General features: G+C 47.1%; 5 protein-coding genes across 5 annotated transcripts; 2 read left to right on the forward strand and 3 right to left on the reverse strand.

Annotated features, from left to right (window-relative positions):
• Positions 1 to 2,510: 2,510 nt before the first annotated feature.
• LOC144146546 (uncharacterized) lies at positions 2,511 to 5,077 on the reverse strand. Its single transcript, XM_077678489.1, has 3 exons — positions 5,045 to 5,077; positions 3,143 to 3,704; positions 2,511 to 2,642 (listed from the first exon to the last, which is right to left on the reverse strand). Coding segments are annotated over exons 1-3 (597 nt in total). The 3' UTR covers positions 2,511 to 2,640.
• Positions 5,078 to 13,574: 8,497 nt separating this feature from the next.
• On the reverse strand, positions 13,575 to 44,541 carry LOC144146547 (uncharacterized). The gene is made up of 7 exons (XM_077678490.1): positions 44,467 to 44,541; positions 43,082 to 43,688; positions 37,445 to 37,476; positions 25,844 to 26,507; positions 15,573 to 15,628; positions 14,178 to 14,793; positions 13,575 to 13,663 (listed from the first exon to the last, which is right to left on the reverse strand). Coding segments are annotated over exons 1-7 (2,022 nt in total). The 5' UTR covers positions 44,512 to 44,541; the 3' UTR covers positions 13,575 to 13,661.
• LOC144147038 (uncharacterized) lies at positions 23,450 to 27,102 on the forward strand. The gene is made up of 3 exons (XM_077679065.1): positions 23,450 to 23,552; positions 25,836 to 26,526; positions 26,967 to 27,102. Coding segments are annotated over exons 1-3 (696 nt in total). The 5' UTR covers positions 23,450 to 23,549; the 3' UTR covers positions 26,969 to 27,102.
• Positions 44,542 to 53,852: 9,311 nt separating the features above from the next.
• Positions 53,853 to 57,443, forward strand: LOC144147040 (uncharacterized). The gene is made up of 3 exons (XM_077679067.1): positions 53,853 to 53,899; positions 56,200 to 56,875; positions 57,312 to 57,443. Coding segments are annotated over exons 1-3 (681 nt in total). The 5' UTR covers positions 53,853 to 53,896; the 3' UTR covers positions 57,314 to 57,443.
• A 3,502-nt stretch (positions 57,444 to 60,945) lies between these two features.
• LOC144147026 (uncharacterized) lies at positions 60,946 to 63,513 on the reverse strand. Its single transcript, XM_077679050.1, has one exon. It carries the CDS (start codon positions 62,993 to 62,995, stop codon positions 60,968 to 60,970), a length of 2,028 nt encoding a protein of 675 aa, XP_077535176.1. The 5' UTR covers positions 62,996 to 63,513; the 3' UTR covers positions 60,946 to 60,967.
• Between the last annotated feature and the right edge of the window lie 7,615 nt (positions 63,514 to 71,128).

Consider the following 71,128-nt stretch of genomic DNA (forward strand, 5'->3'; position numbering starts at 1 on the left):
GGTAAATTTTATTTCACTTGAGCAAAATTCTAACGTCCTATCTTGAAAGGAACGAGACTGGAGAAGAACCTCAAGAGATGAGCGGGAAAGAGAAGGGATGCATTTACTTATCAGAGGCACCAGTCAACTATCGTCTTGCGTCGACATTTGCAACGAAAGGAGCAGATACGCGGCCAATTTTTTCTTGGTATATTTTCCGGTTACGCTATACGGCGGAACTAAAAGCTTGAAGAGCTCGATAGTTAATAATGTCCAGAAGCGGCTTTGCACAGTCTTCACTACGTTCTGAAACTAGTATGGTCTGCTATTCTTTCATTCAAGGAGTGTTCTGTTGTATTCGTACACGAGGAAGAGTACGGGACCGCAAATGCCAAATAAATAGCTCAATGAGCCAAATAAATAACACAAGTTTCTCAAAAAAATGCGGTAGACTTTCCCGTCTATTCAACAATGTAGTCAATCTGTGGCATCTAGAATAATAAAATTGTCAGTTTGTCGTTCTTTTTTTACTGTACTACCTGTGCACAAAAGCGTATTGCGCTCTCTTTTTTCATCCCCAATATGGACGCGATATTTGAAACAATTGACACGTAAGGTACCAATATCAGTGTTTTTATATTAGTATGCCACTTTTGTTGTCACCCCCTCATCAAAAAGCTGTATGTTTCTATCGAAGTCCTGAAAGCGCAAAAGCCTTCGTTTTTGAACGTCTTTTTTGAACTCCAGTAGCTTGTTAGTGACGGACACGGCGACACCATTATCGGCTTCTTGTCATACATCATTGCTATTCAATGTTACCGCTTTCAAAATGATATCTACTTTGTTGCTATAACCAGCTTTAGTTTCAGTGGTCGGGTGGGATGTCTGGTTCCTTATGTGCTTCGGCACTGCAGTGTATTTATTTATTTATTAGAATACTCTCAGGGCATCGATGGCGTTGCAGAGAGGACTGGGTCATACAGGTTTTTAAAAAAAGTTTAATGGCCGTCTTGAATAATGAAGGTTGAGTGATGCTGGCGATCGAAGCGGGGAGGTGGTTTTTAAGGTCTTCAGGTGCTTCACCGGTGATTAGGTTGTAACTGTGGGGGGCGCTGGGTTGAGGACTCCACCACATTAGTGCTAATATCCTTGTCTACCGAAGGTCAGCTGAGCGGTTTCCGACCTTTCCGTCTCTTGCCATGTTTGGGAATCAAATGTTGCTGAAATTAGACTCCTAAATATGGTTCCATAGAAAGTACACGAAAACATCTCTCACGCTCTTCGACTGTCTTTTAGAACGCGTATCTTCGTGTCGTCTCTCTGTCTTCTCAGTGCATGTGTTAATCTCATGCAATCAGACGCAGCAAGCCCACCCGTGTGGAGGCATTGAGCCCAGAAATATTAAAGGAACGACAGAAATGGTTGCGTACGGCATGCTTATCGTCAGTCGTGAAAAACCATGACGTCACTTACAGAACAAAAATAGGTGTGATTTTGTCGGCCCCGTTCACTCTCATCGCACGCCTCTTTTGCATGTCTCTGACGTTCGGGGGCGGCGCGACGCCGTTTCTTCGCGAAGAGCTGCTCTTGTAAGATTGCTAGTCACTTGCGGGCCTCCATCTCATCTTACATTGCGAGTAGCTAGAGATGTCGTTTTAATACGTTTGCGTCGAAATAACTGAGTGCAGCGAAACTAGGTTTTTAATGATTGCTTGCGGACCTGTGTGTGCGATGGTTCACCATGCATGCACAGAGTGGCCTGGGTTCCTTGCGGCCCAAGCTGTCGGGTGCAAGAATAGTCTACTCTCAATGGGGCGACGGCAAAGTCAGCATGCGTTCCCTGCCTCAACGAAGAAGGGTGCATTTATAAAGAAGTAGGTACGCCTGCTGCAGTGTGCACCCGTAGCACGGGTTTATTTCTTCGAATGCATCGAAGGTCAGATATGCCAGAACGCGAAGATATGACGGAGATGGGTAAAGATCGCCCCAGTTACAATATTTCACTCGTTTTCTCTCGCAAGCACTGTTATAATGACAGCTACCCGGGAGGCGCTGCATGCCGCTAGAAACAACTGAGGTTACCATCGCTTACAAGGAGTATCTACACTGACCCCCATCTACAAGAAACTTCTACAGTTGCCCTTTCTTGTGTACCATTGAGCTTCTTGTGTCGCCAGTGAGCGCTTGGATAAACTGAGAAAGAGGTTGCTCTCCTGGCTATTTACCTAATGGCCATGTACGTAATTTACTTAAAAGAGGTGTATGAACGGGGTGGTAACTGCTGAACGTGTTGTTTTTCGAATACATTTGAACATTTCCTAAGCCCAGTGTTTATTGATGAGGAAATAGCCCGTACACTCATAATAAAACCGTGATGCGCAATGATATACTGAGGTATGCAACTCTACTGCGGGTTTTATATACGGCTAAAACGACAATAGAGAGCAGCATGCATGCTGCAACGTTATCTTCGTAAGTAGTGATGCGTAGCTGTATCGAATGTATCGGAAAAAATGACAAGGACGCTGAAATGAGAAATTTTGTGTTTTATTTTCGCATCAGCCCTGCGTTCCGGTGACGAAACAGCGAAGAATGAGCAATTAAAATTTGGTCGATGTCCTAGATGATGGAAGTGATTGTAGTCACTCGGCGCAGAAAAAATTCTGAAAAGGCAATAAGTGGTTGAGTAATATTGAGCCATTTGATGCACCATGGGAAACACGTACTCCCCATTTAATATTCAGACGGATGCATGATTTCCTTGAGTTCGTGAGTTTGAACTGGTGGCACACAGTACACCGCATGATACACCTCGACTGCGAGCTTTCCTCACATATAACGAGCCTTTGCGGAACTGATTGATATACGGACCACGACACAGCTCTCGCTGAAAAATGGTGATCGGGAATACGAAACGGCCTTGCTCCTTCGATTCCGTAATCGTGGTGACAGAGAGGACCACTTGCTGTTAAAAAATGCTTTTTATTTTCAGCGCGATAAGCGTAAAAGAAATGCCAACCGAGAGAATTAAGTCTATTATTATCATTAAAATTTAAACATACACAGCAATTGCCTACGTCGAACTCCGTAGCCAGCATCTTACAAGTTATTCACTTATGCAGTTTTATGATACCAGATTTCGCTACATATACGGTGTACTTACACTTCTTCTTGCGGAGGAGGGTGGTATAGTCGAAGGGAGATCCAAGACCGTAGCCATAGTTCAGGCCGTAGGAGCCGAGGCCATAGCCGAAACCGTAGTGGCCAGCACCATAGCCGTAGTGGCCAATGCCGTAGCCGTAGACAGGAGCAGCGTGAGCGACGCTGTAGGAAGCGACAACTGGGGCAGCGTGAGCAACGGTGGCCACAGCTGGGGCGTGGTGGACGGCAGCGTAGCTGGCGACTGGGGCAGCAGCGTAGGTGGCGACGGGGGCGGCGTGGTAGGCGGCGACTGGAGCAGCGTGAGCGACGGTGGTCACGGCTGGAGCAGCGTGGTAGGTGGACACAGTCCTAGCGACAGCTGGGGCGTAGCTGTAGCCGAGACCGAGACCGGAGTAGCCGACACCGTGAGCCAGGCCGTAGTGAGAAAGACCGTAACCAGCATAGCCTAGGCCGGAGTAGCCAAGGCCACCATAGCCAAGGCCGTAGCCGAGGCCATAACCACTGAAGCCAGTGTAGCCAGCGAGAGCGCTGGTAGCCAGAGCCAGGACAATGCAGGCGCGGATCTGGGAAAGACGCCAATGAAGGGTGTGTAAAAAGATGTGATTGGTATAAAGGGAACTCTCGCGTTGGAAACGTGGTTGGCAGACCGGGATCTGGAATGCACGTTTTAGTGCTTTGCCATTTGGGGTTGACTGTTCTTACAGTTGTTTGAAGGTTGAGGCTTGGTTGGTAGAATGAGGACGCGTAAGACCTGTTTTGCAGTAAAACGCAAACTTCTGTGCACCATTCTGTGGGGCCATCTGATTAAAGTTGACGTGGCTTTCTCCTCAAGGGGATTTTTTTCTTGCATATTGTCCGTCTGTAAAAAAAATGTTTTATTGCTGGGCGTTTTATTTATTTGTAAATTTATATCCGAAATAATGCGTAAATACCTGCTGTCGTTGATTCTCCCAGTAAACGAATAAATGTAGATTGCGGTACTGTACCGAAGACTGAAATATCATTTTTTCTTCTTAGTAACGCGCACAGTCAAGTTCAAATTGCAGACTCTCTTTGCTAAACTGGTAAAAAACACGGTAGTATTACGAAATATGTGGCGCTACACTTTTTAGAGAAATTATTTTTGACATATGTGTTTTAGACCTGTGTGTAAAACACTCCGACATATATCTGGAGAATACATGTTATTCTTCCACATGGCCACTTCAAGCATGGTACCCTCACGTTGCAGTATAATGCTGCAGTCATTTGCACGAATCTCAATACTCACCATGGTGTCTTGTGGTGCTTACGGTCGAACTGCTGAATCGGCAGCAGTTCTGTCTCCTTTTATACAGGGTGCAAAGTGGACGATATTAGAGTGAGGTTCGTATGGTTCGAGGGCGAGCAAGAAGAAGAGAAGAAAGAAATGGGCGTGTACTGCTGTGCGGAAGCATCACTAGAGATTTTATGATCGCTGGCGCTGACGGTTGTGCAGTGCGTGAATGATAAGCAGTATAAAACAACGGAAAAAGCACTGCTTGCGGTGGCACATCACGAAACGGTGGTCAAAACTGACCTTGACGCTTTAAAATGTACTCGTGAAGGCCATGATCCGCGCGGCCGGACGATCCTGACGAGAATTGAGTGTTTAATTCAGCAACTTAACCAGAGATGAAAGCTGAAAACGGGGTGTCGTTACTGCTTATACGAAAAGGGAAAAAGTTTATTTGTCTAACTGCATTAAAGTCCCTTATTCAAGAAAACTGCGGTACTTCTTTGAAGCAACATAGGCTTGCTGTGTTGGAGAGTCTCGCTCCGTCCGCAGCTCAGACGTTGCACCACTAATGTACTTATTAGTTATTGAAGTTCTGCTGCCTGCAAGTGAAGCGTGCGGAGCTTCTTCCCTGTTCATTTGTCTTACCTTTTCATGCTTGTTCAGGTGTATCACAATCATCAACGCAGGACAACGACCCTTTGCGAAAAAAACGCTTTCAACATTTCGATGAGCCGGTTAAGCGCTGCCGAGAGTTGAAGTTCAAACTTAACCATACACGCAAGGTATTTATTGTTACAAATACGATACAATAGCATACTCAAGAAGCGGTAATGGCATGAATCCCGGACGAAGGTCGGAACTGCCTGTGCATTTATCTTGCTTCCGGCTCATTCTTGCTTTTTGAAACCTTTCAACAGGGACGACGGAAAATTAGGTCCTTTTCCGCCACCAATCGTCCAAGTGTTTGGAAACTCAATATATAGCCTTGTCTTTCGACATCCAGAAGCCTGCTATCTTTTATTTCTCTCTCCTCTCCATCAATCTGTATTTCGTTTTAACGACACCTCTCAGAGTTAAATACTTGGTAAATAAAGTTTATTTCCTTGCTTCACGAAAGTGAGGCTTAAGCCTGAATTCAGTGTGTTTTGTTAGAAGTAAAGCTATTGAATAAAGTTATTACAACCAACTAGGACAAAAATGTACCCGATATTTTGAATATTTTCCACATAGATACGCACCTAGGCAACTAAGCCTGCCATAAGTTATGGCAGCAGGTTTGTTTCACAAGAAATGTTCGTTTTTTTTCATAGATATTTGTATCCACACACCTTCTTGCACACATTCTCCCCATAAAAAGAGAGCTCCCCGTGTGGGTGATTGAGGCTCTTTGTATCTAATTGACGTGCGCTTTTGAAGCACCCGCCGCTACGAGTACAACCAACAGTTGCACAAGGTGTTCGATTGAATGACAGAATGAAAGAAATTTCTTCAATGGGTTTTCGAATGTGCTATGACGCCTCAGTGATGGCGCTGGGAGCGTGCTCCCCTTGAGTTCCCCGATGTGCTCCGTAATGCTTGAGGAAAGGTGGGATAGCAATAAAAAAGAAAGGTTCATTAGAAAAACCACGAAGATATCAAGGCAGATGCTTATTCTGAAGCCATGCGTTCATCACCTATGGCGTGGTCCTCACAATTTTAGGGCTATTTTCAGTGTCACACCGTATTCGGAGCACCCTGACAAAATGGTGGTACAAGCTTTGTTTGATTTCATAACATGAAATCGGGCACACCAACGAAGACCGGAGGAGGGAATATGTCACACAAGCTTCAGGTGAATTTCTGCCGTGGCTTGGACGTCAGCCATTTGTGGCCCCGATTGTAAAGGACAATCCGGGTGGTGTTGGAACATACGATTAAAGAAACCTAAGGGGTCGCGGAGAAAGAAAAGTTGTCGTACTTGGCAAAGCAGTCTGGCGCATCTGGTTTCTCCCCATTATTCCATAGCATCGTGGTCTACTCAACATACAGGTAGACAACGATGAACATCATCGAGGCATCCTTCACTGAACAGCGCACAGGTGTGTAAGCCCGGTGGCATCACGGGACCTATTTCGGCAGGCCGACACTGCTGTTTTTACCCCAGTTTTGGGGCTGCTATCCGAGCCGCGATCCGGAATCTGTACAAGCCACCGACACTCCCCCGAATACTTCGAAATAACAACGCATGCTTGGCATGCACAAGCTGCAGCCACTGCAACTAGCATAATCTCCTTTCCTCTCATACTCCCTTGCAAGGACTTGTAGGTTTATGCTGTAGATCCCCTCCTCGAGGACCACCTCCTGTTGTTCGGCAGAAACGAGGCCACGTCCACGGTATTCGGATTTTCCAGAGCCGGACTACAGGTCTCCTCGGCCCTATCGAACCTCCGTCGTTTTAAAGGCCAATAAATTGAGTTCAACCTCCTTTCCTATTTTACCGCCGCACACGTTAAAAAGCTATGGGCGTTGACATTGGAAAAAATATATCTGGCAATTTTGATAAGGTTTCTGTTCGTTTAAGAGGTCTATGACATACTTGTAAACGATCTTGGTATGTCTTTCTTATATTTATACTTTTGCGCTGTTCATCAATGATTGAAGCCAGATTGCAAGCTATCCGCCGTCATATAAGCCCCGAAATGTGACGTCGAATCTGTGCCAATCTCTGAATGCCAATCCGCCATGTTCGGCTACGTAAGTGCGGTACTGGGGTTGCCGCTCAAGTCGTATGACTGTGCAGTTATATATAGGTCAGCGGAAGCTCCGTAGATGGCATCAAATATTGCGACGACGATGATGATGATAATCATCACGATCTAAGGCCTTTTCATGGTATCGAATGGTGCTGAGCTGCTTTTTGTTGCTCTTAAAGCGACATCAATATTTTTACCAAAGTTACAACGAATTCGTCTGCAATTTTGTGCCTTGAATGAGATGTAATCTCTTTCTTGCTTGTCCTTTACCGGCCTTCCAATCTCCGCTTAGTCACTTCAGTCACTTGAGAGCAGTAAATCCATTCATAGTCATAGTTACACCATAGCGGTCCCACTTAGCAGAACCTGTATCTTTTCTGAAAGGTAATATTAGTCCTCTGATCATCGAAGCACGTTTTGAGATAGCTTTCGATTATGAAAAAATGCATGCGATTACCGGCTGACACTTCCTATTCTGTCTTTCGCTATATCCCAAATGTAAATGTATTGTGCTGTAAAAAACACAATTTGCCGTAGACGCCAGGAAAAGAGGAATTTTCCGAAGGAATTCTAGCAGTTTGCAGGCAAAATGCTGACTACGCCGTAAAGCAGGATAATTACGATGTAGCTTTGTTTTGTGTAGTTTAAGGCTACCTTCACTGAAAAGAAGAAAAAATTAGAGCGTGCCTAAAAATAATAATAAAGCGTTATTCAATGTTTCTGTACATGATATATTTACTGCCACACCTAAGCACGCAGTGCTTGTGAGTAGCCAGGTAGATCAGAGGCCATCGACCGTGTAATAACGCAAAAAATTGAAATAAACAAAAACAACAAGAGAACTAAGGAAATACGCATGATTCGGTAATTTTCGTTGTGTAGGGGTCATAGTCATGATTGGAACTTGTTGATATCGGAAACATTCCCGTTAATTGCACCAGGAAAACGGGATTATTATTGCAGTTACCATGATAAATGCAAGACTTCGATTTGTAGACGTGGGAAAGGAAAGCATGTCGAGGCGGAAATATTTTTTTTATTTTGTGCTCATTCAACAGTTAAAAGCAGCAAAAGGTCGGAATATTTATTCATGCTCCTTCACCGCGCCTATTATACAGACTGATACGGCAATAGATGAGCGTCTCTATGATATTCTCATGAGCTAACCGCTTCTCTGTTCGCGCCGAAACTCATAACGGAGGTTGCATTTTGCGGTTTATTGTTTGAATACCAAGAACGGCGAAAACGCTTGCCTTGTTATTTATAAAATCGATGAAAATAAGTTTTGTCCATGGGGGAGTGGCAGCAACGTTTTCGTTTCCGACCAAGTTGGAACGTGAGCGCCACCTAGGGCATGCAGAACAAAATGCGCCATGCCAGTTGGCGAGGGGAGGAAGACAAACGCGGTATCACAGCAGAAACCTCCTTTTGTGGCTACTTAAGATGATCACGAATAGCTGCGTAAGAATTTATAAAAATCACAATACAGCATTTTCACAGTTCATCGCTAACAATATTTAATTGCAATTAACGCTTGGGTTGTTTTTTTTATCATATTCGTTTGGAGCGTCAGTCGTCTGCTCGCGATCAGACTGGGGAATCTTTCTTCATGTTTCTGGTTTACCACGGTTCTATTTTTATTCTGTAGATTCGTGCGTGCGCTTGTGATGTGCCATCGCAAAATTTTTCGCTACAGACGAATTTTTTTTTTTTCGCTACAGAGAACTTCTTCGTTTTCTTTGTTTTTTTTATAAAGTTAAAATACTTTATATTGATCCATTATTCTGTGACATCGATACCATTGAACTCCCTAAGGCTCATCAAGAAGGTAATCAAGCATACGTTAATTCCTTGCCCCCCTCACCCCACCCAAACTTTTACTCTCATTTTAGACCCACATAAACAAGGCATAGCGCCAAGATAACATAAAAAATACATCATTTCGAGGTCAGATAAACCGGCTTCTGCTGAATAAGCAAAACCCTTCCTTGGGCGAGTTATAAAAATAAAAATAATATCCAGAAGCTGTTTTAGCACGCTCATTAGGGCCTTCAGGAACTAGTATGCTGGGCTCTTATTTCAACCAAGAAGCGTTCTGTTGTATACGCACGTGGCCAAAGGTGCAGGAACAACCCTGTACTTTCGGACTTGTCTACAGAATCTGACAATGCATTGACCCACTTATAAAAAAAAAAAAAAACGTTACAGCCTCCCGCCTGTTAAAGGTGTCGTCAATTTCGGGCATCGAGAATAACAAAAATATGCGTTTGTCTTTTCTTTTTTTCATTTTCTTTTCTTTTTTTCAGTAGCTACTTTTATAGGTATTATAAAACTGACATTGGAAAAAATAAACACATAAGCTGCTAACACCAGGGATTTGATATCAGTATTCCACTTTGGACTATAACCCCTAATCAAAAAAGTGTATGTTTCTCTCAAAGACCAGAAAGTGCACAGACCTTCGCCTAGGGATCGCGTTTTTGGACTCTAGTCTCTTGTTTCTGATGGACACGGATGCACCACTATCGCGAAGTAGACTCGCGACATTTCCTCTAAATGTTGCGGCTTTGAAAATGATATTTACTTGTTGATATAAACAGCGCGATTTTCTGCTGTGGGCTGAGCTTTTTGTCCCGGTAGGATTGGGCACAACAATCCGTGAGGTTGTCAGTTTAGGCGCCGCTGGGTTGAGGACTTTACCTCCTGAGTACTAATATCTGTGTGTACAAAGGTAACTTGAAGAGTTCCAGATGTCGTTGACGCTCGCCAAGTTTTATGCTAATATGTCGCGGACTTGAACATTTTGGAGATCGGGTTTTTGGGAAAAACTTAAAAATACCTTGTACACGGTTCGATTGTCTCTCCTTCATCCGTATCTTCCCGTCTTCTCTCTTTCTTTTCAGTGGGCATGTTAATATTATCTAATCACAAGCAGCAAGCCAACCATTGTAGATGACTCAGCTATTGAACCAAAAGATCTGCCAGAAACAACTGCAATGGTTGCGCACGATATGCTTATCGGTGGTTGTGAAAAATCATGACGTCACTTACAGAACACGAATATGCTCAATTTTGTCGGCCCTGTCACTTCTGACCGCGCGCCTCCCTTGCGCATCTCCGACTTTCGGTGGCTGCGGACGCCGTTTCTTCGCGAGGTGCCTCTCTTGTCGGATTGCTGGTCACTTTCGGTGTTTCACCTCATCTTATATGGCCGCGACGGCTGCTTTTCCGATGGAGGCGAAAAGCATAAACGCCCATGTGTACGAGATTTCGGCGCACGGTAAAGATTCCAAAGAGGCAAAATTAATCTGGAGCCTTCCACTACGGCACGCCCCATTGCCTTCGTTGCGTTGGCGCGTCAAAATTCTGCAATCAAATCAGAATCATCTTACATTGCAAGTGGCTCAGATAGGGTGTTTTATACCGTTTGCGTCGAATTAATAACTACAGCGCAGCAATTGCTTGCGGGCCTTTGTGTGATTGTGAGGAAGTGCATACGGATGGTTCACCATGCATGTGCAGAGCGGCCTTGGTTCCTTGCGACCCAACAAGTCGGGTGCAAGCATAGTCTACTCTTAATGGTAGGATGGCACAGGCAGCATGCGTTGTCTGTCTTTTTGAGAAGGGTGCGTTCGTGAGGGAGTGGATACTGCTGCTCCATTAGGCACGCGTAGCGCGGGTTTATTTCTTCACGTTGTGGGAAATCCAGATGACCCAGGACGCAGAGATATAACGGAGGTGGCTATAGAAGGCCCCATTACGACCTTTCACTCGTTCTCTCATGATGATGATGATGGTTGAGGATGACGCTTAGCGGCTTCCCCTTATTATAAAAATATTCCCATATATTATAAAAATAAAAAGAAAATACTTTACGAAATTTTTGTGCTAGTCTGACTTATTAGTCCGGAGGTCTTCCCAGATTGTTCTCTGCTCTTTTCTCACCAGCATTCTAACCTTCTTTTACTAACCTCTACTGCTGTCCAATTCACTTTTCCGCTAACCTTAACCAAAAGCCTCCGGAAGCTGGCTGGCTCCCTCACTGAGGACTGGAAGGATACTTTTGCACTCCGTTACAATATGTCGCACGGTATCTTGCTCCTTTCCGCAGCCTCCGCATAATTTTTCCTGTACCGGCCTGCGAATAAGCGTTTTTGTCCGCAAGCAACCCGCACGGGCTTCAAAAAGCAATGCACTCCCTTTGTTATTATCGAATAATATTTCCCTTGTGATCTCCTGCTTCCCGATTCTGTAGATATCTAAGGAATTCTTCGCATCCATCCTCTTTTTCCAGGTCGTTGTCTCTGTTTCTTTCACTCCATTTTTTATTGCCTGGGTCGTTTCTCCTGCACTTCCAGGTTTCATATACTTTGTCCTGAGCCTTCTGGTTCTTTTTCTTCACTGTGTGTCCACGCTTTTCATGTAAAGATACCGTAACACTTTGGCCGCCCATCTCTGGTAATCAATATTTCTAAGTCGTTCTCCAAAACATATTTTGCTCTGTGCTTCTATCGCTTCGAAGGATGCCCATCCCATGTCTTTCTGCATTGCCTCATTTGTAGTTTTACTGTGTGCTCATACCTACGGCCGTCTGATTTACTTGTAGCCCTGATTGAATCTCTGATTTGACACACACTATTGCATCATAAAAGGTGAGTGCTGGTAACATTACTCCCTTAGAGATTACTATCACTAATTCATATCTTTTATATCCCCGATGTGCTCTGTGCTTCATGATAGAGGCGCTTCTTTTGCCTTTCATTCTTAAATGCTCCTCACGAGTTTTTAGATACGCCTGACCTTCGTTTATCCATATGCCCAGATATTTGTATTCCGCCACCCACGGTATTGCTGCTTGTTGAACGAATACCGATTCGTTACGGGCATCGTCATTAACCAGAACTTCCGACTTCGCTGTTCTAAAAACTCTAACACCAATTCAGTGGCTTCTTCCGCGCAGATATCTGTGAGCTGTTGCAGACACTGTTTGCTATTTGCTAGTAGTACTATGTCATCTGCATATAACAGTCCCAGAATATGTTGTTCCTCTTCCTGTCCTTTGCGGCTATAACACAGTTTGAAACCTATTTTACTGCCTTCAAGCTTTCTTTGTAGTCTAGCCATGTACAAAATGAACAGCAATGACGAGAGATGAGAACTCCGCTTTAAATCTCTATTTGTGACTGCCGGTTCCATGCACATTTGGTCCTCCCAGGTAATTTGCACCTCGCTCTCATTGTAAATTCCCTGCAACAGCTGTATAAAGTCCTGGCCTAATCCCTACAGCTGAAGTGTGCTCCATTGAAGTTCTCTATCTGCGTTGTCGTAGGCTCCCTTTATATCGAGAAATGATATCCATAGTGGTCGCTCCTGAGCCATTGACACCTCTATGCATTGGGTTAGGAGAAATAAATTGTCCTCTAAGTGTCTGCCTCTTCTGAAATTATTTTGTAGTTCTCCCAGTATGTCGTTCCCCTCTATCCACACTTGTAGTTGCGCTTTTATGGCTTGCATCGCGAGCTTGTATGCCACTGAGGTAACTGTAATAGACCTGTACGAATCGGCATCAGCCCTGTCTCTTTTAGCTTTATATATCATCTTCATCCGGCTCTTACGGAAATTGTCCAGTACTTGCTTAGTTTTTATTACTTTTTCGATTGCTCGAAGGAGTTGTGCCTTGCCTTTTGGACACAGTAGGTTGACCAGCAGTATAGGAATTCCATCAGTCCCTGTTGCCGTATTAGCTGGAACATTTTCTTCGGCTTTTTTCCAGTTTAGATTCTCCAACTTTATCTCTCTATCTGTACGCACCTCAGTTGCCCCACTCTCTAAATGCTGTAGCCCTCTCTCCGTTCTTCTGAACAAGAACTATAAAAACGAAACGTACCTGGGAGGAGCTCCATGCCGCTAGACGACAACTAAGGTTACTCTCGCTTACAACGAAGATCTACGCTGACCCTCTCCACAAAAAAATTCTACACTTGCCCATGAGGCGTCCATTTTTGGGCGTTTTGTGTACCATTGAGCTTCTTGTGTCACCAACGAGAGCTTGGATTCGCCGAGAAAAAGGCTGCTGTCCTGGCTATTTACTTAATGGTTGTTTATCTAATTTACTCAAGATAGGTGTATTACCATGGGCGTAAGCGAAGAACGTGTGGTTTGTTTCGAATACATTCGAACGTTTACTAAGCCCAAGGTTAACTGGTGTGGGTATGGCCCATACACTCTCTTGTGGACACTGTGATGCAGAATGATGTAGTGAAGTGCGCGACTTCACTGCAGTAGTAATGTACCACAAAAATGCACACGGAGAGTAGCATCCAGGCGTCAACGTTATTTTCTTAACTACTGAAGCGTAACTCTATTGAATGTATCGGAAATAATAACGAGGATGCAGAACTGAGAAATTTCTTGTTTTATTTTGTCATCGGGTTTGCGTTCCGAAGACGAAACCGTCAACACTGACGGCATAAAATTTGTTCGATGTTCTAGATGTTGGAAGTGATTGTAGTCACTCAGGGTAGAAAAATTTCTGAAAAGAGCAAAGAGTGGTCGAGAATTATAATGCACCATTTGAAGCACATTAGGAAACATGATCTTGCCCTCTATTATAGTGTAGGGTGTGGGAATTGCTTGGGTGCCTATGTCCGTGACTGGTAGCCAACATTACGGCACGCCAAATATCGACTGCAACGTTTACTCGCACCCAAGAAGGCTTCAAGAAATGAATATTTATAGGACGCAGGACATGACTCAAGGTCAAAAAAGCTCGACAGAAATACAAAACGGCCTTGATCCTTCAACCACATAATCGTGGTTACAAGAGAGGACCGGCTGCGTTAACAAAAAGCGCTTTTCATTCTCGGCGCGGTAAGCTCAAAAGAATTCGCAAGCAAGAGAGTTAAGTGCATTATTTTTAACAAAAACTTTAAATACGGAGAGCGATTGGCTAACTATAAGTACCTTGAAGCCATCATTATTTACAAATTATTTCCTTTTGCACTTGTATGATACCACATCTCGCAATATATGTATGGTGTACTTACACTTCTTCTTGCGGAGGAGGGTGGTGTAGTCGAAGGGAGAGCCAAGACCATAGCCATAGTTCAGGCCGTAGGAGCCCAGGCCGTAGCCGAAACCATAGTGGCCAGCACCATAGCCGTAGTGGCCAACACCGTAGCCGTAGACTGGGGCGGCGTGGCCGAAACCGTAGGAACCGACGACTGGGGTAGCGTGGGCGACGGTGGCCACAGCTGGGGCGTGGTGGATGGCAGCGTAGCTGGCGACTGGGGCAGCAGCGTAGGTGGCGACGGGGGCGGCGTGGTAGGCGGCGACTGGAGCAGCGTGAGCGACGGTGGTCACGGCTGGAGCAGCGTGGTAGGTGGACACAGTCCTAGCAACAGCTGGGGCGTAGCTGTAGCCGAGTCCGAGACCGGAGTAGCCGACACCATGTCCCAGGCCGTAGCGAGAAAGACCGTAGCCAGCATATCCAAGGCCGGAGTAGCCAAGGCCACCGTAGCCAGCATAGCCGAGGCCGGAGTAGCCAAGGCCACCATAGCCAAAGCCACCATAGCCAAGGCCGTAGCCGAGGCCGTAACCACCGAAGCCGGTGTAGCCAGCGAAGGCGCTGGTGGCCAGAGCCAAGACAATGCAGGCGCGGATCTGTACAGGAAGATGGGGAAGGGTGATCTAGAATGTTTCGTATAGGACACGAAAATCACTGTGGGAGATCATCGTCTTAGATGCGGTTTTTCATGATTGAATGTTTTTACACTGTTCCAGGGTTGGGGAGACCCGGATGGGAAATCATCCGGAGAAAAATATCTGCTTTCTACTGAAGTGAATTAATGAGCGTTATGTAGCCTTTCTCGGCGTTCTGTTTGCTACATCATGGCAGTATTTGCGATTTTACTATATTTACCTTTCTATAGGCTTTCCATTGCTGCTATATGTCAAGTTTTCTTGAAAGAACCATCTGCCATGTGAAGGGTGTATCGTTTGAAAACATTCTATATTAAATGCATAAGAAACTCTGCTTTCATAGATTACCCTTCAGAGTATTAATTTATTGTAGAAGGCAAACCTGATATAGGAACGCAATGTTTTGGTTCTGTTATAATATTGCGTACTATAAATACCCTAATTACGTGAGCATCTTGTGTATCCAAAAAGCAAGCCTTGCTGAACTTCCAAAAATTACTGGTGCCAAAATGTTAACTAACCTGCTAATGACAACTGGGTATTCATAGAAAGAATAACCGAGACATTGTTTAGGATTATATAGCCATATTTAAAAACAGTGTTGTCCATCCGGGAAATTAGCCGCTCGTGTTCTTCCGAGACTAAGTACAATACACCGATACTACCACTTCAATCATGGTATCTCCCCGTTGCGCCTTAGTGGCCCAGTCGTTTCTGACTATTTGACGAATTCTACTTACCATGGTGCCGGTGTGCTGCTGATGGTCCAACTGCTGGTTCGGCTTTTCTTTGGCCCCTTTTTATACAGGTTTGAGCTAGGCTTGTATTCTATGAGAGTGACAAATAAGAGGCGAAAAATGGGCGTGCACTACCTACGTGCGGGAACACCGCTAGGAATTTTACGAGCGCTAGTGGTAGCGCTTTGTCCACAGCTTGAATATTAAGCAGCTGAAAATCCGCTGAAAGCAGTGCTAGTCGCGACACATCACGGAGCAGAGTTCTCACCCGACCTTGACGCCATATTGTGCCGACTGGAAGGCCGTGATTTGTGTTGGTGTTGCTCTATCCTGACGAGAATAGAATTTGTTATACGGCAGCTTTAGAAAGGGGTGAAAGCTGAAAACAAATATGCCTCAGCACTTAGAAAAATAGTCAGAAGGTTGAATAAACAATAATTGAGCAGTTAATGTTGCTGGGTTGACCGCTACGTGGTGGACCTCCGTAGTCTAGGAGCTTGAAACGCCTGATTTTATTGAAGTGTTGTTGTCTTTGTATAATGCGAGGTTCGGCCAGTGCTTTATTCATCCGAAGCTAAGATATTTTACTGGTAACATAAATTCTCTCCTCGGCACGTTGTTTTCGACAGGTGAAACAGGAGTTCTTCCATTTTACCTTTCTCTTTGTTTTTCCAAATAATAAGGTTTATTTTAACACTAGGAAGACAATATGATCGTTTTAAATGTAAACGTTTACAGCATTTTGGTGAGGCAGTTAGGAGAAGAATGTGGTTGAAAGTGAATGCTTGACTCGTTCGATAACCACCTGGTCACTGCAAATATACATTATCAGCACACTCAAGAGCCGGTCAATGTATGAAGTCCGGAAGAAGGTAGCCACTGGATGTGCACTGACCTTGCTTTCGGACGCTGCCTAATTTCTGCAAATCTCAGCGCTGCCGATGAACAGATGCGTTCCATATCACGACAATTAGTCCAATACTCTGAAACTTCATAAATTTTTAATAAGCGTCATATAGCTTTTTTTTATTTTACAGAAGACCGGCGTTTCGTTTTCTCGGCTCCAGATTCTCGACGCCAGATCCTATACAAGTAATTCTTAGTCTTATCATTATGACCCGATATTATCCTTGGTAGTTGTTATTTCTAGTGACTTTCCTCTCGGCAATGTTTTGGCTCAAATCAAGAATTTTCAAAATAACACTTGACTTATTTTAACAAACGAATATGAATACCAAATCTTACATAACATTTCAAGATTTTGTTTCTGCACCTAAAATAACAGCTTTACAGCTTTAGAGCGGTGTGCCCGGTGCAGAAAACATGCAATACAGTGTTTGTTCGACACCATTCCTAGCTCAGATGCTTGTTTCTGCATCGACAAATCTTATAGGCACCCGAGCCCTTGTACTCACCTTCCCCTGAAATTGTAACTGCCTACGAATACCAAAATTTGCTCTGACCGCAAGCACTCGAGCTAGATTGAGACCGGTTCTCTGCCCTCCAGACAAGGCTGCGGACGTTGCAGATCAAGATGAAATAAAATAGATAACGTGGAGCATTATTATAATGGGTTTTCAAGCGTTTTACCATGTCCGTAGTAATGGCAGTATGAGAGTAACCCACTTGACTAAACGAACGCTTGTGGCGTACCGCCTGGGATAGTTCCGGCCATCTGTTGCAGAAAATGCTCACCAAATGAAGCTTTGGTCTAAAAGTTGACATTAGGAATAAATAAAGCTGGCCTTTACGACAGCCGCTGTTTTTTTGCCGTACGTTCTGTTCAATGTTATGCCATATACATCGCCAACAACCTGCCGTATATGGCATCAGCACCTACTTTCCTGCAATTTTTAGTAAAGTAGAAAAAGGTGCGCACATTAGTGCAGATCCTTGCGCCATTAATCTTTCGCTTAGTCAGGGTCCAAGGCCACTGCTTTTCGTGGTACAACCACTTCTGAAATGTGGCTCGTGATTTACAGAGCAAACGTGGTACTGGCGATTGTTAGGTTATAAAAGTTTTGGGCTGTTGGACTTGGTAACGAGCACTTGGAGAAGTGGTACCGCCCCACTTTTTCGAATTATCATGGCGTACCGAAACCCAGATACAAAAACGAAGGTAATTACCGCGTGCAATGCCTCTTCGCAGCACCAAAGCTGACTAGATAACCAATTACCGTCACCGCGCTACGCGCTAATGACTCAATGGTTCTTGTTGTGGTTTGAGCGAAATAAAAAGTAATGAAAATGACTTGGGGATATTATTGAGCTAGGCAGGCCGCACACCTTTACACAACCCAGTACGAGGAAATAGAAGTAGAGGGAAGTGAAAGAATGGAGCAGATTGTTAAAGAGAAAAAGAAAACATAAAAGGTGGGTCTCACTCGGTCCGGGAACGTCAGTCAGAGATAGCGGACCTTTCGTATATATGTATGTCATTTTTCGGAATGTGTTTTAATATTTAGATATTGATTATTCAGCCGCTCGTATTTTTAATTTTTTTGTCAACCAGCTGGCAACTCTGTTCCTAGCGGCTAGCTAATACGCCTACGGTGGCAACCCAATGCGTATGGGAGCGTAGCCTTCAAAAGAGTAGCAAAGATCACTCACTCATGCCTGCGTAACTGTGAATTCGCTTATCTGCTCTATTCTAACACCTGCGTGTGTCTTGCTCTACGGTGTCAGTACGGACCTAGTGTGACGGTACAGAGTTGATGACCCGCCAAATGTACCTACAGCACTGAAGTGTTCGTTAGAGGGTAAAGGGAGTGACAGTGAGTGAGTGAGAGTGCGTGACTGAGTGAGTGAGTGAGTGAGTGAGTGAGTGAGTGAGTGAGTGAGTGAGTGAGTGAGTGAGTGAGGGATTGAGTGAGTGAGTGAGTGAGTGAGTGAGTGAGTGAGTGAGTGAGTGAGAGGGAGAGAGAGAGAATGCATTGGCGGTCCGACTAAGGCCTATTGGTATTCTTCTGTATATGAAGCACGGAGGAAAGGAAATCGTGAAAGAAGCTATCATCATTTGCTCCGTGGGTCTGTAAATGCCACCCTAAAAGTCATGTTTTTTTCTGTATTTTGCGCACTCAACACGACTTTCCCGCCTCAGGAAGATTCTGCTGTTGTCAACTATGTGTGCGGCAGTCAAACGTCGGAGTTCGGCCTGGCCTCTCTGTGAAGTGAGGCCTCACTGGGTCGCCTTTGCTGCCGTTACTACACGACGCTATTGCGGTGGCCTCCGATGACCGTCAAAAATGTCCTGCTCCCATCAAAGTCCTCGCAAAAAATGGAAGGAGTAAGAGGCATTCCTAAGCTTTTATCTACACCGGGATAAGGAGGTTATACGTATCCTGAGTATGAGGGGCTTCTTCGTACGATTGTGGCGTTTGCAGACTACTTTACCGTAACAAAGGCATTGCCGTAAACCTTCATGTTGGTGGGGCCAATTTCCGCGAATTTCGTGATTCGGAAAACAACAATTTCTTTAGCGCCATCAATAATTCAAATTTTTTGTGTAAACATTACGCTGCTATCGGTTATTATGTTTTAGTTAGTTGTTGCAGAGGACGCAACTGATAACCGCACATAGCAAAATGGTTTTTCAAAAAACCCGGTCTATAGTTCATATTTATGCTGTATACACATAATTGATCTTATAACTACGCAAATTCTCAGTGGCTCTGCGCAGAGAAAAGCATACCCACTTTCCGTTTTAAACAATTTAAAGTAGGCCTACTAGGAGAGTAAGTTCTGCGGCAGCTTTATTTATTTATCCGCAGCACTTTACAGAACGAGGGGCTTTGAAATCTCGTTACCTGGAAGAAAATTACCCATACATTTACAGCCGAAACGAAAGTATCAGTGTTGTAGCTAAGAGGTGCTTGGAGTGTTAAGTATAGTATATGGATAAAGAATCATCTAAAACTGGCCAAGAAAGCACGCAGCCCTCTCTAGGGTCTGGGAAGGTACTTTTCCCAGGGAGTCATGCTTGGTTTAAATCAAGCACATAGATGCATTCGCATTCTTTTGCTTTTGCTCATGTAGACAGTTCACTCAAGGGCAAAAAAAAAAAAAGCCTTGAACAAAACATCCCGGGCCATCTACCCTAAAGTGAAACCTGGAGAGGGGCGAAGCATGCAGTGCATAAGTCTATTCAAAGATAGTAGCAGGCACTGGCGCCCAAAAGTCTGGAGCCCAGGACTAGGGGCACCCACTACGTCTCAATACCCATGAACATAATTAAGGTTTTTCTCTCTCCCTCTCTCAAAGATTGTAAGTCTCACTCTTGCCGCAAGGGGGCGCGATGATTGGGCGCCGGAGAAGCGCTGGTGGGAGGAGGAATCACGTGCTTGCTGATGCGGGGGCGCCCCTTCTTGCGTTGAACCGGGTTTAATCAATTAAATGAGAGACAGAGTGACCGCAAGTTTCCCCGGCCTTATGGCACAAGAAGTTCGAATAAAAGGCAAGCATAATAGATTCATCACACTATCACCATGAGAAAGATGGTACCATTTATTGCCTATTAAAACCTTGACCTATGACTGGTATTTCACTTGACTTCAACCCTCAACGACCGCAATCTTGTTTAGACTCCTAAGATGGAGTGCTTATGAAACATGAGTTGTTGCGATACAGAGATTGTTGCGATTCCTACGTAGTTGGCGATTCACGGGAAGGTAAAGTACAAGAAAGTGCCTGCGTGCGAGATTTTAAGGTATACGAGGAAACACCTGTTGTAGACGGAACCTTGAACACCGTACCGTACGGTGGACATTCTAAACCGGATATATAATGTCCGAGGAAAAATTGGCAGTTACGAATCCTTGCATGCGGACGCCGGAAGAGGAAGCACGTTGTAAAAAAATTTCCCCGCATTTCCCCGAGGGGAAGAATGTGAAAGTGCGAATGCACCAGTTGAATTTGCGCGGTTCGGTAGTGTTCGCGAAAGAGAGATCACACACACACACACACAACTACAAAGAAAGAAAGATGCATTTATTCACAGACACCTATTTGTGTTGTCGTTGTACTTGATTGCTAGAGCGGATCTCAGCTTTGAAATTTCGTGTCAGTACTCCTTTAAGCGGGTGCATTAGCCCTTCTCACGCCCGATTCCTGGCCAATCCCCCACGTGGGTATGTGCCATGCACAGACACCTATTTGGGTTGTCGTTGTACTTGATTGCTAGAGCGGATCTCAGCTTTGAAATTTCGTGTCAGTACTCCTTTAAGCGGGTGCATTAGCCCTTCTCACGCCCGATTCCTAACCAATCCCCCACGTGGGTATGTGCCATGTCAGCGGCCAGGCAGCGCGCGCCCATCTCCCCCCGTTGCCAAGGAAGACGAGGAGATTCCTGGCCAATCCCCCACGTGGGTATGTGCCATCTCCCCCCGTTGCCAAGGAAGACGAGGAGCGCGCGCACCCGCAGCTGTTGCTATGTGGACGGACGGCGGTCAACGGAATTCAGGGTCGCTTATAAAGTGCATTCGCACTTAAAACGGCGCGGCTGACAGAAGGCCGATAAGGAAGAGGACGACGATCCTCGCTCCATCCTGCGAAGAAGCTACTTGGCCTTTCTCTCTTCCTCTCTGCAATGCGTGTCACTACCCCTGTGTAAATGCAATGTAAACATGCTGTACATTTAGTACTGAACGCCATTATCAACCGTGAAAATAGCTTTCCTGATGCATACGCAAAATTTGTAACGTAGAGGCAAGAGTTTTAGAGAGAGAGAATGCGCATCTTTATATTGGGATCAATTGGGCAGGATGGTGAGCCCACCGGCCTTGGGGGGGGGGGGGGGGGGGGTGTCCGATAGTCCGGGATGCCGTGATCCTTGTTGGCTGCTCGGGCTCTATCTATCAGCATGCGCTGGGTCGAGAGGCCCGAGCCGGACAGCCAGTCCATCCCGTGTTCGTACGTGGTATTGAGATTGAGTGTCAGGGATGGGGATTAACTGTTTTAACAATTGCTCAATAAGGCAAACGCAAAGCTTTTAACGTTATTCTGAAGCGGGGCAATGCCAAGAAGAAAGGAAAGACAAATAATGACTAGTAAGTCAAAAATCAGCCAGGAATATTGAGAAACCGAAACACGTATAGAGGGAGGTGAACGGAGAAAAGCAGATTGCAGGCTTGTATGATACGAAGAAATAAGGTTGCGCTGATGATAAGGGAAGCGCAGGAAGTTTCAGGGAATTGAAGGGTTCTTCTTGTTTCGGAACTCATTTGTCCTTTGTCCGCGTCACAACCTGACACAAAGCAGGACCGCACAATCGTGCAAGGTGAGTGAATCCTCTTGCGGCGAGCCTCTTGCGTACGTTGTTCTACGAGTGGTTTCTGAATTTGCTAGAATATTTGCAGTTAATAGGCCGCTGCCAGGCGGTTCCAGGTTTAATTTTCATCGCTTGGCTTCTCTCGAATACATCGCGGCAGGTGGGCTTCGCAAAAACGCCCCATAGAAATTTTCGATCCCTTCCTAAAGAAAGTTCGGAGAAGCGCGACCGCTTTCTAGCATCACAAATGCGACAAAAGTGCGCCAAAACCGTCGCTAAAAGCGCGCCGAACCTTCAATGAAAGTGTGTCCAATTGGTCGTCAAACGTACAAAGACCCAAATCGCAAACGAAGAACGCATCCATGGGACGATGTTTCGCTAAGAACACGCATCTAAAAACGATGGAAATGTATACCGGTACGGGGTTTATGAGAACAACGTATGTTATTTTACTTCTTCTTTATGCTCGATGTGTGTATTGTGATATCTAGAACCACTAATTTTTCGCAATTTTCAAGTAACCGTTTTGACACTATGGGAGACGGGTTTCACGAACACCCCGTGTGTTCCGATATCTTATCAGAGCTTTTCGCTCGACCAACCGGTCAATACGGCAATGCCTCAGCTTGGTTACAAGGTTCCATTGGTCCCACTACGGAAGCGTTAGTTTAAAAATCAATTATTATGATCAAATGTGCAAATTTGGTGAATGACAAGCCTGTGCAGCATCAGAAAAAAGCAAAAAAGATTATTCGCTTGAGGCAACAGCGCAAGGCATGCATGTGCTCTGTCGTCCCAACACAAATTCTATTTTTTTTTACTGTAGCCAGATGCTGGGATTTCTCATTTGCCCAATTTGAAAAATTGGTTAAGCTGGGTGGTCGTCACGGGGCGTTGTGGTGGAGATCACCCGTGATGATTTTTTAGAGGGTGTCCTTAACTAATTCAGCAAAAAGTTTAAACATTCACATTTATTATACTGCTATCACCACCCTATATCAATGTATATTAAATGTGATAGGTAGGAAAAGGCAAACAAAGCAACAAAGAAGTGGCTACACTCGCTTAACGTCCCACTAGCGAATTCGCATGTTTTATGCATGTTCGCCATGGAACTTGGACAAGCGGTATCTGTCGGCCTCTTTAGAGCAGCAGACTCTGGCTGATTTCATTATTAGAGCGCTTTTACCTCAAGTGAACCAACAAAATTATTTTGCGTCTTTTTGCCTTTTTTTCTCTGTGTACTCTTTCCAATCGTTAAAATTATCAACTTGTTGCTTGTTTGTGTCAGCAGCTAGAGCAATGCACACAATTTTCACATTTCAACATTTCATCGCTGTCTAAATTTGTCGAATTGTACACTCAATTCTCGTCGGCATTGTCAAGACTCAATGCAGATAACGACCTTCAGGTGCACACGTAAGGGTTTCATGGTCATATTGCATCGCCTTTCCGTGATGCGCCGCGACTAGCACTGCTTTCTCCAGCGTTTTGCTCCTGTTTATCATTCAAGCAGTGCACACACCACCAGTCGCACCGATCGTAAAACTCCTACTCATGCTCCCGCACGTACGTACACGCCCATTCCTTCTTCTGCGATCGCTCCCTCGCATACCGTGCGAACGTAGATCTGGCATGATAAATTTTTGACACTATATAAAAAGGGGCCAGAACTGCAGCGGAATCATCAGTTGTACATCAGCAACACTGAGAGAATGGTGAGTTCAGCTTGTCAGATTCTCCGAAATTAAGGCTGCAATGTGCCGTAGCGCGAAGACACCGTGTTTAAAGCGCCGATATCGACATTTAATACAGAGATTCCCAAAATGATTGTAACGGTATGAGCGGTATCAGCTATATATAGCTAAAAAATCTTTTTCTGCAATGATCTTTGCCAAAGTTGGTCGGAATTTTTGTAGGCATTTGTTTACGTAAAAAGCTCACGCGATCATACATGACGGCAGTGTAGTGAGTGTCCGCAGAGATTTAGTTGCAATTGCTTCCACTGGGACGTTTCAGACCTTAGCTTTAAGTTTAACTGCATGATCCACCGACGTAACTCTGGTACACAGCTTGACATACGATTAATTATACATCGCTCAAACTTGGTTATTTGCAAGGTTACGAGCAAGTAGATAACAATGCTGACAAGGCTATTAAGCCTAATATATCCAAAGGCGCGTGTACCCCAACGCTTCAACCCAGGCATTCACGGATGCTAGGCGTAGCGTTAGCTATTCAGTTGGAAGGACGTTAACGGTATCCACTGGTTATCGTACAGTTAGGTTGGCCTTGCTCAATACGTCGTTACTCTCAACGTTAGGACTATAGCGGTAGTCATAGCAAAGTCCTTATAAAACATACCCAAAGATCTGCATTGGCAAACGCTTCCTCCCGGATTATTAAGTGCAGAGCACTTTAGGCGCTCGCCTTGTCGTCGTAGCTCGCTCGCTCGAACAATGTATATAGAGAACCAAGGCGGCGCCCCGGGGTAACGCTGTTCATGGCGTACCCCAGAGGATTCGAAAGCCAAGCGGTTTATATAGTCATGAGCGTTCGAAACTCGTGAAACGCTGGCGCTTGTTATACATCTTCCAGTTGTTTAGCGCAAAGAAAACTATAGCTATATTTGAGGAAAACTATACGTAACTAACCGGCAGCGTCCATGTTCTGTTAGTTAAGGACGCCGGTGGAATGGTTTTTAGGATGGTAAACGCAAAATGTGGCAGTGCAACGTCGGCGCGTGCAGGGAGAAAAGCACAAAGAGAACAGAACTCCCCTGGCGCAGTTTCAGGCAGGGGGCGCGGGAGCTCTGGGAAGGCGGGAAATTAGAATGGCATTTGGTGGTAACAGTGAGCGGAAAACGCCCCTAAAGCCCATTATGGGGAATCACTTCTCTGCACTTCCGACAGCATTCACATTGAGTGGAACGGCTTTAATTTTTCATTTCGGCCCGTCCCAACATTCACGCAGCGGCAAATGTCCGCTCAGTACCACACAACGCTTTGCCGCATAGCCTAACGGTTACGCGGATTTTTTCATTCCACGATTAATTTATAATAATCACATACCAATAATAATGTTACACAAAGCATCAATACTTCTGTTCTCTTCGTGAACAATTCGCGTTCTAAGTTCAGATGCTCCGGCGCGAAATAACTTCGTTTAGTACTCCGATGCTTTCCAGCGTCTGGAGTTTTGCCCATAGCCGAAGAGAAGCCTACTGAGCACGAGGTGGGGCGTTCGATTCCCGGCCACGGCGGCCACTTTTCTTATGGAGGCGAAAAGCAAAAACGCCCGTGTGTACGAGATTTAGGCGCACGTTAAAGATCCCCAGGTGGTCAAAATTAATCCGGAACCCTCCCCTACGGCGCGCCTCATCGCCTGCGGTGCGTCGGCGTTTTAAAGCCTACAATCACACAATCACAAGAGAAGCATACTCGTCTGCACCCTCTATTGTAGGCGTTAATGCAAAGGGAAGCCTGATGTTCTATCGTCGTATCTTGCACCGCACTCCCCAACAAATATATGTCACGGCACAGTATAAGCGATATAAATTATACCACATGTTCTGTAATTTCTTTTCAATAAATGATAAAGATTCTTGAGCAGAAACGGTTCTGTTTACAAAGAGGTGCAATTTGGAATACGAATGTTATGTAAAGAGAAAATTCAGTCGCATAGAAGATGCCAACAAGTGCGTTTGTGAAGTGTACCACAAAATTTACCCTAACATTGCTTTGTTTCCTCTGTCACAAAACAGAGTTGCAGTAGTTGACGTATTTCATAAGCAAGGCACGTTGACCTTAAAAGCATTGCAAGGAACCTAAGCAGTAATGCATACGAAGCACCCACAAAACGCCTGCTATTTAAGGTTCTCTTGAATGTGGAAAACTCGCAATTTTTTCCCATCTATCAAATATAAGAAACTCAGTGTTTCGCAATAACTCCATGCAACTCAAGAATCTAAGCAACTCACTCTTCCCCATTTATTTCCCCAGATCCGCGCCTGCATTGTCCTGGCTCTGGCCACCAGCGCCTTCGCTGGCTACACCGGCTTCGGTGGTTACGGCCTCGGCTACGGCCTTGGCTATGGTGGCCTTGGCTATGGTGGCTTTGGCTATGGTGGCCTTGGCTACTCCGGCCTCGGCTATGCTGGCTACGGTCTTTCTCGCTACGGCCTGGGCCACGGTGTCGGATACTCCGGTCTCGGTCTCGGCTACAGCTACGCCCCAGCTGTCGCTAGGACTGTGTCCACCTACCACGCTGCTCCAGCCGTGACCACCGTCGCTCACGCTGCTCCAGTCGCCGCCTACCACGCCGCCCCCGTCGCCACCTACGCTGCTGCCCCAGTCGCCAGGTACGCTGCCGTCCACCACGCCCCAGCTGTGGCCACCGTCGCCCATGCTACCCCAGTCGTCGGTTCCTACGGTTTCGCCCACGCCGCCCCAGTCGCCAGCTACGCTGCCGTACACCACGCCCCAGCTGTGGCCACCGTCGCCCACGCTACCCCAGTCGTCGGTTCCTACGGTTTCGCCCACGCCGCCCCAGTCTACGGCTACGGCGTTGGCAACTACGGCTATGGTGCTGGCCACTACGGCTTCGGCTATGGCCTCGGCTCCTACGGCCTGAACTATGGCTACGGTCTTGGCTCCCCCTTCGACTACACCACCCTCCTCCGCAAGAAGAAGTGTAAGTACATCACCGATGTTGCATAATCTGGTATCTGCTAATGATGGAAGAACAAATTGGCTGTCTTATGTAAGGAAGTGAATACTGTGCACTACTAGAATGAACTACAGGGACTATTGAGTCACGACTGGGGTTAAAGCATTATGTTTAAAATACTTACTTTTTTGCGGTAATTTTTAGAAGAGAATTAGACATTATAACATGTTTGTTCTCAAACCATGAGCCTTCTTGTTCATCAGGATGCTCTATTATAAAGAGGAATGGCGCCCGGTATTTCAAATTATTTTTTGGAATTATTCGTTGTGAACTTATCGGTCGCACTCCCTTTGATGTCGGGTTTCGTTTTGACCGTACACTTTATTTTGAGAGGTTCAGCTCTAAGAAGCCCGGATTATCTTTGGCGTAACATAACTGCTAATCTTCTTTTTTTTTCTTTCCAGAAATTTCTCACCGGAACGTGAATACAGCCGCTTACACAACCTAGGACATGAAACAAATTTTAGACCCAAGTTGTCTCTACTTTGGTCCCTCAAGCCGAATGTGGAGGCAAAAATAAAATCTGAGGCTTCAAACGTGTCTTCGTTTGTCGGTTGGTTGAATGCCATGAATTTTCCCTACCATTGGAAACAGTGTCGCGGGCATTTATGCTGAGATGCCTGTGCTTCTGGAACCGTGTCTCGAGCCCTGCGCTCCGAACAACGATGCACGAAGGCGGTGCTATCAAAAGTGTACAAAAAGGCCTCACATACCGTGGTGATAGGAACAGCAAGAAGGCGCACGAGATTGCCCTTGTTGATTTGGTTTTGTCGTTCGTACGCACGTTTACACAATCCCCATAAAATTAAGGATTGTTGGCGACATGCTTTGTTTGCTATCGACTTTGGTCCTCAGCTGCACTTTTTTTCTTGACCATCCAAAGTCGGGGCATGACTCACGACAAGCAGTGTTGTACAAGTTTGTTTATCCTTATCGCACGGAGACATCCTAGTGTACAGATACCACAGTGGGCCTCCTACTTGCGCAAACGTGTTTTCAGCTCAGTGAAATGACTACGCTTCGTGGCTCTAATGTCCCGTACTTATTTGCAAGAGCAGCGCATCAGGTTATTTTCGGGTTGTCCGGCCATCATCGGAAAAGCTGAAAAATGGTGTTCTGCTTTTCAGCCAGACATATAATTCTAACCTAGGCGTGCTTGCTTGGTATTAGCTGAAAATGCTTGTACTCTGGCTGCAGGCATATAGAATGTGACAAGGTCGGGTGAATTGTTAGCAGCAGAAATAGGCTGCTGCTCACCTATACGAAGGAAAATGGTGCCTTAGTCCTTAGTGAGACCACTGAATGCTTTCATCTGAAGATCCATTTCTGCCAGTTCTTGCGTTTTGAATCCTTAAAGATAATAAAAGCAGCACGACGTGGCCACTACAAGACCGCATCTCCTCAAATGCGAATCGAAGCCCTCTGGTTGCAGTAACGGTCAATAAGAACGGGAACACCGTCTTCGCCATGGGGATCCAGTCACAGGTGTACGTTTGAGAAGCCGAAAAAGTGGCTGTCGCCTCCGCCATAGACCAGGCGCCAGCAATATCCCAAGTCATCTGCGTTCTCTAACTTTCCGGTAGTGTGCAGAAACTTTTTTTCCGGGATCATCTCCAAGAAAGCCGAGGAGATTTTTCTCGTGTGCCATCCAGGTAGTCCCTCTCAAGTACCTAGTCCCACCTGATTTCGAACGTGGCCCACTCTGGCAATAGAAAAATGAGCGAGCTCACCCGTTTTTTTGCTAACCAGAATCAGTTTAAGATAGCTGATACGATATCAGACTGGCGAGGTAAGTCGCGAGGTAAGTAGAGCACGAGGGCGTGAAAAATACGGCAGTAGCAAAGTTGTATTGTCACATGTGTAACAGGACGCAACACCCTGCACGGTCTGCAGTAGGGTGCACGTTTTAAGGACTAGCACCCTTTGCAGATTACACCCACAGCGAGGACCATGTAACGCTCTGAAGTTCCACAAAAATGCACGTTTTGCGGAAGTAACAACGTTCATAGTTATAATAGCGAAAATGGAGATAATTCGTCAGATTGACTTCTGAAAACCAGGAAATAAAAAATAATAAGAGTAAAAATTTCATGAAATTGATGTGCCCAATAATAAGTATGCACCTTATACATATCCCCGAAAACCCGAAAAGTAAACAAAAAAGTCAGCTGGCGAACGTTGAAAAAATGTATACAAAATAGCGTAAACGGACCAACTAGCGAAATAAAGACCCTTTACTTCGCTAATTTATATCATTTGCGAAAAGAAACAGAAATAACTTAAGAGAGTAAGGAATGCAGGGAAGGCTCACAAAAAGGCGTAAGATTTGAAGGTAGCGAAGCTAACGACCATCACGACGGTTTAAATCCAAGATTGCAGCCAATTTGCTTCTTCTTCGCTTCCGCAACGACCTTTACTCCCCCATTGTTGCCATAAGTGTGAGCTTCCTTCAGTTTTTGTGAAGTGGTGAACATTGTACATTACCTTGGAAGGGCGTACGATATGACGCGCCTTTCTCTTTCCGAGCAAGTGTTGCAACGATCACGGCGAACGCTAGAGTTATTATTTTTGGGTAATCTTGGCCAACCTCCCAAAGTGGGTGTGTTTGGCTCAACAAACATGCGCCGGGGATGCTGGGCTGTCGCGCGATGCAGGCACGCACGAGTTCTCGGCATTTCCTTGGTTTTTCAACTGCCGGGCGGTCGCCGCGAGGCAGGCGCTCACGTGCGCGCGCTCGGCATTTCCTTGGTACTTTTACCAGCGAAAAGAAAAAAAATGAAGATGTGCTAAACAGCTTCGCTGTTAAAATATTTCCCACCTCTCGCCTTACTCATAGCCATATTTACCAGCAAGCAATAAACACTCTGGCCAAGAAAAATAAAAATGCTGCGCATTAGCGACAATTCTCTGAATTTCCGGAGATTTTCCCGAGGAGGAATAACTATTTATTGTCGCGGGTTCGATTCCCGGCCGCGGCTGCCGCTTTTATGGTGGAGGCGAAAAGCAAAAACACCCGTGTGTACGAGATTTCGGCGCACGTTAAAGATCCCCAGGTGGTCAAAATTAATCCGGAGCCCTCCACTGCGTCGCGCTTCATCGCCTGCGTTCCGTCGGTGCGTTAAACCCTTCAATCAGAATAACTATTTATTGTGCGAGCGCTGGTGCTGTTGTTAGGGCACAAGCACGGCCTTGGCTGGCAATCTGTGCCCTCTTCACCAGCATGCACTGGGTCCCACGGTCCGGGCTATTCAGGCAGGCCACCCACTGCTCGAAAGAGGGGGAAAGGTTGGGGCCCGGCCGCTCGATGAAAAGGAGGTCCAGCCTGCCGAATGGAGCGCGCGCAACGGGCGGGAACGTGGCAGCGGACTGGTCAGTTGCCGCAGCAACTTTCGGCGGGGGCGCCACACGTCGGTGACGGCTGCCCCGGCTCCTGCTTCGTAGCGCCTTCGGAGTAGCGGCGATCATCGCCCACGAAAGCGGCTTTAGCTAGCGTCCTATCTCACGTATATGGAAAATAATACTGTTAATCCTGGATGGAGCAATGTTGATAAAAATATCGCAATTTTTCGTTAAATTTAGGTTTTCGTTACAAGCAGGTTTCGAGTTAAGGCTCCCGTAAATTAAGCAGAAATTCAATCAAAATGCCAGACATCACGTATTGGACTCTCCCTTTAAGAATTTATTTCACAGTGAAAAACGCGTACTTCGCGACTTGGGCTTAGCCATGAAGTTATTCAGTACGCGGCACACCAAAGAATCAAGGTCGCTTACACCTGTATTTAAAAACGCAACTGAAGTATTCATTTTGCCTTTAGAAATTCTTCAGTGCCTTAACCAGTTTTAAGGAACAAACTTAAGCTGAAAGGGAACCTTTTCGCGAAATTGATTCTCTTTGCAGCCCTCAAAATTGTTGAGAAAGTACTGTCTCGGACACTGCACCCGACGACATCGTTGATCTTTGTCGCCTGCGGAGAGGGCACGGGATACAGCGAGCTTGTCTTGAAAAGGCGCAATGTTTTGCCTTCTGATAGCAGAACTCATCACCGACGAACCTGTACCCCAGAAAGCAGCGGAGACACGTGACTACACACCGACAGGCGGGCATAGCACCCAATCGACACCGCACTCCCACTGGAAACGAACGGTAGTTTTCGTTACGGGCGATGTTCGCTAAAATAGTGCACTTCTTCAGCCGATTTTTGAGAAAAAGGGACAAAAAACAATGGCTTATCAGCGTTGCGAATTCGTTACATCGAGGTTATCCGTAGCCATGCCTTCGTTCGCAAACACATCGGAGACACAGGTCGCAAACACATCGGTTTCAGTGCGGCTGGCAATGGGGAACAGAAAAAACTTCGTTAAATGCAAGAATTCGTTAAAAAGAGGTTCGTTACATCCAGGTTTAACTGTACTGCTACAAGTGACCTGAAAGATGTCTCTGTAATCTCTAAAATTTTATCTCATGGAATACAGTCAGGAATTAGTAATCGTGGTTTAAGACGGTTGGGATGACGCCGCCGCTTCAGCAGTCATTCAGCTGCCACACGGCGATTGGGAAAATGGCAATACGGCCTGTTGCAATGCGAATATGGTTTAAAAATTCTATTGGGTTTATGCTATAACATGAAAAATTATGACTACTGGCATTTATTACTCTAACCTATTCGAAGCTATCTTCCAGCGAAGTTGAAAAGTAGGCGTATTTTAAACGTACCAACGTCGATTCAGTTGCCTACGAGCTCAAGCTTTCACGCTGAGCGGCTATCGGTCAGACATTCAAACTTATGTGTGAACGATTACATATAAAAAAAGCGTTACCAGATGGTACGGGATTTATGACATAGCTGTGGGAAAAACAAGGAACTGTGTTTTGCTTCAAGTGACGACGGGACGCTTGCGTGGTTTCAGGTTGACTTCTTCATGTAAACTGAAGACATAAAACACAAACACCGGGGCTCCGACTGAGTCCCCCACCGAGAAAACCCCCGAAACAAGACGGCCGCTGGCGTACACGTGGTTTCTCCTTAAAGTCGGGCAACTAGAAAATTTCCAGAAAGTTTATTTGCTCACATACACAGTTACCAAGTTCACAAACAGACTTGACAAATCCGCAAAAAACACAAACATCATTTCCTGCTTTGTATGGACATTGATTTGCAATTTCGAGATTAAGGTGCCTTTTAAGGAGACTTTCAACCACAATCCGTTGGAGTTGGCCTTCAGCTGCTTCCGGTATTTAATTGCGGAAACTTGCGTATTAACCCCAAAGCAGCAGTCGTTCAAGGTGCGAGGTCCATAAAAATATTGAATTTAAGATAGGCGTGCAGTTCTTTCGGCAAACCTTGTTCTCCGGTTCACCATGTGTTCGGCATAGGTATTGATGCGTCGCTAAACGTTAAAAAATACGTCTCTTATTTGTCGAAGCACTCGCTAGTGCTTCGCTTTTCGTCGGCTCCCATGTAAGCTAGTGATCTGCAGTTTCATATTTGAGCAAAGTACTGTGATCGATGATGCCGACGAGGAACACATTTATTTATTTATGTGTTTATTTTTTTTCTTTCCTTGTTGACTGATCGATTGATTGATTGATTGATTGATTGATTGATTGATTGATTGATTGATTGATTGATTGATTGATTGATTGATTGATTGATTGATTGATTGATTGTGAGGTTTAACGCACTGACGCTACACAGACGATGAGGCGCGCCGTAGTTGCGGGGGCCGGATTAATATTGACCACGTGGGGATTTTTAACGTGAGCCGAAATCTCAAACACACAGGGGCGTTTTCGCTTTTCGCCTCCATCAACCCTCGTCCTTGGGCTCAGCTTCACAACGCCATAGAAACTCAGCCACCGCTGCTGGTTAGGAACACAATTTGAGAAACATGGTTGAGAAACACACTTTTCTTTCAAAGTTTCTTAATTACGTGAAATAAATGCACGTTGAGGTTGGAAGCAAACATCCACTGGCGAAGTGTGTCAGTTCATGTGCCCTACGCGAAGTCGGATTTAGCTAGCCGCATTCGATAGCTGTCCGGCTGTGCAAGTAGTACGCATATTTGTGTACAAATTTTTAGGATCCCCGCATATCCAGTTCCCAGGGAAAAGTCGCGGGCTTTTTGATGATGCAGTTTTTGCCCGCCTCGCAGTGTTCCGACAGCAGGAACCCACACCCCAGCCAGAAAATAAGTGAGGTATGCATAACAAAGCTACGAAGCTGCTTGCAAACTGGACTTGTGATGTCAACAGCTCTCTGGTGAACATACTAAAAATGTCGCAAAAGCCTCCTTACGACCACGCCACTAATCGGAACCGTCTTGGGAAAAGATTTATACACGTTTATTAGGACATCAGAATAATTATAGCAGTATCATTCATTGGCTTGGAATGTATGCAGGAAACTATGTGTGTGCGCCGCCATATCCGTGGCCAAGGGTCTGTTCCGCAGGGGACGTTGTGCGCACGGCCCGCACGGCCCCCAGATCAGGCACCCCTCTTCTCCTCCATGGGTTCTTGGCGGCCAGAAAGGCCGTGGGCCACGATGTGACCTTGTGTTTTCGTGCAAGGCGTGTGGAAGCGATTCGATAGTCAATTGTGCCGCGATAGCGCTGGTTACAGGGAAAGTCGTGGTTCCGCTCATGAGTGTGACTACCTTATCTGCAATTCAACCCCTGAGCACACCTACGAGCGAGTGGGAGTCGGTCGTGGTATAAAGGTCGCAACGTGAGCGCAGTGGTGCGTTTGACAGCAGGAACTGCATCATTTCCAAACTGTTGTCCACTGAACGCAAAGCAATACCTCGACGCCGAGTACTGTTGAGTGCAGCAAAGTACGATCTACCTATATATCGCCAGGCGCGTATGAAGTCGCCGCAGCAGATCAGCTTATTGCCAGCCGCTGCGCTCTAATGTCGGAGAGGTAAGTTGTCTCGCTGAGTGTGAAACATTTAGCGCTCGGGAAAGCCAGTGCTAAATCAGCGTACGCGTGAACCATTTCTCCAAAGAAATAATTCGGTTTTTGTACTCAGCCACGTATTAGAGGGTACTTACCAGACATAAAGTCGTGGATGCGGTGCGCGTGCACTTGCGTCAACATCCGCGGCGGGAGCCAACTGAAGAGTCGGACTGTGCTGCTTATACTCTCCGTTCGCAGCCGCGGTTTCATCCTCCGGTGATGCGAAGTGCTCGAGGGCAGATAGAGGGCCACCGCATAATGTGAGTGTGGTTAATAATATCTCTATTGACGCCACTACCGATAATCGGGTTGAAACGCAGCAGACGATGAACGCTGGTGTGTTTTTTTCTTCTGCAAGATGCGGGCGCTCAGCCCACACGCTGTCACGGTGGCCACTGACATGGCCGTTTTCAGTGTTGCCAAGCGAAGAAATCGCCCGCTAAACTTTTCAATGAATACCACCTATACCTGTGCTGCACCGAAGCCTTCATTTCACATTTGTCTACGTAATCACAAGTGCGCCCGGTGTAAATAGAACGCACCATGCGATAAACAATCCGTTCGAAACCCTCCAGAAAGCATTTGAAGAGGCAATACTCTAGCTAATTTTTTACCAACCACGGGGTTGCTAAATTGGGTTGTTGGCTAATTTTCACCCGGTAATGTTTTGCAGTAATTTCACTCTAGTAAATTCCTAGTGTAATAATTTAGGGTAGTGAACCAGAGATATTACAAAAAATTCCAGGGGTCGTTAGGGGAATTTGAAAAACAACGCGAATAAATCAAGAAGGGGAATTATGGAGTCACAGTTGTAAAACGCACAGCAAGAAGGGGCCGATACGTCGCAGCAGCTAACATTTTTTTAGTTTTGCATCCCACAAAAAATGCAGAGGCCGTGGTCCTCCCTTTTCATTTTCTGGTAACCGCGCTGTTTGGGAAATATTATCAAATAACGGTTCGTGAAGGACCTCGTAAACAACAATATTACGGGCCTAAAATCATACGCATAGTCTTTGGAAAAATGTTAAAGATAAAAACCGCCAAGTTCGGGACGTTTTCTTTGTCGCTGTAAGGGGATAACAAATTCAGCGCTGTGTCTACTTTGAAAATGCCGATTATTCTGCGACGCCCAGGAACCACCGCATCATTTAAAATATTACGATGTTACCAACTACTGCCGTTCCTCTACGCGGGTACCTCAGAGGCATCGAAGCAGCTTCCGCAGCCGGCAGGCGCCGCGGTACTTTCACCGATGATCAGCGACAGAGCTCACGCTATGGAGGAACGAGACAGTTACGCTGTCACCAGCGCAGAGGCGCATTCGGCCGGCCGGACCTGCTTTCTATCGAGCGGCCGTGGTTGGGTGCTTGGCCTGGGGTTTGCGCACACTCCCATACTTGGTAGTATAAGCTGCCGGTTAAGGGGCAGACATTATGGGTGGCCGGGTACAGGGTGGGGTTAATGGCATGAGGAAGGGTGCGATGAGGATAGGAGTATGTATTCTTTGGAGGCTGCTGGCTTCTTGTCTGGATAGCTCGCGATGGGGAGCCGGGAATATTCTTCTGCTTTGCCTATAGTAGGCCAGAATATCTCCATAGTTTCCGAGACAGGCCCACGTGGCTAGCAAAAGACAAGAGCAGGAGTAGTAATCCCTGAGGGATATGGACCCTTCTGTGATAGCTGCGATGCAACAAGGCGGTCGCGACGAAGTTGACTATCTCCATCAGGCCGAGCAACAGCATCGCGATCGTAATTGTACGAGGAGGGAAAAGTAGTGCGTCCAAAGGCAAAGCCTGGTCACGGCCAATTAGCAGTTAAAATTGAAAATATATTTGTCATTTCGGAATGTGTTTTATACGATAAAGTGACGAATGGTACCGCCAGGTTCGAGTAATGGTGGTCAGATAAATAAAAATGAAAAAATGAAATGAAAAAAATGAGCTAAGGTATCTACACAGCATGTGTGCCCACGTCAGTTCAGACATTCTTTGAGCCAGCTCATTAGTCTGTGGATGATAGGCTGAGGCAAGCTATGATTCACTGAGCAGACAGGTAAAAGTTTTTTTTTTAGGTCTCCCCAACAACTGGGGGTCGTTTAAGCTCCGCTTTCGGGCGGGCAACGCAACCGCATTATCATACTCAGTGATGAGCGAGACTGTAGTTCGTGGGAATCACGTAGAACTCGTCCCGACCGTCATAACATATCATCCTTCCCTGAGTTGGAGGCTGCGATCTCTAGCCTAGTTCCCCTCGTGCAACAAGCCCTCGCCCAGTTGGCGGTAGACACCGAGCTCCTAAAACATCGGGAGCCCCGCTGTGTAGATGACTTAAAGAACATCTGACAACGTCTTCATAACGGGAGCCTCACCTCACACGGTGCAATCAACACAACTTTTGGGCAAAATAAAGCTAGAACTACTACTTCTACTACTACTACTACTACTATGTACTACTCTGTAGTTCGTCATGAACAGACTAACTGCCGCGGATCCATGGCACGTGTATCAAGATCGCCTGCAAGCTACGGTGCAGTACTCCCTTGCCGCGAAATTCATGTCTGCGCTTAGCTTTTTTCTCGCCGCTCGCTATTTTGGGGCGAGAAAAGGCGTACAGCGTTGGAAAAGTGTGTTTTAGCATTCATTGCTGCTCCCTGGTCGGCGGGCCATGGGTTTTGGGGAGAGAAGTAGGCGAGAGTGCAGCAGCCGATGGAAGCCTACACCCGGCGGACTGTCGGGAGACGCGCGGCCCGAAAGACAGTGCGTGGTGCAGCGCGGGGTTTGCGGGGAGAGTGGAGTGAGCCCTGGCGCTGGCCGCATGAGCGGCCGGGACGCGGCGTCGGCCCTTGAGGGCTGTGCTGGGGCGGCCGAGCGACGACGGCGGGGAACTCCGCGCCTCCGAAGATCGCTTCAAGGAGGTGAAAGTGCGCGGCCGAAGTTCGCCCTGATTGCGTCGCTAATGGGCGGCGCCACAGCCCAGAAGGCCAGCAGCCCCCCGGCGAGATTATCAGCCGGACCGCAGCTAAGCTGTTCTCCCCTTCACCACTCTTCTTCGGATTCTTCCTAATCGTCTTCTTCATCGTACTATAGAGGGTTGCCAGGTTGGGCTGTGAATAGCCAAATTGGGCTACATAAATTTATGGCGGACGAGGAAAATCGTTGGTTGGCTATTTGGCTATTTTTGACCGGTTGGGTGAGCCAATTGCGAAAGCCATTTAATGCATGTCAGCTGAGCAGTGTTTTCCGTGGCGCCTTGGATAAGTATTCCCCTGCCAGGACAAGACCATTATTTGAGCAGTGCCGTTCATTTATGATCGCATCTGTTGAAAGCACCTTGAAAAGCCTTCCATCCGATATGAAATTGTTAGGCGACCTCCACCTGTTGCATTGCAATAACATAAATAAATTAACTTTCCATGCGCTCTTCAAGGCTTTCAGGAAGTTCTTTCCAGCGTCCAATATTTATGCAATGGAGTCAGATTGTTGCTTTCTGCATGTAGGCTTGGTGACCTCTGACAACCCCAACGCCATTTTCTGGAAGTATGCCCCGGTACCAAATGCGGTTGAACGAGTTTTTAGTCAAGTAACTCCAAGGAAAACAGACTTGCGGAAGAGGATGCCGCTAGATACGTTTGAAAACATCTTGAATGTAATGTTTGGAGTAACGCCAAACGGCAGGTGTTGTAAGGACTTCACAGCACCCAAAATAATTTTGGAACGGTACAACCTGTCCGCATAGGGTTGCCACCTGCCACGTTTTTTGACAAGCCTGACCGGTTTTTTAGACAGTGGTCAGTCACTGGTCCGAACTAAATACTGGCACTAATTGGCTGTTTTTTCTTAGCCGCTTTTTTCTTTCGCGTTTCATAAGCGTCAATTCAGCAACTACGAGGGTAAATAAGTGTCGACAAGCTCAGAAACCACCCACGAGCATAGCAAATACGCGGGCGAACGCGCTCCCTGAAATGGAGGGAGACCAAGGGGAGGAACAACACAAAGAAAAGCCGCCGGCGCTGTCTTTGTATGTTGTTGTGTTGCGTAGTATTACGCGTGTATGTATATGTGTAGTCTATATGTATGCATACTGCTACATAAATATGTATATATGTATGTAGTATATATGAATATCATATATACTACATAGATATATAACCCTATATACATATATACATATTACATAAATATAGACGTAGACAGTATAACTATGCATATACATATTATATGTATGTATATATACATACATATAAACCCCCACGATCAACTACCGTCGTGACTGCTCTTCCCCTTTACAACATATATATATATACATATATATGTATGTATACTACATGTGTATATATGTATGTAGTATATATGAGTATCACATCCATTATGTCACATGCAGTGCGTATTTTTTAACCTTCGTTTCGTGGATTTAGATGCAAAGAAGAGCTTTTAATAGAGGAAGAGTATGTGCGGTTATTTTTCAGTGTAGCACGTTCACAGCAATAATCAAAATTTCATTCAATTTCAGAAAAACGTTATGTTGACCTCTCTAGCAAAACGCTACAACAAAAGTGATTGCATGCCAGAGAAACACGTCGTCTTTGGTCAGCACAAGTTCAATCTTCTAACTCCCCCCCCTTACCCCCCTAACCCCCCCCCCCAAACCCCCCCCCCCCTCTTTTCCCGAAGGGCCGTTTTTTGGGGGGGTAGAAAGTGACAACTCCACCATTTCAATGCACTCAAGTGCAGCTGTTTGTGCTCCAAACTTGTGACAACCCTAGCACTGACGTCATCGTACCATGAAGCGGCTCAGGCGGCCGGTGTGAGCTTTGTGTTTCTTCTGGCACACTGGCTTTTGCACAACCCGGAGCCCTCTAAGTTACGTGTCAGAATTTCCCGTTGAACGTGCAGTACGGGTCTAGGCCAACTCGTCACAAGTCCCCTCGTCGTAGGCCAACTCGTCGCAGGTAAACTGGTCAGGAATGCCAACTCGTCTCAGGGCATTTTGTACGACGAATTCTCGTGTCGCCGCAATATTCGTCACACGGGAAACTCGCATTAGAAGCTTGTTTTTGAACGTTAAAGCGGTGTTACCGCCTGCTATACATCGCCCATTTAAAAAATTACTCCCGCCTCCCCTCGCGGGAACCCCTGTGTAGATGCGACGCATAGGGGGTTCCGTTGTTGTTTCCGTTAGGTTGATTATCCCATCGCGTGAAACGTGCCGTGAACCCCCCGCCGCGGCTATGACGCAACACAATCCAACACAATCCACTTTAATCCAATCCAATCGAAATCCAATCCAATCCAAATCCAATCCAAGCCAAGCCAAGCCAAGCCAAGCCAATCCAATCGAATCCAATCCAATGACCCTTGAGAGAGAGTGTTCGCTATCGGAGAGGAGAGGGGGTGAGCGGCGGAGAGCGCAGCTCGCGCGGCGAGGAGAATGGGGGAGGGGTGTGGACGGAAAACAACAACGCCGTATGGAGGGACAAGGTGAGTGAATGAGATGCAGTCGCATCTAAAAGATGGCGCCCAGCCTGGCTGACCTCACTTGCCCATTAAAGATGTTTCTCTCTCTCTCTCTCAAGAATCACAATAAAGTATTTTCCCAGTCCATCGCTAACGATATCAATTAACGTTTGGGTTGTTTCTTTTATTATATTCTTTTGGAATGTCAGTCGTCTGCTCGCAATCAGACTGGGGATTCTTTCTTACTTCTGGTTTACCCCGGTTCTATTTTTATTCTGTAGAATTGTGCTTACGCTTGTGATGTGACATTGTAAAATTTCTCGCTACAGGCGAATAGGCACTCTCTTCGTTTTCTGTGTTTTTTAAACTTATATTACTTTTTTATCCATATTTCTGTAAAATCGATACCATTATAGTCGCTAAGGCTCAAGTCAAGGCAATCAAGCATACATTCATTCCTTGCCCCCTTTCCCTCCCCTCCAAAAAAGGCATTTTACTCTCACTTTAGACACCCACAAACAAGGCATAGTGCCAAGATAACATAAATAAAATGGCAGCATCTCCACTCCGTAGATTATGGCGTGGGTATGGAGTACGGGGATTCAAAATGACATCCAGGTTTCGCCCCGAAGGACATCCGATTTGTGCCCCGACCGTCATTCGATTTGAGCCGTAAGTTGCACCTTGGTTATTCCCTAAATGAAACTGCAACTCCCGGCTCAAATCGAATTTCGCTGGATTTTCGCTTGATCATTGTGTGCGCACGGATGGACGCGGACGGACATTGGGAGGTCCTAAGGTACTCCGCACCATTACAGGCGAGGGAGTAAGCCGTTTGACTCTCGGGTACTAACTCACGGTCGTGGCCCAGTGGGCAAGACGGTTGACGCTAACTCTGTCTGGTCTAGCGGACACAGGCTCAAACCCAGCCGGTGCCTCTGTTATTTTTTGCAATTGTAAATGCTATGAGCACGGATGCGGACGGACATTGTGCGGTCCTCAGGTAGTCCGTACCTAAAAAATACATCATTTCTAGGTCAGATAAACCAGCCCCTGCTCATTCAGTAAAACCCTTCATTGGTCGACTTATAAAAATTAGATACAGAAGCTGTTTTGGCACGTTAAGGGCCTTCTGGAACTAGTAGGCTGGGCTCTTCTTTCAACCAAGAAGAGTGTTGTTTCCATACCCGTCGACAGGTGCAGGAAAAGCCGTGTACTTTCGGACTTGTGTACAGAATCTGGCAATGCGTTGCACGCGCTTATAAAAAAAAAAAAAACGTTACAACCTCCCGCCTACTCGATGGTGTCATCAATTTGGGGCATCGAGAATAATAAAAATATGAATTTGTCGTTCCTTTTTTTCATACTGTGTGGGAAAACAGAAGTAGCTATTTTTTCATAGCTATTATAAAACTGACATTGGAAACAATAAACACATAAGCTGCTAACACCTGGGCTTTGATATCAGTATTCCACTCTGGACTTTAACCTCCCATCGGAGAACTGTATGTTTGTATCAATGTCCAGAAAGGGCACAGGCCTTCGCCTAGTGATCGCGTTTTTGGACTCTAGCCTCTTTTTTTCTGACGGGCACGGATGCACCACTATCTCCAAGTGGTCTCACACCATTGCCTCTAAATGTTCGGCTTTGAAAGTAAAATTTACTTACTGATGTAAACAGCGCGAGTTTCTGCTGTGGGCTGAGCTTTTTGTTCCCGGTGGGCTAGGGCACAACAATCCATTGAGGTTGTTAGTTTAGGGGTCGCTTGGTTGAGGTCTTTACCTCCTGAGTACTAATATCTGTGTGTACCAAAGGTCACTTGAAGAGTTCCAGACGACTTTGACGCTCGCCAAGTTTCATGCTCATATGTCGCGGACTTTAAGATTTAGGAGATTGGTTTGTTGGGAAAAACTTAAAACCAGCTTGTACACGCTTCGATTGTCTCTCATTTATCCGTATCTTCGCGTCTTCCCTCTTTCTTTTCAGTGGGCATGTTAATATTATCTAATCAGAAGCAGCAAGCCCACCATTACGGATGGCTGAGCTATTGAACCAAAAGATATGCCAGAAACAACTGTAATGGTTGCCTACGATATGCTTATCATCGCTTGTGAAAAATCATGACGTCACTTACAGAACACGAATAGGCTACATTTTGTCGGCCCTGTCTCTTCTCTTCGCGCGCCCTTTCTTGCGTATCTCTGACCACGGCCTCCGCGATCGGCTGCCGGCGGCGCGCCGTTGCTCAACGGCGCGCCGCCGGCAGCCGATCGCGGAGGCCGTGCTCTGACGTTCGGTGGCTGCGGACGCCGTTTCTTCGCGAGGAGCTTCTCTTGTCGGACTGCTGGTCAAGTTCGGTGTTCCACCTCATCTTACACGGCTGCGGCGGCTGCTTTTCCGATGAAGGCGAAAAGCAGAAACGCCAATGTGTACGAGATTTCCGTGCACGTTAAAGATCCCCAAATGTCAAAATTATTCTGGAGCCCTCCGCTACGGCGCGCCTCATCGCCTAAGTTGCGTTGGCGCGTTAAAATCCTACAATCAAATCAGAATCGTGTTACATGGCGAGTGGCTTATATATGGTGTTTTACACCATTTGCGTAGAATTAATAACGACAGCGCAACTAAGCTTTGAGTGATTGCTTGCGTGCTTGTGTGTGATTGTGAGGAAGTGCATACGGATGAATCCCCATGCATGTGCAAAACGGCCTCGGTTCCTTAGTTCCAGCATGCGTTGCCTGTCTCTTTGAGAAGGGTGCGTTTGTGAAGGAGTTGATACTGCTGCTCCATTGTGCACCCGTAGCATGGGTTTATCTCTTCACATTGTGGGAAATCCAGATAAGCCAGGACGCTGAGATATAACGGAGGTGGCTATAGAAGGCCCACATTACGATCTTTCACTCGTTTTCTCTCACAAGCACTATAACAACGAAATTTACCTGGGAGGAGCTTCATGCCACTAGATGACAACTGAGGTTACTCTCTTGCTTACAATGAAGATCTACGCTGACTCTCTCTACAAAAAACTTCTACACTTGCCCTTTGAGGCATCCATTACTGGGCTTCTTGTGTAGCATTGGGCTTCTTGTATCGCCAGTGCGCGCTTGGAATCACTGAGAAAAAGGCTGCTGTCCTGGCTATTTACCTAATGGTTATTTATCTAATTTACTCAAGAAAGGTGTATTAATGGGGGCGTCAGCGGCGAACGTGTCGTTTGTTTCGAATGCATTCGAACGTTTACTAAGCCCAGAGTTAACTGTTGTGGGTATGGCCCGTACACTCTCTTGTGGACACTGTGATGCAGAATGATGTATTGAAGTATGCGACTTCACTGCAGTAGTTATGTACCACAAAAACGCACACGGAGAGTAGCATGCAGGCGTCAACGTTATATTTGTAGTCACTGAAGCGTAGCTCTATTGAATGTATCGGAAATAATAACGAGGATGCAGATCTGAGAAATTTCTTGTTTTATTTTCTCATCGGCCCTGCGTTCCGAAGACGAAACCGCCAACACTGAGCGCATAAAATTTGTTCGATGTCCTAGATGCTGGAAGTGATTCTAGTCACTCAGGGTAGAAAAATTTCTGGAAAGAGAAAAGAGTGGTCGAGGGTTATAATGCACCATTTGAAGCATCCTAGGAAATATGATCTTGCCCTCTATAATAATGTAGGGTATGTAAATTGCTTGGGTCCCTATTTTCGGGACTGGTAGCCAACATTACGGCATGCTAAATATCGACTGCAACGTTTACTCGCACCCAGCGAGGCTTCAAGGAATGAATAATTATAGGAAGCCGGACATGACTTTCACCCAAAAAAGCTCGGCAGAAGTAGAAAACGACGTTGCTTCCTCAATTACGTAATCATGGTAACAGAGAGTACCAGCTGCTTTAACAAAAAGTGCTTGTTAGTTTCGGCGCGGTAAGCAAAAAAAAAAAAAAAAAAACTGGCAAGCAAGAGAGTTAAGTGCATTATTTTTAACAAAAACTTTAAAGACGGAAAGCGATTGGCTTACTATCGGAACCCTGACGCCAACATTATTTACAATTTCCTTTTTCACTGTTATGATACCACATCTCGCAATATATATAATGGTGTACTTACACTTCTTCTTGCGGAGGAGGGTGGTGTAGTCGAAGGGAGAGCCAAGACCGTAGCCGTAGTTCAGGCCGTAGGAGCCCAGACCGTAGCCGTAACCGTAGTGGCCAGCACCATAGCCGTAGTGACCAACACCGTAGCCGTAGACTGGGGCGGCGTGGCCGAAACCGTAGGAACCGACGACTGGGGCAGCATGGGCGACGGTGGCCACAGCTGGGGCGTGGTGGACGGCAGCGTAGCTGGCGACTGGGGCAGCAGCGTAGGTGGCGACGGGGGCGGCGTGGTAGGCGGCGACTGGAGCAGCGTGAGCGACGGTGGTCACGGCTGGAGCAGCGTGGTAGGTGGACACAGTCCTAGCGACAGCTGGGGCGTAGCTGTAGCCGAGACCGAGACCGGAGTATCCGACACCGTGGCCCAGGCCGTAGCGAGAAAGACCGTAGCCAGCATAGCCGAGTCCGGAGTACCCAAGGCCACCATAGCCAAGGCCACCATAGCCAAGGCCACCATAGCCAAAGCCACCATAGCCAAGGCCGTAGCCGAGGCCGTAACCACCGAAGCCGGTGTAGCCAGCGAAGGCGCTGGTGGCCAGAGCCAAGACAATGCAGGCGCGGATCTGTAAAAGAAGATGGGGAAGAATGAGCTAGAATATTTTGTACATGACAATAAAATTGGTTTGGGAGATCATTGCCTAAAATGCGGGTTTTTGTGAATGTCGGTTTTTACACTGTTTCAGGGTTGGCGAGACACGGATGGGAAATCAGCCGGAAGAAAATAGCTGCTTTCCACCCAAGTAAATTGTTGAGCGTTATGTAGCCTTTTTCGGCGTTCTGTTGACCGCACCTTGCCAGTACTTTCAATTTTATTAGATTTGCCTTTCTATAGGCGTTCCATTGCTGAAATATGTCACGTTCTCTTGAAAGAACACTCTGACACGTGAACGCTGTGTTGTTTCGAAACATTCTATATTAAATGCATAAGAAACTCTGCTTTCGTAGATTACTCTCAGGGTATATTTTTAGTGTAGAAGGCAAACCTGATATAAGACCCGGATGTTTTGGTTTTGTTCTAATATTGCGTGCTATAAATACCCTAATTACGTGAGCATCTTGTGTATTAAAAAAGCAAGCCTTGCCGAACTTCCAAAAAGTACTGGCACCAAAATGTTAACTAACCTGCTAATGACACCTGGGTATTCATAGACAGAATAACCGAGACATTGTTTAGGATTATACAGCCATATTGAAAAACAGTGTTTTCCGTCCGGGAAATTAGCCGCTCGTGTCCTTGCGAGACTAAGTACAATGCACCGATACTACCACTTCAATCAAGGTATCTCCCCGTTGGACAGTAGTGGCCGAGTCGTTTGCGACTATTTGACAAATTCTACTTACCATGGTGCCGGTGGTCTGCTGACGGTCCAACTGCTGGTTCGGCATTTCTTTGGCCCCTTTTTATACAGGCTTGACCTAGGCTTGTATTCTATGAGAGTGACAAGTAAGAGGCGAAAAATGGGCGTGCACTACCTACGTGCGGGAACATCGCTAGGAATTTTACGAGCGCTAGCGGTAGCGCTTAGGTCCCCTGCTTGAATAATAAGCAGCTGCAAAGCCGCTGAAAGCAGTGCTAGTCGCCACACGTCACGGAGCAGAGTTCTCACCCGACCTTGACGCCATATTGTGCCGACGGGAAGGCCGTGATTTCTGCTGGTGTTCCTCTATCCTGACGAGAATAGAATTTGTTATACGGCAGCTTTACAAAAGGGTGAAAGTTGAAAACAAATATGCCTCAGCGCTTATAAAACCAGGCAGAAGGTCGAATAAACAATAATTGCGCAGTTAATTTTGCTGGGTTGACCGCTACGTGGTGGACCTCCGTAGTCTAGCAGCTCGAAATGCCTCCTTTTATTGAAGTGTTGTTGTCTTTGTATAATGCGAGGTTCGGCCAGTGCTCTATTAATCCGAAGCTAAGATTTTTACCGGTAACATAAATGCTCTCATCGGCACGTTGTTTTCGACAGGTGAAACAGGACTTCTTCCATTTTACCTTTCTCTTTGTTTTTCCCAATAAAAAGTTTTATTTCAACACTAGGGAGACAATATGATCGTTTTAAATGTAAACGTTTACAACATTTTGCTCAGCCCGTTAGGAGAAGAATGTGGCTGAAAGTGAATGCCTGACTCGTTCGATAACCACCTGGTCACTGCAAATATACATTATCGGAACACTAAAGAGCTAGTCAATGTAGGAAGTCCGAAAGAAGGTAGCCACTGGATGTGCACTGACCTTGCTGTCGGATGCTGCCTAATTCCTGCAAATCTCAGCGCTGCCGATGGACAGATACGTTCCATATCACAACAATTAGTCCAATACTCTGAAACTTCATAAATTTTAAATAAGCGTCATATAGCTTATTTTGTAATATTAGAGAAGCCCGGCGTTTCGTTTTATCGGCTACAGATTCTCGACGCCAGATGCTATATAAGTATTTCTTAGTCTTATCATTATTGGCCAGATTTTATCACTTGGTAGTTGTAATTTCTAGTGACTTTCCTCTCATCAATGTTTTGGCTTAAATCCAAGAATTTTCAAAATAACAATTGACTTATTTTAACAAACGATTATGAATACCAAATCTTACACAAAATTTCACGATTTTGTTTTGCACCTAAAATTACAGCTTTACAGCTTTAGAGCGGTGTTCCCGGTGCAGAAAACATGCAATACTGTGTTTGTTCGACACCATTCATACCACAGATGCTTGTTTCTGCATCGACAAACCTTATAGGCACCCAAGCCCTTGTACTTACCTTCCCGTGAAACTGTAACTGCCTACGAATACCAAAATTGTTGTGACCGCAAGAACTCGAGCTAGGTTAAGACCGGTTCTCCGCACTCCAAACAAGGCGGCGGACGTTGAAGATCAAGATGAAATAAAATAGATGACGTGGAGCACTATTATAATGGGTTTTCAACCGTGTTACCAAGTCCGTAGTAATAGCGGAACGAGAGTAACCCACCTGACTAAACGAACGTCTTGTGGCGTACCGCCTGGGAGAGTTCCGGCTATCTGTTGCAGAAAATGCTCACCAAATAAAGCTTTGGTCTAAAAGTTGAGATTAGGAATAAATAAAGCTGGCGTTTACGACAGCCGCTGTTTGTTGCCGTACGTTCTGTTCATGGTTATGCCATATACATCGCCAACAACCTGCCGTGTATGGCGTCAGCACCTACTTTCCTGCAATCTTTAGTAAAGTAAAAAAAAGGTGCGCATATTAGTGCAGATCCTTGCGCCATTAAACTCTCGCTTAGTCAGGGTCCAAGGCCACTGCTTGTCGTGGTACAACCACTCCTGTAATGTGGCTCGTGATTCACAGGGCAAACGTGGTACTGGCGATTGTTAGGTTATAAGAGTTTTGGGCTGTTGGACTTGGTAACGTGGTACCGCCCCACTTTTTCGAATTATCATGGCGTACCGAAACCCCGAGACAAAAACGAAGGTAATTACCGCGTGCAATGCCTCTTCGCAGCGCCAAAGCTGACTAGACAACAGATTACCGTGACCGCGCTAAGCACTAATGATTCGATGGTTCTTGTTGTGGTTTGAGCGAAAGAAAAAGTAATGAAAATGGGTTGGGGATAATTTTGAGCTAGGCAGGCGGCACACCTTTACACAACCCATTGCGGGGAAATAGAAGTAGAGGGGGAGTGAAAGAATGGAGCAGATTGTTAAAGAGAAAAAGAAAACATAAAAGATGGGTCTCAGTCGGTCCGGGCAGGTCAGTCAAAAAGGGCGGACCTTTCGTATTGATGTATGTCATTTTTTCGTAATGTGTTTTATGAATTTGATTGTGATTGTTCCGCCGCTCGTATTTTTAATTTTTTTGTGAACCAGCTGGCAACTCTCGTACCTAGCGGCTAGCTAATACGTCTACGGTGGCCACCCAATGCGTATGGGAGCGTAGCCTTCGAAAAAGTAGCCAAGATCACTCATGCCTGCATAACAGTGAATTCTCTTATCTGCACTAGTCTTACACCTGCATGTTTCTTTTTCTACGGTGTCAGTACGGACCTAGTGTGAAGGTAGAGTTGATGACCTGCCAAATGTACCTACAGCAATGGAGTGTTCGTTAGAGGGTAAAGGGAGTGACAGTGAGTGAGTGAGTAAGTGAGTGAGTGAGTGAGTGAGTGAGTGAGTGAGTGAGTGAGTGAGTGAGTGAGTGAGTGAGTGAGAGGGAGCGAGAGAGAGCGAGAGACTTCATTGGCGCTCAGACTAAAGCCTATCGGTAATGTTCTGTATATGAAGCATGGAGGAAAGGAAATTGTGAAAGAAGCTATGATCATTCGCTCCACGGGGCTGTAAATTCCACCCCAAAAGGTTATGTTTTTTTTCTGTATTTTGCGTACGCAACGCAACTTTTTCGCTGCAGGAAGCGTCTGCTGTCGTCTGCTATGTGTGCGCCAGTCAAACTTTGGAGATCGGCCTCGCCGGTCTGTGAAGTGAGGCCTCACTGGGTCAGCTTTGCTGCCATTACTGTGCGACGCTGTTGCGGTGGGCCTCTGATGACCGTCAAAAATGTCCTGCTCCCATCAAAGTCCTCGCAAAAAATGGAAGGAGTAAGAGGCATTCCTAAGCTTTTATCTACACCGGGGTAAGGGGGTTATACTTCTCAGGATTATGGGGGGCTTCTTCGTACCATAGTGGCGCTTGCAGACGACTTGACCGTTACAAGCACATTGCCGTAAACCTTCATGTTGGTGCCCCCAATTATTGCGAATTTTGTGATTCGGAAAACAAGAATTTCTTTAGCGCCCAAGAAGAATGCAAAAGTTTTGCATAAACATTACGCTTCCATCGGTTATTATGCTTTGGTTAGTTGTTGCAGAGGATGCAACTGATAACCGCACATAATAAAAGGGATTTTCAAGAAACCCAGTCTATAGTTCTTATATACAGGGATCCAAGCTATCATGCATCAAGATTTAAAAAAATAGCAAAGGCGAAACTCAAAGAAAACCTTGTGTATAATGTTTACAGTACTGTGAAGAAGCGGACAGTAATTTTTTGTTAATAATTCCTAACTAATTAATTGTAATTAATTATCTAACTCGAGAAGTACTGTCTTAATCACTTAAGTGTCAATGAGGTACTTGTAGGCACCCACGAGGGGCATCTAACTGCTGTATTTTTAGCGACGAACTAATTGCGTGCTGTTTTATTCTGAGTGATAAAGAAACCCCGCGAAATGTAAAAACTACCACGTGATGGCGCTTCCGCGTGCATTGTAAATCAGTCACCCCAATTAAGCTGATTCAAAACAACTGCTTCGCGTGTTACCCGCCCGAAGAGACAGCGCATCACCTTGATAATGGCATGCATGGAAAGAGCCCCAACACCAAGATTCGTGGGGTGCATGTGCAGATAAGGCACAAACTCGGTCACGATTTCTTCTTTCTTTCTTCGGTTTATTTCATTCTGGCTAACTCAGAGGCAGCCTGTTTGAGGGCGTTGCTTTGCGATGCGCGCGGAGGCACCGTCACGTGGTATTTTTCATATTTCGTGGGTTTTCTTTATCAGTCAGAATAAATGTGCACGCAATTAGTTTGTCGCTTAAAATACCGCAGTTAGATGCCCCTCGTGGGTACCTACAAGTGCCTCTTTGACACTTTAGTGGTTAGGACAGTACTTCTCGAGATACATAATGACTTACAATTGATTAATTAATTCTCATCTACGAAACATAACTGTCCGCTTCTCCAGAGTACTGCAAACATTATGCACTAGGTTTTCTTCGAGCTACGCCATTACTATATCTTTAAATCTTGGTGCATGATAGCTGGGACACCCTGTATGCTGTACACACATAATTGGTCTTATAACTACGACAATTCTCCTCGGCTCTGCGCAGGGACGCGCTTACCCCCTTTCCGTTTTTAACACTTTAAATTAGGCCTACTGGGAGAGTAAGTTCTTCGGCAGCTTTATTTTTTATCCACAGCACTTTACTGTTAGCTGGAACAAAATTACGCAGACGTTTTCAGCCGAAAGGAAAGTAGCAGTGTTGTTGCTAAGAGATGCTTGGTGTGGTAAGTATGGTTTATGGATAAAGAATAATAGAAAACTGGCCATGAACTCACACAGCCCTCTCTAGGGTCTGGGATAGTACTTTTCCCAGGGAGTCATGCTTGGTTTCGAGCACCTAGATGCATTCGCATTCTTTCAGTTTTGCTCATGTAGACAGTTCACTCAAGGGCAAAAAAAAAGCCTTGAACAAAACATCCCGGGCCATCTACCTTAACGTGAAACCTGGAGAGGGGCGAAGCATGCAGTGCATAAGTGTATTCAAAGATAGTAGTAGGCTCCTGTGCCCTAGAGCCTGGACCCCAGGACTAGGGGCACCCACCACGTCTCAATACCCATGAACATAATGAAGTTATTTCTCTCTCCCTCTCTCAAAGATTGTAAGTCTCTCTTTTGCCGCAAGGGGGCGCGATGATTGGGCGCCGGAGAAGCGCTGGTGGGAGGAGGAATCGCGTGCTTGCTGATGCAGTGGCGCCCCTTCTTGCGTTGAACCGGGTTTGAGCAATTAAATGAGAGACAGAGTGACCGTAAGTCTCCCCGGCGTTACGGCACAAGAAGGTCGAATAAAAGGCAAGCATAAAACACTCATCACACTATCACTCCGAGAAAGATGGTACCATTGAATACCCTTTAAAACCGTGACCTGTGACTGGTATTTCACTTGACCTCAATCCTGAAGGACCACCGCTTCGTTTAGACTCCTAAGACGGAGTGCACATAAAACATGAGTGGTTGCGATACAGAGAATGTTGCGATTCCTACGTAGAATGTTGCGATACAAAGAATGTTGCGACAACCCAGACAAATAAACAAAAAAAATATTTATTTTGCAAAAAAAGAGCGTTGAAGTTGAGAGCAATTTTCAATATTCAATTAGACCAATCCATGGAACCGGCCTTGAATATCCTAAATAAATGCAGTGTTCTAACCTTATACGACATACGTTTATTCACGGCCTATAGAAAAGCTTCCTGTTCCCACCAGCAAAACAGTTTTGTTCAATTAGCAAACCTCACCAAGCGAAATCTACCTTATCCTACACGTCCACCCGACAAATGGATTATAACATGCCCTAGAAGAAATTACGGCTCACAGATGTTGTCTTTCGTAGTACCCTCATTGCTAAACCGGTTGAGTAAATATAACGTGGGTAGCATGTATTCGAATCTACAAGATATAATTATTTTGCTGAGAAGTTGACTACACACTCACTAACAATTTTTTTCCGTTGTGCAGTAACGAGGCCCGCTTTTTTGTTTTGTTGATTTTTTTGTCTCGTTTACTTGTTGTCTGAAGTGCTCATCACCTTGTTTTTGCTTAGTACCCGACGGGGCCAAGGGCTAGTCAAGCTGTCTAGTACAGCTTTTTTTCTTGGCCCCGCCACTTTATACGAAAATATCTGTATATATATATATATATATATGTACATCAGTGGAAATAAAGAATTCATTCATTTATTCATTCCTTCATAGTTGGCGCTTTACGGGAAGGAATGTACAAGAAAGTGCCTGCATGTGAGATTTCAAGGTATACGAGGAAACGCCTGTTGTTGACGGAACTTAAACCCCATACCGTACGGTGGACGTTCCAAACCGATATATAATGTCTGAGGAAAAATCGGCAGTTACGATGCCCCGCACGCAGACGCCGGAAGAGGAAGCGCCTTGTGAAAACGTTGCGGCTGTTAGAATGCCGAAAAGGAAGAGGATGACGATCTGCGAAGAAGCTACTTGGGCTTTCTCTCTTCCTTTCTGCAACGCCTATCACTGCTTCCATGGAAATGCAATTTAAATATACTTAGTACTAAACGCCATTATCCCTCGTGAGAATAGCTTTGCTGATGCATACGCAAAATTTTAAACTTTGAGGCAAGACAGTTTTAGAGAGAGAGAATGCACATCCTTATATTGGGTTCAATTGGGCATGATGGTGAGCCCACCGGCCTCGTGGGGGGCGTCCGATAGTCCGGGATGCCCTGATCGTTGCTGGCTTCTCGGGGTCTCTCTATCAGAATGCGCTGGGTCGAGAGGTCCGAGCTGGACAGCCCGTCCACCCAGTGTTCGTACTTGGGACATGGATTGGGTGTGAGGGATGGGGATTAACTGTTTTACCAATTGCTCAATAAGGCAAACGCAGAATTTCTAACGTTTTTTTTGAAGCGCGGCAATGCCAAGAAGAAAGGAAAGACAAATAATGACTAGTAAGTCAAAAATCAGCCAGGAATATTGAGAAACCGAAACACGTATACGGGGAGGGGAAACGGAGAAAACAAGATGGCAGGCTTGTATGATATCAAGAAATAAGGTTGCACTGATAATAATGGAAGCGCACAAAGTTTTAGGGAATTGGAGAGTTCGTCTTGTTTAGGAACTCATTTGCCCTTCGTCAGCGTGACAATGTGACGCAAAGCAGGACCGCACAATTGTGTGAGTGAAACTTTTGCGGCGAGCCTCTTGTGTACGTTGTTCCACGAGTGGTTTCTGAATGTGCTAGAACACTTGCAGTTAATGGACCGTTGCCATGCGGTTCAAGGTTTAATTTTCATCGCTAGGCTGCTCTCGAATAAATCGCAGCGGGTGGGCTTCAGAAAGACACCCCATAAAAATTTACGATTCCTTCCTAAAGAAAGTTCAGAGAAGCGAGACCGCTTTCTAGCATCACGAATACGACAAAAGTGCGCCGAAATTGTCGCTAAAAGTGCGCCAAACCTTCTCTGAAAGTGTGTCAGATCGGTCGTCAAACCTGCAAATACCGAAATCGCAAACGAAGAACGCATCCATGGGACGATTTTTTGCGCACAATGTACACGCATCTACAAGCGATGTAAATATATACCGGTACGGGGTTTATGAGAAAAAAGTATATTGTCACGAAGCCGAAGATGAGGCAGTCGTCTTGAAAGAAAAGCACGTTTATTAGAGTGAACTAGTTCTCCCCTAACTACTCAAAAAGTACAGAGACGGCGAAGCAGCAGTCAACAATTTGACTTACGTCGGCGAGCGTCGGAAAGTGGAATGGAAGCCCGCGGCGTCTGCTCTGCAGGCTTTTTATCATTTGGCGCGACTGTTTCTCGAACCGTCGATTCACATCAAGAACAAAGATTATTCTAGGCAGTTCACGTTAGTTCGGAACGCTCTCCCTATCAGAAGAGGTAGCACATGCGGCATAGAAAGAAAGAAAGAATGGAACACGCGCTTCCGTTGGCACACACATGACACAGACCGGCGCAGCCGGGGGGCGGTAAAAGCAAAAATAAACAAACCCAATGCTTGGTTGGCGGCAATATTGTTGTACTGTTTTGACACTATGGAAGACTGGTTTCACGAATGCCCCGTGTGTCCAGATATCTTATAAGAGCTTTTCGGTCGAACAACCGGTCAATGCGGCAATGCATCAGCTTGTTTACACGGTGCCATTGGTCCCACTACGGAAGCGTTCGTTTAAAAAATCAATTATTATTGATTGATTGATTGATTGTGGGGTTTAGCGCGCCGACGCAACGCAGGCGATGAGGCGCGCCATAGTGGAGGGCTCCGGATTAATTTCTACCACCTGGGGATGTTTAACGTGCGCCGCAATCTCGTACACACGGGTGTTTTTGCTTTTCGCCTCCATCAGTAAAGCAGCCGCCCCGGCCGGGAATCGGACCTGCGACCTCGTGCTCAGCAGCGCAACGCCTTAGCCACTGAGCCACCGCGGCGTGCAAAAAAAAAGAATTATTATGATCAAATGTGCAAATTTGGTGAATGACAAGGCTGTGCAGCATCAGAAAAAAGCAAAAAAGATTATTCGCTTGGGGCAACAGCGCAAGGCATGCATGTGCTCTGTCGTCCCAACACAAATTCTTTTTTTTTACTGTAGCCAGATGCCGGGATTAGTCATTCGCCAAATTCGAATAATTGGTCGAGCTGAGTGGTCGTCACGGGGCGTTGTGGTGAAGATCACCCGTGATGATTTCTTAGAGTGTGTCCTTAACTACTTCAGCAAGAAGTCTAAACATTCATATTTACAACATGCCTTTCGCCACCCTATATCAATGTATAATAAATGTGATAGGTAGAAAAAGGCAAACAAAGCAACAGAGAAGTAGCTACACTCGCTTCACGTCCTACTAGCAAATTTGCATGTTTTATGCATGTTCGCCATGGAACTTGGACAAGCGGTATCTGCCGGCCTCTTTAGAGCAGCAGGCTCTGGCTGATTTCATTATGAGAGCGCTTTTACTTCAAGTGGACCAAAAAAAGTATCTTGCCTCTTTTTGTCTTTTTACCTCTATGTATTCTTTCCATTCGTTAAAATTACCAACTTGTTCCTTGTTTCTGTCAGCAGCTAGAGCAATGCACACAATTTTCACATTTAATCGCTGTCTATATTTGTCGAATTGTACACTCAATTCTCGTCGGCATTGTCAGGACTCAATGCAGATGACGACCTTCAGGTGTACACGTAAGGGTTTCATGGTCATATTGCATCGCCTTTCCGTGATGCGCCGCGACTAGCACTGCTTTCTCCGGCGTTTTGCTCCTGTTTGGCATTCAAGCAGTGCACACACCACCAGTCGCACCGATCGTAAAATTCGTACTCATGCTCCCGCACGTACGTACACGCCCATTCCTTCTTTTGTGATCGCTCCCTCGCATACCGTGCGAACGTAGATCTGGCATGATCAATTTTTGCGACTATATAAAAAGCGGCCGGAACTGCAGCGGAATCAGCAGTTGTACATCAACAACACTGAGAGAATGGTGAGTTCAGCTTCTCAGATTCTCCGAAATTAAGGTTGCAATGTGCCGCAGCGTGAAGACACCATGTTTAAAGGGCCGATATCGACATTTAATCCCAAAATGATTGTAACGGTATGAGCGGTATCAGCTATATATAGCTAAAAAATATTTTTCTGCAATGATCTTTGCCAAAGTTGGTCGGAATTTTCGTAGGCATTTGTTTACGTAAAAAGCTCACGCGATCATACATGACGACAGTGTAGTGAGTGTACGCAGAGATTTAGTTGCGATTGCTTCCACTGGGACGTTTCGTACCTTAGCTGTAAGTTAAACTGCATGGTCCACCGACGTAACTCTGCTACACAGCTTGACATACGATTAATTATACATCGCTCAAACTTGGTTATTTGCAAGGTTACGAGCAAGTAGATAACAAGGCTGACAAGGCTATTAAGCCTAATATACCCAAAGACGCGTGTTCCCCAATGCATCAACCCAGGCATTCCCGGACGCTAGGCGTAGCGTTAGCGATTCAGTTGGAAGGATGTTAACGGTATGCGCTGCTTATCGTACAGTTAGGTTGGCCTTGCTCAATACGTCGTTACTCTTAACGTTAGGACTATTTAGCGGTAGTCATAACGAAGTCCATATAAAACATACCCGAAGATCTGTATTGGCAAACGCTTCCTCCCGGATTATTAAGTGCAGCGCACTTTAGGCGCTCGCCTTGTCGTCCTAGCTCGCTCGCTCGAACGAAGTATATAGAGCACCAAGGCGGCGCCCCGGGGTAACGCTGTTCGCGGCGTACCCCAGAGGATTCGAAAGCCAAGCAGTTTATATAGGCATAAGCGTTCGAAACGCATGAAACGCTGGCGCTTGTTATACATCTTCCCGTTGTTTAGCGCATAGAAAACTAGCTATATTTGAGGAAAACTATACGTAACTAACCGGCAGCGCCCACGTTCCTTTAGTTAAGGACGCCCGGTATGATGGTTTTTAGGATTGTAAAAGCAAAATGTGGCAGTGCAACGTCAGCGCGTGCGGGGAGAAAAGCACAAAGAGAACAGAACTCCCGCTGGAGCAGTTTCAGGCAGGGGGCGCGCGAGCTCTGGGAAGGCGGGAAATTAGAATTGCATTTGGTGGTAACAGTGAGCGGAGAACGGCCCTAAAGCCCATTATGGGGAATCACGTCTCTGCACTTCCGACAGCTTTCACATTGAGTGGAACGGCTTTAATTTTTCATTTCGGCCCGTCCCAACATTCACGCAGCGGCAAACGTCCGCTCAGTACCACACAACGCTTTCCCGCATAGCCTAACGGTTACCCGGATTTTTTTTATTCCACGGTTAATTTATAATAATCACATACCAATAATAATGTTATACAAAGCATCAATACTTCTGTTCTCTTCATGAACAATTCGCGTTCTAAGTTCAGATGCTCTGGCGCGAAATAACTTCGTTTAGTACGCCGATATTTTCCAGCGTCTGGAGTTTTGCCCATAGCCGAAGAGAAGCGTACTGAGCACGAGGTCGTGGGTTCGATTCCCGGCCACGGCAGCCACTTTTCTGATTGAGACGATAAGCAAAAACGCCCGTGTGTACGAGATTTCGGCGCACGTTAAAGATACCCAGGTGGTCAAAATAATCCGGAACCCTCCCCTACGGCGCGCCTCATCGTCTGCGGTGCGTCGGCGTGTTAAACTCTACAATCACACAATCACAAGAGAAGCATACTCGTCTGCACCCTCTATTGTAGGCGTTAATGCAAAGGGAAGCCTGATGTTTTATCGTCGTATCTTGCACCGCACTCCCCAACAAATATATGTCACGGCACAGTATAAGCGATATAAATTATACCACATCTTCTGTTATTTCTTTTCAATAAATGATAAAGATTCTTGAGCAGAAACGGTTCTGTTTACAATGAGGTGTAATTTGGAATACGAATGTTTTGTAAAGAGAAAATTCAGTTGTATACAAGATGCCAGCAAGTGCTTTGTGAAGTGTACCACACAATTTACGATAACATTGCTTAATTTCCTCTGTCACAAAACAGAGTTGTAGTAGTTGTCCTATTTCATAAGCAAGGCACGCTGCCCTTAAAAGCATTGCAAGGAACCTAAGCACTAATGCATACGAGGCACCCAGAAAACGCTTGCCATTTAATGTTCTCTTGAATGTTGAAAACTCGCAATTTGTTCCCATCTATCAAATATAAGAAACTCAGTGTTCCGCAATAACTCCATACAACTCAATACAATAACTCCAAATACAACTCATGATTCTAAGCAACTCAATCTTCCCCATTTATTTCCCCAGATCCGCGCCTTCATTGTCCTGGCTCTGGCCACCAGCGCCTTCGCTGGCTACACCGGCTTCGGTGGTTACGGCCTCGGCTACGGTCTTGGCTATGGTGGCTTTGGCTATGGTGGCCTTGGCTACTCCCGCCTCGGCTATGCTGGCTACGGTCTTTCTCGCTATGGCCTGGGCCACGGTGTCGGCTACTCCGGTCTCGGACTCGGCTACAGCTACGCCCCAGCTGTTTCTAGGACTGTGTCTACCTACCACGCTGCTCCAGCCGTGACCACCGTCGCTCACGCTGCTCCAGTCGCCGCTTACCACACCGCCCCCGTCGCCACCTACGCTGCTGCCCCAGTCGCCAGGTACGCTGCCGTCCACCACGCCCCAGCTGTGGCCACCGTCGCCCACGCTACCCCAGTCGTCGGTTCCTACGGTTTCGCCCACGCCGCCCCAGTCGCCAGCTACGCTGCCGTACACCACGCCCCAGCTGTGGCCACCGTCGCCCACGCTACCCCAGTCGTCGGTTCCTACGGTTTCGGCCACGCCGCCCCAGTCTACGGCTACGGTGTTGGCCACTACGGCTATGGTGCTGGCCACTACGGTTTTGGCTACGGCCTCGGCTCCTACGGCCTGAACTATGGCTACGGTCTTGGCTCTCCCTTCGACTACACCACCCTCCTCCGCAAGAAGAAGTGTAAGTACATCCCCGATGTTGCATACTCTGGTATCTGCTAATGGTAGAAGAATAATTTGACTGTCTTATGTAAGGAAGTGAATATTGTGCACTACTAGAATGCACTACAGGGAATATTGAGTCAGAACTGGGGTTAAAGTATTATGTTTAAAGTACTTCTTTTTTGGAGTAATTTTTCGAAGAGAATTAGACATTATAATATGTTTGGTCTTAAACCATGAGCCTTCTTGTTCATCAGGATGCTCTATTATAAAGAGGAATGGCGCCAGGTATTTCAAATTATTTTTTTGGAATTATTCGTTCTGAACAAATCGGTCGCACTCCGATTGATGTCGGGTTTTGTTTTGACCATACACCTCATTTTGAGAGGTTCAGCTCTAATAAGCCCGGAGTATCTGTGGCGTAACGTAACTCCTCATCTTTTTTTTCTTTCCAGAAATTTCTCACCGGAACGTGATTACAGCCGCTTACACAACCTAGGACATGAAACAAATTTTAGACCCAAGTTGTCTCTACTTTGGTCCCTCAAGCCGAATGTGGAGGCAAAAATAAAATCTGAGGCTCCTAACGTGTCTTCGTTTGTCGATTGGTTGAATGCTATGAATTTTCCTTGCACATGGAAACAGTGTCGCGGGCATTTATGCTGAGATGCGTGTGCTTCTGGAACCGTGTCTCAATTCCTGCGCTCCGAACAACAATGCACGAAGGCGGTGCTATCAAAAGTGTGCAAAAAGGCCTCACATATCGTCGTGATAGGAACAGCAAGAAGGCGCACCAATTTGGCGCTTGTTGATTGCGCTTTGTCGTTGGTACGCACGTCTACATAATCCCCATAAAATTAAGTATTGTTGGAGGCATGCTTTTTTGGCCACCGACTTTGGCCCTCAGCTGTACTTTTTTTCTTAACCACCCAAACTTGGGGCATGACTCACCACAAGCAGTGTTGAACAAGTTTGTTAACCTTGTCGCACGGAGACATCCTAGTGTACAGTTACCACAGTGGGCTACCTACTTGCGCAAACTTGTTTTCAGCTCAGTGAAATGACTACGCTTCGTGGCTCTAATGTCCCGTGCTTATTTGCAAGAGCATCGCATCGGATTAAAAATGGGCTATCCGGCCATCATCCGATCATCTAAAAACTGAAAAAAGATGTTGTGCTTTTCAGCCCGACATATAATTCTAAGGTAGCCGTGCTTGCTCGGTATTAGCTTGAAATGTTTGAACTCTTGCTGCAGGCACATCGAACGCGACGAGGTCGGCTGAATTGTTCGCAGCGGAAATAGGCTGCTGCTCACCTATACCAAGGAAAATGACGCCTTAGTCCTTAGTGAGACCACTTAATGCTTTCATTAGAAGAGCCATTTTTCCCATTTGTTGCGTTTTGAATTCTTAAAGAAAATTAAAATGGCACGACGCGGCCACTACAAGAGCGCATCTCCTCAAATGCGAACCGAAGTACAAGCATTTCAAGCAAATACCGAGCAAGCACGGCTAGCTTAGAAATATAGTACGGGCTGTTAAGCAGAACAGCATTTTTCAGTTTCTCCGTGCGAACGGCAGGACGCGGCCACTACAAGAGCGCATCTCCTCAAATCCGAGTCGAAGCCCTCTGGTTGCAGTAAGATTCAATGAGAACGGAAACACCATCTTCGCCGTGGGGATCTGGCGACATGTGTACGCTTTAGAAGCCGAAGAAGTGGCTGTCGCCTCCGCCATAGACCAGGCGCCCACAATATCCGCAGTCATCTACGTTCTCTAACTTCCCGGTAGTGTGAAGAAACTTTTTTTTGCGGGATCATCTCAAAGAAAGACGAGGTGATTGTTCTCGTGTGCCATCCTGGAATCCCCTCACAAGTACCTAGTTCCACCTGATTTCGACCGCGGCCCACTCTGGCAATAGAGGAATGAGCGAGCTCATCCGTTTTTTTGCTAACCAGAATCAGTTTAAGATAGTTGATACATTATCAGACGGGTGACGTGTGCTATTCATGTCGGGTGGTACGTTGAGCATGAGGGCGTTAGAAATACGGCAGGAGTAAAAAGGTATTGTCACATGTGTAACAGGACGCAAAACCCTGTACTGTCTACAATAGTGTGCACGTTTTAAGGCCTAGCATCCTTTGCCGATTACCTCCCACAGGGAGGACTATGTAACGCACTGCATTTCCACAAAAATGCAGGTTTTGCGGAAATAACAACGTTAATAGTTATAATAGCGTAAATGGAGATAATTTGAGGACTGAGTTCTGAAAACCACGAAATAAAAAATAGTGAAAGTACCATTTTCACGAAATTGATGGGCCTAATAAAAAGTATGCATCTTATACATCTCCCCAAAACCTGAAGAGTAAACAAAAATGCCAGCAGACGAACGTTCGAAATATGTATACACAATAGCGTAAACCGCCAACTTTGCTGTACGCCTTGGATTTTCGAAAAAAAAAACATAATTAGCGAAGTAAAGGCTCTTCATCGCTACAACGACATCAGTTTATTTCATTCGAGAAAAAAAAACAGGTGGATACTTAAGTAGTGGCGGTACCAGGGGGGGGGGGGGGGTTGCAAGGGGGCGGTCGCCCCCCCTTCCCCCAAAAAGGTCCTCAGCTTCTTATTTTTTGTTTTTTTCGAAGCATTCCACTTGCGCGAGGTTAAAGGAGTACTGACACGAAATTTCAAATCTGAGATAACTATGTAAAACGCTTCTTTTTCATCAGGAGATATCTCCCAGCAAGTTTCAACAGCAACCGTTCAGCGGAACATACTTAAAATCCATTTTAGTCTTCGCCCGCACGAGAAAGCCCTGAGCGGGCCGACGTGACATCATCTGCTACGTGCCCCAAACTGCCGACGTCGGGGCTCCCGTGACGAAGCCGACGCGCTGGCTGTGGTTGGCGCGCGCTGCTCCGGCGTGTGTACACGTCATGGTTTTGGGACTGACGTCGTGCTGCCCGGGTCTGTGGGGACGGCGAAGACCTCGGCCGGTCTGGGCGCGCGCGTGCACTCGCTCGCGCGCGCTTCCAGAGAGGCAACGATACGGCAAGACTGGTGACGCCATGTCATACATGCTGTCATGGCGGCCGCTCGGCGTTTTTTTGTCGAAACCGAAACTGGCACGAATAAACGACGCCGTAAATGAATGTTTACGCTGCGCTCGACCGTCTAATCTGTAATTCTATGATTAGTGGGCTGGTAGGCACGCATAGCAGCGAAAAAAACGTAACATAAAAATTTCGTGTCAGTACTCCTTTAAATCCCACTTGTGTGAGGTCGCAAGCGCGTTGCGACCGTCAGAAATGCGGGCTTGAGTCAGCCGTTGCACCGCTTATGGAGAGTCAAAAAGACAAGCATTTCCCAAGTGACAGGGAAGATGGCAAAGTGCGAATGCTCGAGTTTACCCGATGTAACCCGATTTGATCCGGAGGGGCGCTATGTTAAAGTCTTTGGCATTCGCACGTTACGCGCACGTTACGTACGGCGTTGACGCTTGCGAGCCGCGTCGTTGACGAGACCTTCCGCACCTTCGTCCGCTCTACGCTTTCGTCTCGCGTCCGCTTCTCGAGCTCGGAGTTCGGCGTTCGCGGCCCGCTTCGCTCGCTGCGTTCGGCGTCGCGAGCCCTCCTCGACGCGGCCTTGTCTTCGGTAGACGACGACGTTCCCGCGGTGACGACACCTCCAACGACGGGTGGAATGCTCGCTTCGGATCGTATTTCACTCGTTTTTTGAGGTTCCGTTGCTTGCGGAGTTGACTGCGAAGCCCGCGAAGGATCCGTCTAGAACGACGAAGCGCTACGGAAACTCGACTGCTTTACGGAACCGGACGTTAGCGGCGCGCCGTCGCGCGAGCGCCCTCGAGCGTCGGAATGCGGAGCCGACGAGCGAGCGCCCTCACGCGGACGGAACGCGAAGCGAACCGGCGCAGCGGCGCGCCGCCCGCAGCTACGCCGAGCAGGAGACCGTTGCTACGCCGAGACCGTTGCTACGCACGCTCTCTCTCCTCCTCCGCGCCGTTGCTAGGGGAGAGGGGGAGCGCGGACGGCGGACGAGTGAGAGAGAGAGAGAGAAAAAAACTTTATTTCTGGTCAGATTAAGACCTATGCGTCGTACTCTTCCGCAAGAAGAATCATGGCTCGCTGGTCGACGAGGGCCGCCGACGCCAACCACACTCGCCAGTTCGGAGGAGGGGGGTTAGGGTAATGAGGAGACTGCTGGGCAGCGGGGCAGGAGAAAAGGATGTGCTCAACATTTGCGTACGTAGCGGGGCAGTTGGGACAGTATGGGTCGGAGCGATAGCCGTAGTGGTAAAGACGTGCCGGAGTGGTGAGGGTGTTCAGCTGGATTGCCCGAAGGGTGTGCACTTGTGCAATGGATAGGGTAATGTGTGGTGGCGGAAGAGTCTGTAGCGAGTGCCGGAGGTGTTGGTAGTGCTCTTTGAGGGTTTTCTTGTAGAAATATGCCTCGTCCGCCATGGGAGGGAAAGGCCAAGGGATCACCGGCGCCCGGTTAGTAATCTCGCGGGCCAGCTGGTGAGCCAGCTGATTGCCAATAATCCCTGAGTGGCCCGGCACCCACACCACAGCGACCGAGGCAGGGGAGAGGAGCGTGAGAGTTTCAGAGAGGTCGTCATGCAGATCTTCGGCAATTCGGTTGTCGCGAAGAGCTCGAATAGCCGCCATGGAGTCGGAGCATATGCGGTAGCGGGGGGAAGGGGGTAGGGAAGTTAGTTCTCTAGTTGCGTGAACGATCGCCGCGAGTTCGAGAGCTAAGGGAGAAGTAGGATGGGAGTAAGGTCCTGCTGTGGAGGTTATTGGGGTGTCAGTGGGGCGGGACATAATTACGCAAGCAGTGGAGCCACACGCTGGGTGATATGCCGCGTCAACATAGCATGTGACAGTGTCCGGAGGGAAGGGGTCGTGGTAAAACGCGCGAGCTTGCCGTCTGCCCTCGTGAAGGTGTGGGGTCATGTTGGAGGGAATGGGGGCACAGCGGAGGTTACTGGGAAGGGGCCGTTGGGGGGTGTGCAGGGGAAAGTCAATGGGCCTGATGCCCGCCTGCTGAAGCAGCCAATGGCCCTGCGCGGAGCCAGACAGACGGCCCAGCTGTCGATCCCTGTGGAGGCGCAGAAGATCAGGAAGAGGAAGGAAGAGACCTGTGGCGTATAATTTCTCTGTAGAGGCGTGTGTTGGGAGACGCAGGGCAGCTTTGTAAAGTGTGTTAAGGGCAGATTGAACACTTCGCATGTGTGCTTGTGTTAATGTGCAGTATGGGAGACAGTACAAGATTTTGTTCAGGGCGAAGGCTGTTACTAGCTGACTGGCTCTGCGTTCATCGATGCCCCCACGCCGCTTGACCACCCGTCGGACCAAGTGAGTCACTTGGTGGCATGTGGTGATCGTGGACTTTATTACATGGTAGAAGGAGTGGTCTTGGAGGGGAAATCCCAGAACCCGGCAGGATGAAGATCGGGGGACGGGAGTGCCATCGAGGGTAAGCGACAAGAGTGGGTTGACAGATCGTTGGTATTTAGTGGTGGAGAGTAAAAGCAGCTCTGATTTCTCTGGAGCTGCTTGCAGGCCTGAGCAGGCAAAGAACTGAGAAATAAGGTCAAGGCCAGATTGCAACGTTTGTTCCACCTCCCCCGGAGACCCATGGGTGCACCAGAGGGTAATGTCATCGGCGTATAGAAGCGACTGAAGGTTGGGGATCTCGGACAAGGCTCTTGCAAGGGGGGCAAGGCCGAGGTTGAAGAGGGTAGGTGATAGTACGGCACCTTGAGGGGTACCGCGGGTAAGGGTGATGGGTGGGGATAGAGCGGTCCCAAGTCGGAATCGAGCTTGTCGGGAGCGAAGGAACGAACGAACATAAGAGTAGAGGCGGGAGCCGCAATGAGTGTCTTGGAGCGGGGAAAGGATGGCGTCGTGAAGGAGGGTGTCAAAGGCCTTGCGTACGTCCACAGTCACGAGAGCATGAACTTGAGACCCTGAGGGCTGAAAGAAAGTTTGCTGAAGAAGAAGAAAGAGGTCTTGGGTAGACATATGGGGGCGAAAACCGATCTGATTGCTGGGTAGGAAGTTGGTACTGTCGAGAAGGTCTGTGAGACGCGCGAGAACCATGCGTTCCATCGTCTTCCCGACACAAGAGGTGAGAGAAATTGGGCGAAGGTTTGGGAGGGTGGGGGGCTTGCCAGGTTTGGGGATGAGGGAGATGGTGGAAGAAATCCAATCCTCAGGCAGCGTACCTGTGCTCCAGTATTCATTGATTTGGGAGAGAAGGAATTCTTTGTCCGAGTCAGGGAGGTTTTTTAGGATGGAATAGGAGATCTGGTCCGCGCCCGGAGTGGTACCAGCTTTATTTTGAGCCAGAGCCCGTTCCAGCTCGGGTAATGTGAAAGGGCGATCGAGATCACTGTTTGGAGGCCCTGTGTACTCAGGGTAGAGAGAAGGGAGTGGTGGCGGAATGTATAAATCGGTCACCTCTCGGATAAGAGAGTCAGCGTCGTGTAGCGAAAGGTGCTTTTGGAGAGTGGGGAGGGGAGCCGGCTGAGGACCAAGAAGGGAGCGGAGAAGAAACCAAGGGGATTTAGTGTGGAGCGAACAGTTGATGGAATCGCATATGCGATTCCAATTTGCTGAATCAAGGGTGGAGCAGTGAATTAGTATGTCGGTGTTCAGGGTGTCTAGGCTATGCCTTAGCTGTGTGTTGTGGGGTTGGTTACGTATAAGACTAAGAAGGCGTTTGCGGCGTCTCCACATACGCATAAGGTGTGGATCGGGGTTGTCCGACGGCGGGTCGGCCACGGTGGCGGTGGTGGTTTCAGACTGCGCCCTCTTCAGCGATCGTATCCACAGGCCATAGTTAGTTGTTGGTTCTTGGGCTCGCATGCGGCGAAAGCGGTCCCAGTTAGTATGGGTGACGACTCGTTTCTTAGGTTTGTGTGTGAGCATGAGTGTAATTTCAATGATGTGGTGGTCGGAGAGAAGGGTATCCGGAAGGACTTGCCAGCTTGCCGGTGGATTCGGTCCGTTGTGAAAGGTAAGGTCAGGTGTTGTGGGGCGTTGTGTCGCGTATCCGTCTCGTGTGGGCGTGTCTGGAGTATTAAGGAGTGTATATGAGCCCTGCATGGTGTGTGCTTGGAGAAGGCGGCCCGAACGAAGGGTGTTCGAGTATCCCCAGATGGTGTTTGGGGCGTTAAAGTCTCCACCAAGGATTATGTCACGCCGTTTGGGAAAGGATTGAAGAAAACGAAAGAGAGGAGAGAGCAGGACTGTGGAATTGGGGGGATTGTAGACATTCACAAGAGTAAGGGGTGGCTGCTGGGGCTCTGGGTAATAGGAGAGGGCCGTAACGTATGGAAGTAATGAGGAGGGGACGTCTTCCTGTTCATATGCGATATCCCTACGAATGTAAATGGACGATAGCGGCGTAATAGGGTCGGCATGCAAAGCTCGATAGCCAGGGATAACTTTTGCATGCCTTGTCTCTTGTAAAAGAAGAAAGTGAGGGAGTGTGGCTTGCGTAAGGAGCCATTGATGCAGAGGCGTGCGATTCGTAGAAAGGCTACGGCAGTTCCACTGTACCAATTTTAGTGCCACAGGGGAGCTTATTCGGAAATGTTGGGTGGGACGAGAAGGGTGGCGGGCCTAATTTTGGGGGCCACCCCAACAACCGAAGCGGAAACCGGGTGCGCGCGTTTAATTGATTGGCTTGTGTCTTCCATGGGTGTTGGGGCGTCATCAAATTTTTTGCTTATGGTGGCAGTTAGGTTGTTAAGCGACTCCGTGAGCGTTGTAATGAGCGTTTCGAGGCTAGAAGTGCGTGTGTCTTGCGCCTCGAGACGTGTTTGCTGGTTCTCGACTAGCGATGTAAGGGCAACTACGCGCGAGGTAAGCTCGGAAAGCCGCTGCTCGAGCTGGGCGACGCGACAAGGAGTGGGGGAACTTTGGGAGGCGAGTGCGGGTGTAATCGGCGGCCCTACCTGCAGTGCGACAGGCGGTGGCGGGGGCAGGTCTCGATTCACTGGCGCAGACTTCGCTTGTGCAGTCAGTGCGGGTTTAGGTGCAGGGGCTGATGGTGCAGGGGCTGATGGTGCAGGGGGTATATTTGATCGCTGACCCCCCCACGTGGCAGACGGAGGCAGTGCCACGGATGAAGTGGGCGGCTTTGACGGTGCAGGGGGTGATGCCTTCGTTGGTAGTGAGGCGCTTTGATGTACTTTTTCGAGCTGTCTGTGCCGTAGGAGCTGCTTCTGGGCCGCGTTGGCACATTCCTCATCCCGGGTCTTGCGGATGGTGCAGACTTCAGCGAAGGGGGCGTGGTGGCCTTCACAATGAAGACACCAAGGTGTGCAGGAATGTGGCTCGTCGGGACGGGTGGTGACGGTGGAGCAGATGGGGCACCGCGGCTGGTTGCCGGGACATGCCAGCGTGCGGTGTCCGTATTGCAGGCAGACTGTGCAGTGGTGGGCACGAGGCTTGTGGGGACGGCACCGAAATTCGATGCGCTGGTAGTAGACGAAAAATGGAACATGCGTGCCCGAGAATGTAAGTATGGCAGAGCTTGTATTACCCATGCGGCGGGCGGACAGGATGTCGGATTGGTAGCATTGCACGTCCCGGATAAGGTCGTCAGGCGTGGCATCGGGGGAAACTCCGTGGATTACTCCGCGGCACGAGTTGGTGGGGGCCATGAGGTAAGGAGCTACTTGATGTGTGCGTCCGGCCAGGGTGATGCATTGTACTCGGAGGAGGCGGTTCACAACTTCGATGTGCTCTGTTTTGAAAACAGCAAGGCGGTCGCGATGGCGTAAGTGGAGTGAAATATCGGCGCATGTATGCGCCGGTAGCTTCGCCGCTCGGATGGCGGCGGGGAGAATTTCGAGCCGCTCCCTTGGCGCGTCGGATTGCATGGCTGGCAGGTGAAATCCGACTGCATGTAGGTCGAGGCTTGGGCGGGCGGTGAGTTTAGGCTTGCGGGCTTTCCCGGGGGTTATCCACTCCCCACCTTGGTCATCCACCTCGATGGGGGCATCCTGTTCGTACGTAGAGGTGATAGCAGGATCCAGTGCGCAGACTTGAAGCGGGGGCTGTCCGGGAGGCAGCATAGTACTGCCAGACGAGATCGTCTGCGGGGCCGGCGGCGCAGACGGTCCCGGAGAGCTGCTCGCTGCTGCCGGGGTGAAAGCTGATCCCTCCGAAACGGAGGAGCGCGTAAAAAGCACGTCCGCTCAGCTCAGAGGCTCCGAGCAGACTCGCGGACGAGTGATTCAGGGTCCGCTATAAAGTGCCTTCGCACTTAAAAACCACTGTGTCGCTAAGTGATTTGTGCGCAAGCGGGGTACACCACATACGCGCACACGCCGGCATGGTTATCACCTCCTCCGCAGAACTGGCGCAAGGAGAGGAGCGGTTCTTATTCGCCCCCACACACACACACAAAAAATCGCCCTCTCCCCCCTAAAAAAAAAAATTAAATTCGCCCCTCCTAAAACCAATCTCTGGGACCGCTACTGTACTTAAGAGAGTAAGAAGTGCAGGGAAGCTCACACAAACGCGTCAGATTTGAAGTTAGCGAAGCGGTACATACCCCTTCACGACCATCCACGATTGCAGCCAATGTGCTTCTTCTTCGTTCCCCAACGGTCTTTTTTTATAGCGTTTATTTTTCCACAGGGCATAGATAAGGGGTATGAGTTGATGACGAGGAAATTTTGTTCGATGAACATGAGAGTGTTCGCTTTGCGTATAAAGTGTAGGAGGGAACGATGATGGGGCCCATATATGCATGTGTTCTATGCGAATGCGTCGTCTACGCGGAGGCCCTTCACTGCAAGATGTCGCAGTCTCGTAGGACGCGGCCACCACTAAAACTGGGAGATCCATCCTATGGAAGATAGGTAGCCCCCCAGAAAGAACACGACTTGACGCCATGACGGACTTGAAACCTGAACAGCGCAGTCACATCAAAACCCTTCCTCTACCGAAAAACATGGACCCCACTGTACACAAAGACAGAAGGCAAGCGAGAGTCAAATACCTCAGGAAAAAATTCAACGATCATGAAAACACGGTCTATACGGATGCTGGAACATGTGACAAAACCAACGCCACACTAGTGGTCACAGATTTCAAGGGAGCTCTGCAAGATTGCATGACAATTAGACAGTCAAACACAGAAGAAGCAGAGACTGGTGCCATCCTCATGGCAATTCGACTCGGCGAAAAGACGAGCAGAAGTCTGAACGTAATAACAGACTCCAAGAGAGCAGTATTGAATCTTGCCGCAGGAAGAATACCAAAACGCCTCAAAAACCTTCTTCCACCTGAACTGAAGAAAAAATACAATATCACATGGTGTCCCGGACACGAAGGACTGGAGGGTAATGAAGCAGCGGACAAGGCAGTGCGTGAACTCACACACCGCACACCTGACGATCACGCTTATCACACCCCCCTCCCCGAAAAATATGGAGAAAGACTCTCGCTTATTAGGCAAAAGAGAAGCATCTTTCCTACTCCACACAAGGAATTAAATACTATAGAAGCTCAAATCCTGAGGCAAATACAAACAAACACGTACCCACATAAATCACGACTGGCAAAAATGTTCCCCAATTCCTTCCAAGAAACGTGCACAAAATGCGGAGAGATAGCCACGCTATTTCACGCCACCTGGGCGTGCCCGCTCATCTGGCCCCAGGAAAACAATAGTATACAGATTAATCCTATCGAGACATGGGAGGCAGCCCTTACCAGCTCATCTCTCGAAGATCAGCTACGTCTGATCCAGAGAGCCAAGGTGGGAGCCATTGCATCTGGAGCCCTGGACGTTGGGCCCCACCCATGAACTCCCTTTCAACTTTTCACCCCTGCCCCCTTCCCCTTTCTTCTCACAATAAAAGTTCTACTACTACTACTACTAATCGACGCAAGACCACAGCAAGTGGTGTATGTTGGCTATTGCATCGCTGCGGTGGCAGACTGGACAACCGGGGTCCGTAAAACAATCTTTGAAGTGAGGCCATTGACGGGTCACGGCGGTAGTTCGGGTCACCCCCACCCTTATCCTCGTAAGCGCAACCTCCTCGGCACGGGTAAGACCCAGGGGGAGGGTGGCAGCTCACGGTGGAATTTAAGCACATGTGCGGCGCCGCAGGTGTTTCTTTCTAGTCAGCATGAGAGTCGCATCATCCCGCTCTAACGGGAAAGTCGGAAATGGAATGAAGACTGCTAGCCGGGCTGCTACGTCTGCCTTGCAGTGGGCCGTCAGTAGGTAACGTGGAATCCATTCAATCAGTATCTTGTGCGCAATTACTGCCACAAGGTGGTGAATACTGTAGGCCAGCATAGGGCTACGGCTGACTAACCGTACTAAGCGGACTACTTGAAGGGTATCGGTGCGAATTATGATGCAAGCCCCTGGTCGCAAAGTGAGTCCGGTTACAGCCAGGAGAGCCTTTCTAATGGCTAGAAGTTCCGCACAGAACGATGCTGGAGGTTCCAGGACCTTAAATCTCGATGTCTTTCTGAGGGCTGGGTGGCTAGTGCAATGAATTGCAGTGACAGTCACAGTGTCTTCAATACTGGCATCTGTATATAATATGGTGGAGCCGAATAAAAGGTGGCTATCCATGTCGGTGATGCGCTGTTGAAGGGCAGTCACCGAATTGTTCGAATGTGGGCGACGAAGGTCAGTTGGCTTGTTGCCGCTCAATTGCATGAACGGCCTTTACTCCACCATTGTTGCTATAAGTGTGAGCTTGCTTCATTTTTTCGGAACTGGTGAACATTGGACATCACCTTGGAGGGGCGTACACTTTGACGTGTCTTTCTCGTTCTGAGCAAGTGTTTCCACGATTACGACGAACGCTGGAGTCTTTATATTTGGCTAATCTTGGCCAACCTCCTCGGTGGGTATGCTTGGCTTGACAAACGTACGCCGGGGCTGCTGGGTGGTCGCCGCAAGGCAGGGACTCACGAATGCTCGGCATTGTCTTGGTTTTGTGAACTGCCGGGCGGTCGTCGCAAGGCACGCGCTCACGTGCGCGCGCTCGGCACTTCCTATTGCATTGCCGCGGTTTTTCAATGATGAAGCAACGTAACCTTGCCACGCCATTGCGACGAATTGGCCTGCCTATTTCCATGCCCGTACTACTATCTTTTGGGGCCACATCACTGGGATATTGTCACCGAGGGGTGGCTGCAGCCATTCATGCATACGTTTCCGAGACCAGGCGCCTGCCCTGTTAGCTTTGATTCTTGCATGCAGTTTTTCCGGTCCAAAAAACTCAGTTGTTATACTCAAAAATCCACTTACAACTTTCAACCAATTCTATTTTCTTTCTTTTTGCGTATAACTAGCGAGGTGTATACGTTTCCAGTGTTTTAAGCGGGCGCATTAGCCCTTCTCACGCCCGATTCCTGGCCAATCCCCCACGTGGGTATGAGCCAAGTCACCAGGAACAACAACAACAACAACAACAACAACAACGTCCGCACGCTCGGTATTTCCTTGGTATTTTCCCCTGCGAACAGGAAAAATTGTGATGTATTAAACAGCTTCGCTGTTAAAATATTTACCATGCCTCGCCTTACTTATAGCCATATTTAACAGCAAGCAATAAACACTCTGGACAAGCGGCATCAGAATGCAGCCCTTTAGTGACAATTCTCTCAATTTCCGGAGACTTTCCCTAGGAGGAATAAATGTTTATCTTACGAGCGCTGGTGCTGTTGTTAGGGCACAAGCACGGGGCGTCCATAGTCCGGGATGCCCTGGCCTTGGCTGGCAATCCGGGCCCTCTTCACCAGCATGCACTTCGTCCCAGGGTCCGGACTTCTCAGGCAGGCCACCTACTGCTCGAAAGAGGGGGAACGGTTAAGGCACGGAAGCTCGATGAAAAGGAAGTCCGGCCTGCCGAATCGCGCGTGGTGAACGGGCGGGAACGTGATAGCGGACTGGTCAGTTGCCTCCGCAACTTTCGACGGGGCCACCACACCTCGGTGGCGGCTGCTCCGGCTCCCGCTTCGGAGTGCCTCCAGAGTAGGGGCGATCATCGCCAACGAAAGCGCTTTTAGCTAGCGTCCTATCTCACGTATATGGAAACTAATACTCCTGCAAGTGACCTGAAAGACGTCTCTGCAACCTCTATAAATTTTATCTCATGGAATGCAGTCAGGAATTAGTAATCGTGGTTTAAGGCGAGTGTAATGACGCCGCCGCTTCAGCAGTCGTTCTGCGGCCACACGGCGTTTGGGAAAATGGCAATACAGCCTGTTGCAATGCGAATTCGGTTTAAAAATTTCATTAGGTTTATGCTTTAACATGAAACTGTATCACTACTGGTATTTATTACTCTAACGTATTCGAAGCTATCATCCAGCGCAATTGAAAAGAAGGCATATTTTAAACGGGACAACGTGGATTCAGTTGCCTACCAGCTCAAGCTGTCACACTGTGTTGCTGTGGCTCAGAAATTCGAAAATTATGTGTCAACAATTACATTTAAAAAACGCGTTACCAGATGGTACGAGCTTGATGACATAGCTGTGGGGAAAACCTGGGACTGTGTTTTGTTTCAAGAGACGACGAGACGCTTGCGTGGTTTGAGGTTGACTTTTTCACGTAAACTGAAGAAATGAAACGCAAACACCAGGGCTCCGACTGAGTCCCGCACCGACAAGACCGACGAAAGAAGAAGGTCGCTGGCGTATACGTAGTTTCTTCTTAAAGACAGGCTAGTACCAAATTTCCAGAAAGTTTATTTGCTCACATACACACTTGACAAATCCGCAAAAAAGACAAACGTAATTTCCTGCTACGTATGGAAATTGATTTGCAAATTTCGAGATTAAGGTGCCTTTTAAGGAGACTTTGAACCACAATCCGTTGGAGTTGGCCTTCAGCTGCTTCTGGTATTTAAATGCAGAAACTTCCGTATTAACCCCACAGCAGCAGTCGTGCAAGCTGCGAGGTTGCTCCGGGACCGTAAAAACATTGAGTTTAAGCTAAGAGTGCGGTGCCTTCAGCAAACTTTGTTTTGGGATTGACCACGTGTTCGCCAGTGAAATTAATGCGTCGCTGAACGTTCATAAATACGTCTCTGATTCGTCGAAGCACTCACTACTGCTTCGCTTTTCGTCGATTCCTACCTAAGCGGCGATCTGCAGTTTTATATTTGAGCGTATTACTCTGGTCGATGATGTGGACTAGAAACAAACTGATTGATTGATTGATTGATTGATTGATTGATTGATTGA

Source organism: Haemaphysalis longicornis, unplaced genomic scaffold, assembly GCF_048455015.1.
Source record: "Haemaphysalis longicornis isolate Haplotype H1 unplaced genomic scaffold, Haemaphysalis longicornis Haplotype H1 scaffold_7, whole genome shotgun sequence".
Lineage (NCBI taxonomy): Eukaryota > Metazoa > Arthropoda > Arachnida > Ixodida > Ixodidae > Haemaphysalis > Haemaphysalis longicornis.

Coding starts and splice junctions, on each gene's coding strand:
- LOC144146547 (XM_077678490.1), bottom strand. CDS start 44,511: ATGCCGAACCAGCAGTTGGACCGTCAGCAGACCACCGGCACCATG. Junction 43,689..44,466: donor AGCAGACCACCGGCACCATG/GTAAGTAGAATT, acceptor CTTCTTTTACAG/ATCCGCGCCTGCATTGTCTT. Junction 14,794..15,572: donor AGCAGCACACCGGCACCATG/GTAAGTAGAATT, acceptor CTTCCTGTACAG/ATCCGCGCCTGCATTGTCTT.
- LOC144147026 (XM_077679050.1), bottom strand. CDS start 62,995: ATGGAACGCATGGTTCTCGCGCGTCTCACAGACCTTCTCGACAGTACC.
- LOC144146546 (XM_077678489.1), bottom strand. CDS start 5,077: ATGATTGTGATACACCTGAACAAGCATGAAAAG. Junction 3,705..5,044: donor ACCTGAACAAGCATGAAAAG/GTAAGACAAATG, acceptor CGTCTTTCCCAG/ATCCGCGCCTGCATTGTCCT.